The sequence below is a fragment of the Typopeltis vanoorti genome, chromosome 5, assembly GCF_054136105.1.
Source record: "Typopeltis vanoorti isolate ZY-2024b chromosome 5, IOZ_Tvanoo_1.0, whole genome shotgun sequence".
Lineage (NCBI taxonomy): Eukaryota > Metazoa > Arthropoda > Arachnida > Uropygi > Thelyphonidae > Typopeltis > Typopeltis vanoorti.
The window spans coordinates 78,047,912-78,120,000 of record NC_143553.1 but is presented as its reverse complement, the minus strand read 5'-3'; the positions used below and the strand labels follow the sequence as shown (position 1 = coordinate 78,120,000).

At 35.1% G+C, this 72,089-nt stretch overlaps 2 protein-coding genes across 3 annotated transcripts; one reads left to right on the top strand and one right to left on the bottom strand.

Annotated features, from left to right (window-relative positions):
* Positions 1 to 14,559: 14,559 nt before the first annotated feature.
* LOC150106561 (uncharacterized) lies at positions 14,560 to 15,306 on the bottom strand. The gene has a single exon (XM_090393433.1). It carries the CDS (start codon positions 15,304 to 15,306, stop codon positions 14,560 to 14,562), a length of 747 nt encoding a protein of 248 aa, XP_090249559.1.
* A 3,120-nt stretch (positions 15,307 to 18,426) lies between these two features.
* Positions 18,427 to 50,086, top strand: LOC150106560 (uncharacterized). 2 transcript variants are annotated; one of them, XM_090392531.1, is made up of 3 exons: positions 18,427 to 18,458; positions 43,172 to 43,203; positions 49,444 to 50,086. In XM_090392531.1, exon 3 carries the CDS (start codon positions 49,457 to 49,459, stop codon positions 50,054 to 50,056), a length of 600 nt encoding a protein of 199 aa, XP_090248657.1. In that variant the 5' UTR covers positions 18,427 to 18,458; positions 43,172 to 43,203; positions 49,444 to 49,456; the 3' UTR covers positions 50,057 to 50,086. The 2 variants fall into 2 exon arrangements, with proteins under 2 accessions (XP_090248657.1, XP_090248656.1); XM_090392530.1 differs by lacking the exon at positions 18,427 to 18,458 and having other exon boundaries at positions 42,906 to 43,203.
* The last annotated feature ends 22,003 nt before the right edge of the window (positions 50,087 to 72,089 follow it).

Here is a 72,089-nt window from a genome sequence, read left to right as displayed (position 1 = left end):
CAATATTATGTACCATTTTTTTCTTCTTGATTAAAATATTTTGAAGATAATGGCTCATTGTCGTAATCTCTTCCAATATTTTCTATGAAAATTTTCATAGGGTTTCTTATATATATATATATATATATATATATAGATCTGTTTTATCTCCGTTATTATTCAATCTGTATATATCTGATTTTCCCGTCACTACGTCAAGGAAATTTTGTTATGCCGACGATATAGCAATAACTACACAGCATAAATGCATAAGTCGTACAGAAGAAATTCGAAAAGCTGACTTAAGTATTCTGGATGAATATTTTAAAAGATGGAGACTCTGTTTAAATAGGAGCAAAATGGTAATATCTTGTTTTTATTTAAATAATGACTTAGCAAATGTGAAACTAAATATTGAATTGCACAACACTATACTTCCATATAATACATTCTCTAAGCACTTGTGAGTCACACTTGACCGTTCTCTCACTTTCTGGCAACATCTTTCAAACTTGGCATATAAACTAAGGACACGTAATAATATCCTACAGAGACTCTGTGGCACTACCCGGGGTTCTAAAGCCTCTACTCTTCGGACTACAGCCCTGGCTTTGGTATTCTTAAGTGCTGAATATTGTGCTCCTGTGTGGCTAAATAGCCTTCACACAAGGATTATCAATTCTCAATTAAACAATAGCTTAAGATTAATTACAGGCTCTATTAGATCGACCCCAACATATTGGTTACTTCTTTTAGCAGGCATTATTCCTAAAGAACTACGTAGATTGAATTCCTTAGTCCGTGAATTCCAAAAAATTGCTGGTAATCCGAACTTACCTATCCATCAGGATCTCCCAACGCTTAACATCAATAGATTGAAATCTCGCCATCCATCACTACGAACAGCAGAATAACTAGTGCTAAATAATTTTAATCCTTTATCAAAGTGGGAAGAAACATGAAAGGAAAATACGAAAGAACATTTGCATAACATATTTAAAGGTGATCAAATCATCACAGGTTCAGATCTACCTTGCAAAACATGGACGGTACTAAATAGAATACGGACAAATCATGGCCTATGTGGAAATGGAACAGACAAACATCTACAGAACGTGACTGTGGTGCTCCACGACAGACTATACAACATATTGTAACAGAATGCATCTTCCGTGCTTATCAGAATGACTGGAATGACTTTTTACAAGCAGCATCTGAAGCTGTGACCTGGATTAAGAACTTAGATCTGAATTTATAATGATATATATATTTCTTTTCCTTATTATAACATATTAAGACTTTTACTTTTAATTCTTATTTTAATTTTACAACTTCTACGATTAGATCTGTGTTTTCCTTCAAAGTTTTAACTTAAAATATTTTAAATTCTTCAATTCTGTTAATATATAATGACATAATGATTCTCTTTTTTAACATCATGTTTTTGTCATGAACTATACAGGGTATTCGGGATAAATTTGACATATGTATAATTAATTATATTTTTCCGTAAGTTACATGTATTAACACACACTTCTCTTCATTTAAAAGTTTGGACCCTTCTTCATTCATATACAAGATGTCAGAAAGGATGGATAGCTGGAACCCACCTGAATCATGGAAGAGAATAACTTGTATCATGATGATTCGTGCCCGCCATCAAAATAAGGATATTACGACTGCTGCCCAATGCTCCCTGAATACAGTAAAAACAATCAGGCATGAACTAGAGACTTGCAATGGTGACTACGAGGATGTAGCAAGAAGAAAGATCCCTAGCAGACGATCTGATTGCGTTCGTACAGCAGAATTCCTCGCAAATCTGCAGGAACAGGTGTTGAAGAACCCTGGCATTGGAATTCGGGCTTTGTTCGTGGAGTTGCTAACTGTAGTCAAGCCCTGGATAACAAGGGTAGCCAATGGTAGGCCGTATGTATGGCAGCAGGATTCGGCCCCTTGCCACACCTCTGGGAAAAGTCAAAAATGGTTGTCTGAAAATTTCTACGACTTCACCAGTCCAAATGTTTGGCCTCCAAACTCCCCAGACCTTAACCCCATGGATTATTTTGTATGGGGCGCAGTTGAAAAAGACACCAATCGCACTTCCAGTAATACAAAAGCCCAGTTAATGGATAAAATTAAAACAGTTTTTGCGGCCCTTCCCAGGGAGACTGTAGCATCAGCTTGTTCGAGGTTCCGAAGCAGAATTGAAGCTGTGATCGATGCTAATGGTGGTTATTTTGAGTAAATCTTGTTGATAGTATTGTAATTAACTCTGCCTGTAATGTTTTTTTGTCAATTCATTAAATTTAATAGATACAAAGAAGATTTTCTTTTTCCTTACGAAACTGTCAAATTTATCCCGAACACCCTGTATATATATATATTCAAAGATACCAAGTGATTTTATATTTTAAATTGTTCAATTCTGTTAATATATAATAATAATAATGACATCATGATTCTCTTATATATATAGAGGGTGTCCCAAAATTCACGCAAGAAGTAATTTTGATAGAAAACACAGTTTTTTTGTTAAAAATTGTAATTTCTTATTGATTCATAAAGTATACAGTATAGGGTTATGCATGGAATAGCATATCGGGTAAATGGCCTCCACGGCTTTGCTGGCACATACGCACTCTTTTGGCGAAATTTTCCATGATCGTTTTGCATAAATGTGGCTGAATTTCGTTGATAGAGAGCTCAATTTCCTCCTTCAAGGCGTGGATGGTCGTGGGCTTGTTGGCATAAACCTTAGACTTCAAAAAACCCCAAAGAAAAAGTCCAACGTCGTTAAGTCACATGATCTGGGCGGCCAATTCTGATCACCAAAACGGGAAATTACACGACCAGGAAATGACTCATGCAGTAATTGAATTATTTCTCGGGCTGTATGGCATGTGGCACCGTCTTGTTAAAACCACATGTCGTCCACATCCATAGCTTGCAATTTAGGCACAAAAAACTGGATTATCATGTCGCGATAGCGAGCACCATTAACTGTTATTGCCTAATCAGCCGCATTTTCGAAGAAGAATGGACCGATGATGCCTCCAGCCCAAAATCCACACCAAACAGTAACATGTTGTGAATGCATTTGTTTCTCAACAATCACTCGTGGATTTTCTGAACCCCAAATGCGACAATTTTGTCGATTAACGAAGCCATCAAGATGAAAATGAGCCTCATCGCTTAAGATGATTTTCTTCGAAAAATAAGCATCCACTTGTTGTTGTTGTTCCATAATCCATTCAACGAACTCTCTTCACTGTGTGTGGTCATTTTTAATAATCCTGAACTGTCAGCTATCACGCTGTCTTTTTTTTTTCGTTGGCAACACTTTACCGCACAAATGGCGCTAAATTTAAATCTTCCGTGAATTTTGGGATACCCTGTATATATACAGGGTGTTCGGGATAAATTTGACATATTTATAATTAATTATATTTTTCCGTAAGTTACATGTATTAACACACACTTCTCTTCATTTAAAAGTTTGGACCCTTCTTCATTCATATACAAGATGCCAGAAAGGATGGATAGCTGGAACCCACCTGAATCATGGAAGAGAATAACTTGTATCATGATGATTCGTGCCCGCCATCAAAATAAGGATATTACGACTGCTGCCCAATGCTCCCTGAATACAGTAAAAACAATCAGGCATGAACTAGAGACTTGCAATGGTGACTACGAGGATGTAGCAAGAAGAAAGATCCCTAGCAGACGATCTGATTGCGTTCGTACAGCAGAATTCCTCGCAAATCTGCAGGAACAGGTGTTGAAGAACCCTGGCATTGGAATTCGGGCTTTGTTCGTGGAGTTGCTAACTGTAGTCAAGCCCTGGATAACAAGGGTAGCCAATGGTAGGCCGTATGTATGGCAGCAGGATTCGGCCCCTTGCCACACCTCTGGGAAAAGTCAAAAATGGTTGTCTGAAAATTTCTACGACTTCACCAGTCCAAATGTTTGGCCTCCAAACTCCCCAGACCTTAACCCCATGGATTATTTTGTATGGGGCGCAGTTGAAAAAGACACCAATCGCACTTCCAGTAATACAAAAGCCCAGTTAATGGATAAAATTAAAACAGTTTTTGCGGCCCTTCCCAGGGAGACTGTAGCATCAGCTTGTTCGAGGTTCCGAAGCAGAATTGAAGCTGTGATCGATGCTAATGGTGGTTATTTTGAGTAAATCTTGTTGATAGTATTGTAATTAACTCTGCCTGTAATGTTTTTTGTCAATTCATTAAATTTAATAGATACAAAGAAGATTTTCTTTTTCCTTACGAAACTTTCAAATTTATCCCGAACACCCTGTATATATATATATATATATATATATATATATATATATATATATTATGTATTTATTATGTATTCAAGATACCAAGTGATTTTATGTGAACTTGGTTTTTAATCCTGTTTCCCAAGAAAGCAAACAAGAAAGTCAAGTTTGCACCTGCAAGTCTAAGGCAACTGATCCCTAAGGTAGTGTCAGTAGAGGCAACTCGTGGTAAAGGTGATTAAAACTCTGATCACTATCCTTTCTACATCTATCTCTCATCCTGAGATTTTATTTATAATTATTTATTTATAAGTTTTTTTATTTATTTATTTATGAGATTTTATTTATAAGTTCTGCATTACTTCACTCTTAGCATTTCAGGTCTGGCTCTCACTGATGAGACCTTAACAAAGGTCGAAACCGGTATGGGTAGTGACCATTGCCTTTAATGTTTAGCATCATATACCTCCGTAAGGGGATGTGCTTTACATTAGAGGAAAAATACTAAGAATAACGATCAGAGCTTTATCCACCTTCACCACGAGTTGCCTCGACTGGCACTACCTTAGGGATCAGTTGCCTTAGACTTGCAGTACTTGCAGGCGCAAACCTCACTTTCTTGTTTGCTTTCTTGGGAAACAGGATTAAAAACCAAGTTCTCATATACAATCACTTGGCATCTTGAATATATAATATATACCCAAGTTAAAACTTTATATATATATATATATATATATATATATATTGTCATTCAAACTGTGTACACTTTAAATACTGCTGTATTTATAGTGTACACAGCATTGAAAAGAACATTAATAGGCTTCTTTGTGGATCAGCTATTCGTTGGGGTGTTTTCTAATCAATATATGAAACTGAACATAAATAAGAAACAAGGTTAGAAATGGATAACTGAGAGAATAAAGCGTTCAAAAAAAAAAAAAAAAAAATATATATATATATATATATATATATATAGCTGTGGAGTTTATTTCAGCTATTATTTCATATATAATTTTTATTCCGTTAAAAAAGCTTTGTTGCTTTCTAGTTCATATTGAAATTGTCCAAGTAAAGTTTATTTGTGAGTCATAACTTCCCTTGCTTTGGATTCTCAGTCTGAACAGTAATTGGAAACTGTTTATATGGTTTCAGTAATTCATTCGAAAGAAACTTTCTATAGCATTCCTAAGAAATGTGAATTACGTTACTGGAGTATTTTTGAATGACTGAAAACAAGGGTTCCATGAAAGAACAGAACATGATATAACAGAACATGAAAGTACAGAATATGAAGAAACAGAACAACGAAAGAACAGAACTGTGACAGAACAGAACAGAACAGCGAAGGAACAGAACTGACAAAACAGAATTATGACAAATAGAATCATGACAAATCAGAACAGGGGGAAAATAAAACATTTATTTTTATTATTATTATTATTATTTATTATTTTATTATTATTTATTATTGTGGTATCTCTATATGTTGTATAGATTTTTAATCACTGCAGGTTGTCCATTCGGCATCAATGTATAGTTCTACAACATTTAAATGAGCAATTCCTTCACAGATACCCCGTGGCTCCTTATCGGTTTTGTCAAAACTTATCCTGATGTACAGAATAATGGGATGAAACATTTTCGTTCTAGCAAAAATACAAATAAACTGTGTGCCTACATTTCCAAGAATACTGAGTAATTACAGGGGTACTTCTTAAGAACTGAGCGGCTTACCAGATTATAGCATTACCAGGAATAGGTACTCTTTCACTCAACGCCCCTAATGCAGTTTCTAGTAAGTTTGCAATATAACACTTTTACTTAGTGTCCTTTTGCATCTTCTGTTAGATATTTAGCGTGGCATTTGAATTTTTGTTGTTAAAACGTCTTAGCAATCGTATCGTCAGTTTGCCAGAATAAAAGGGTGATCCATCTTCCACATATTCACTGTAGACATACAATTTATTCGCAAGGTAAGCATCCATACGCATTTATAATCATATCGGCGGTTACTTATCTGCCCATATAATTTACTAGTTAGTTTAGTACTATGACAAATCTTGAATATAAAATTAATAATAAATTTATTTTTTAACAGATCTATTATCATGGAATTTTCACTGACACAGAAAGGAAATCAAGTTCTACTGTACCAAGGATATGAATATACCAAGTATAGGGAAAACGAGAGTGGAGTGATTACCTGGAGATGCAGAGTCTACTTTGCCACCAAATGCAGGGCATTCTCGAGGACACAGGAAGAAAATATCATTGGAGAGGTCCCACAACACTGCCATGATTCTAATCCTCAAAAAGCACATGCAATCATTTTAAAGGCTAGACTGAAGCAAGACATGAAGGCAGTGGTGCAACTCCGAGGAATGTTATGGGAAATATCTTATCAGAAGTGAATAGGGGTGTTTTGGAACACTTACCAAAGCAATCCTCGCTCACGAGAAGTCTTTTTAAACATAAAGAAAATACTTATATTCCCAATCCAGCTACAACTGATTTTCATATCCCAGAGACCTCATTTTGTATGATATGGGAGCTGATGACCTAGAAAGAATATTGATATTGGCAATTGGGAATGATGATCTGCTCTCATAATTAGACAAGGATGTCATTTATGGAGACGGAACATTTGATAAAGCACCTAGCATCTTTTTTCAGCTGTATACATGGCATGTTAAGATTGGCAATTCATATCCTCCATGTATTTATTTTCTTTTGCAAAAAAATAATATGGATACATACAACAGAATGTGTACCATATTCCAACAATTGTTGCCCAATATAACACCCATTCCCAAAAGATTCTGCTGGACTTTGAAAAAGCATGTATGTCTGCTACTCAAGTTGCTTTTCCACAAGCAGAAGTAAAAGGGTGCTACTTTCACCTTTGCCAGAGTGTTAATAGGAAGATCAACAGTGTTGGCTTAAAGGAAGTGTACGAGTCTGATATTGACATGAAGTTGAAGTCCTTACCTGCTCTCTCCTTTGTGCCAATAACAATAAGAACTGTCTTTGACCAACTAGCTGCCACATTTCCAGATGAGGATAACTACAATGACGTTCTCACATATTTCGTCTCAACCTACATCGAAGGAGTTGCAGGAAGATCACCTCTCTTTCCAATTAAAATATGGAATCATTTTGAGGCTGCTGCTGCTGCTGAGAGATGTCCTAAGACTACAAATTGTTGTGAAGGTTTTCACAACGCCTTAAACTCATTGTTTCATTGTAGTCACCCAAGTATTTGGAACCTATTAGATGGATTAAGACGAGATATAGCTTGCCAGCGATTATTATTAGCCATACAGGTCGCCCAGAAGTCAGAAAAAAGAGGTCTGAGACCCTTAGTCATCAAGTGGCAATATTTGTGCAGGAATATAAAAATCAAAAATAAATTGAGGTTTTTACGCCGAATGGCCAACCTGCAATGATTAAAATTTTTTATACATATTCCTTTTATATTTTGTTTTATATAGATATTCCATTAATAAATGCATACGACATATCGAGATAAGACACAAATAAATGTTTTATTTTTTCCCCTGTTCTGCAGTGATAAAAGTTTTATATATATATATTTCTTTTATATTTTGTTTAATATAGATATTTCATTAATAAATAGATACTACACAAATAAATGTTTTATTTTTTCCCCTGTTATGTTTTGTCATAGGCGTGTTTTGTCACTGTTCTTTTTCTTCACTGTTCTGTTTTTTTTTTTAACTGTTCTGTTTTTTCATAGTTCTGTTTCTTCATGTTCTGTTTTGTCATGTTCTGTTTCTTCTGGTTACCGAAAAAAAGATATGCTGTGTTCAGTATTCAAGGATTTATAATGCAAGAATAATTTAAGTGATTTATGTTGCAGTTGTACACGAAGAAGCAGTTTGTGCATTAATTTTTGTCAGCAATATAATTAAAAAAAGAAACAATTTTGAGACGGTGATTTCATACAGTTTCATGTTGTGATCTGAAATATATATTGGCACTTGGGTACCTCGATTACATTGCTTTTATGTTAATTGTGTTCTATTCACATAAATATAATTATGTGAATGTTACCCAAGAAAGTTTTTAAAGCTTTCGTAAATTTACCTGTGAATGAAATAAGGATTATATAATCCAGGATCCCTGGTCTAGAGGTCAATGATTTCTACCGGACTCTAACGAACAAGATGGTGGTATCACATCGGCCGACAAAAGTCGGTGACAGCCAAAAGATTTTCACAAATATTTACATACTCTCGGTGCACTTCGAACCCACTGCCTGTTATTTGGACACCAGATACTCACTCTATTACGTCAACAAGCCAACAACCGGTGCAATCATTTCCTTGTATTAAAATAAAGAAAACTTTCAAGAAGTTTCTGTATATATCCGTATTTTTAAGCGACTTTAGTTAACATTTACAGACATACATGAAGTTGTGCTTAAAATTTCACAGAGCGTGGAGTGGTATGGATTCAAATGACGCAGGTAAATAAGATGAAAAAGAAAAAGTTGCACAGATAAATACTTTAATCGTGTAATGTACAATTGTTTTGTTGTAGCTAAGTCTATGTTTCCTTTAAAAAAAAAAAATACTCTCCAAAATAAATAAATAAATAAAATCGTTTATCAAATCCATATTAATTTGTCTATTTATAATAATGCGCTATTTTTTAAGCTGTGTCGATTTTCATAAAACTTTGTGTATCAACTCATTATTCCATCTCTCCATGCACTCAACTAAACCAATATAAGGAACAAATGAAATTAGTTAAATTATAAAACAAAGCAGCATATAAAATACAGTTTATGCGCTAGTCACATATCTGTATGTTTGGTTGCACATGAAGTATAGCATTTTCTAGCTAACCGTAAGCACTTACTCTTGTTCTTCAAAACCAAATGAACTACAACAGCCATCCTTCGCAAACGCAATAGTTTCAATTTCAACAATTTGAGAAAAGCATTTAGTGTTCGATATGCATAAATTTAGGAAAATAGTTCATGTAGCTTATAAAGTTAGAGAATTGTGACTATCGACGCCATTTTAATTTCAGTTCCATTCCATTTCATAAGGCCGCCATCACCTTACTGGCGCATTTTGTTATTTCTTCTTCTTCTCCCGTAGTCCGAAATGAACCGTTGGGTCATTCATGGCTAGTAGGTGATACTCTTTGCTAGCTTCCTCCAGTCGTCTCGGTCTCTTGTTCTTGATGTCAGTTGAGAAAGGGAGGAATTTGTCCATTTTTTGATGTTATCAGTCCATTTTAATCGAGGTCGGCCCATCACCCTAGATCCCGGAATGATTCCTTCTAGTGCTTGCTTTGGAATGCCATTAGCCTTCTCCACATGTCCGAACCATTTCATCTCTCTTATTCTGATGACTGTCAGAATATTTTCCCTTTTTCTCCCATCTATTGAATCAATCGATTTTCGGATATTTTCATTGGTTTCGTGAGCGGTACAGGGGATTCTCAAAAGTCTTCTGTTTCATTTCCAAAGACAGGCGTCTCCTCTCATCTTCCTCCAATAACGTCCAGGCCTCTCAACCATACAATTTTGTTATTTAAATAACTTAATTTTAAAACTACGCAACAAAATTCTCATTTCTCACGTACAGTATCCCTTCAGAATTTGTATTATCTTTGTATATATTCCTAATTATCTTCTATCTTACTAGAATGTCAGATTTTTTCACCGCTATCGCAGAGATTATATAGAACAACAGAACAGTTTTTTTTATTCCCATTGGTTGTGCAGATAATGCGATCTCATCATGCAAGGTTTATCTCAAAATATCAAAGTTAGTTTTGGTTTTGGAATTGCGTTATATTAACTACATTTCCCGCTCATAGTATTGGAGAGCAGATGTAATTCGGATAAACATTTCACGTTAATTACAGTAACGTTTATTCATTCCACAATTTTACTTAGTTTAAGGTAGGTATTCATTTTATTTTTAACATTCTCAACCAATTGTATCCTAGGCGGTTATAAAGGTCAGGTTTTCGAATCTCTAAGATATGAAAAGCGTTTATAAAAGATGGTCTCATATGGAACTGGATTGGTTACTACTTCGGTGTAACTTCCGTGAGCAAATATCATTCCAGCTCCATATCAGAGTAACTAACTTAGCAGTAAATGATTAATCGCGTCGTGGACGCAAATCGATCCACTTCTTTCCAATTAAATAGCAAATATCACGATGTCATCGGGATTTAATTAAAATCAATTCTATAAAAATAGATGGAGAACTTTTAACATCTAGCAAACTGTTTTGTGTTCCTACGAAAACAGACAAAACTATCAAACCATACACTTGACAGACAAATACCGCAGAGCGACACAAATATTGATTCAACTCCAACACGATAGATTTATATCGTAACACTTTATTGGGTCGATGCGTTAATTGAACAAGATATGAAAAAAAATCAACTCTGTTTATATTATAAATGTAAAAATGCCAAATGCAAAAATTTCAGTGTAATCGTTTATATTATATTTATTATGTTAATATTACTATTAATGAATTTACTTCATTAATTTTTTTGTGCTAATCCATCGGGAACGCAAAAATAAAAGACAGAAATGCCTCACATTGTAATTCGCATTACTATTTACTGAAGTCACCTGATGGTATTGGTCACATATTAGCCAATATAGTACCAAAATTATAGTACCAAAATATAGTACCAATATAGTTCCTAGCAAACAAAATTTATGGCGCATGCCATAAATTTTGTTTGCTAGGAACGTGTCCTTTGAACTCGTGATGTTATGACTGCTGGGATTAGAGAGGGGCATGTGTATATCACAATTCAGTATGCTGTTTCAAATATTTACTGACTGACCATAATTCCAGGATATGATCTTTACCTTATAACAGTGAATAATATTACTTTAGAAATGTGTTGCAGGTTTTGTGACTTTAAAATTTTTGATTTTTCTTCTTTTAGCATGACATGATTCGCAATTAAAATGAAATGATTCAAGAAAGCAGCACTGGTGACGAAATCTTTCTTTAAAATCATGCAGACTTTGGAACAGACTATCTATAGTTGCAAAAATCCTCTCCCCCCCCTGGAAAAATACGCAAAATAAATCGGAGTCTTGGTGATCGTAAATTTATTCGAATCTCAATCCAAAAGATTGCGGTCGAAAGGATATACAGAAGAAATTCTTCACTTCCCCGTGTTAAGGTGAGACTCAATTAGATATCATCAGTCTAATATTTCTGAAGGGAAAATCATATTTGTCACCTTTTAGTTAGGAAAAAAGAAGTTCGCTAAACATGACACAATATAATATATCAGTAGCTTAGAATAAAACTAGGTATTAAACTTATTTGGCTGGCAACGCAAACCATATTAATTATAGGCCTTCATTTTGTTAATATCAATAGATCCACACATACATAAAATAAAAAAATATTGAAGGAACGAAGCAATTCCACTGTCGCATTACTTTCTATTCAGCTTATTTTTTGAAGCAGTGCACTTAGTTTTCATAAACTTAAACCCAGGAGCCAAGCTATTTCGCTCATAATTCTTACAAAAAAAGCATTATTAACTCATATATAAATTGGCCAAAAGAACAAAGTAAGAGGTAAGTTTCTCATCTCTTTCACTGCTGAGCAAGGCCTCTCCACTCTTCCCAATGGGGAAAGGGGTTAGGTCTACTTCTTTACTGGTGACACAGTCCATCTTCGGAAAGTGTATATTTTGCCTGCATAGATGGATGATGGACATTGCAAATATCCGTGCCTACGCAAGGTTCGATCTCGCATCGTTTATGCTGAAAGGTGATACGCTAATCCACTAGATCAACCAGGCCAAGAAAGAATAAAAAGTAAGTTTCTCAAACCTTAATTTGTGACTAATTTGCACCTGATATATTGTTTCTGTGTTCATCAACAACAGAAGCGATGTGTCCGGAACTGATATTGACTATCGGAGAAACATTGGTTAGTTTTTAGCACCACACCGAAAGGGACAAAGTAAGTTGGTAGTTTCCCAATGTTGCTAGAAAAAAATATGAAAAAATGCAGTCAGGAAATTTTAGAATCAGACGAAGCTTAATTTCCTGTATTCATTGCGAACTTGCTCATCTTTATTTATTTTCCTTGCGTGATTAAAAAAAAAATATTCGCGGATAAGATATAATAAATGAAGTTTTGAATATAGATAGTTAAATCTAAAAGATTATCAATTGCAGTTCAAGTAAAATTATAATATAATACTGTATTAAGTTTTATTGTAATAAATGCTGTACAAACCCACGAGTTTTATTTGAGCTACTACAGTCCAATCAATAAAAATTGATTATCACACTTCAGATAATGATGTCATAAACATAAGTTTAAGGATGAAAAAGAGAAGTTAGCATTTCCATTTCAGTTCAGTTTTATCAAGATATCTACTCATTTATGAAAAGCATCGTCACGTGTTGTTGCATGACAAAGGCATTCTGTTCAAACACAAAAGAGTTTAGTCCTATGACTGTCCCATTTTTAGTATTCTTACCTTGGGATGCTCTCTGTTTTGTATTCTCGTGGTATCGTGATGGCACATAACAGGAAACGACATGTGTTTTGCATTCAGGAATTTGAAAAAGGAAATGACCAGTCACGATATTTTAATTCAACAGCAGAAATTGATCAGGTGCTCTGTGATTTGACAAAATTCTCAAAGCCGAAAAGGAAACATATTTAAAATAAATAAAATAACAGTATTATCATAAATTTTGCTTATTAAAGCTAACAGCACAACATAATATAGATATTTGGAAACATTGAAAATGTTTTACGTTAATGCATACAGTTTTCTTGCCTTCTTTTTAGATTTAGTACTTGCTTCTTTCACTTATCCTTATAATCCATCGGAGGCAGTAAACTTTTAACTCTTCATGCAGACTTCTAATCGCTAGATCTCCTTCTTCTATCTTTCCATTCCGGTTAACTCACCATCTGATTGAAAAGACCCGATAATGGTTCCTTGCGTCATAAACGAAATACAAGTAATTTTAAGAGGATTTACGGTTTCAATAAATTATTTTATTCAATTTTATTCTCCCTTTACCATGATAGTTATTCTAAATAAAGAGAGAGTAGGTATATAGTTTAAGATAACAAATGGTCAGAATGAGCTTATATAATTCCCCTCAGTCGATATCAACTACGCCCTTTGGTTGGACTGAATTCAATCCCGTATAGGACATGAATACCCTTTCTAAGTCAATTAAATGAATTTGAAATCAAATTCTATTTCAAACGAATGTGACAAATGTCTTCCTCGGGAAGTCAATGCAAAACAGGCAACCAGGATGTAGAATACACGCGTTTACAGATGTAACACACTCTCCTCAAAGTCAGCTTCGTAAATCGCAACAACAACAACAACAGCATAATTCTTTCTTTTAGTTTGCATATCAAGTTTAAACTTATTAAGAAATGAATAAGTTACATACATCTAAGTAAAAATAAAGGAGATGAACGTTTAGTTTAAATATTTGATGTAGCAATGGAAATAATTACCCATATATTCAGTGGCGGATTTAGGCATTAAGAGGCCCGAGGCGTTTGCGATTTTCGGGGCCCTTGTAATTATTAAATTAAAAACAATTCATTTTAATTTTTTTTTAAATATTTTATGCATAATTGCACAATGCATACACATACATTCATAACAATAATTACTTCACAACAAAAATTATAAAATGTTTTGTATACACATAAATATGAAAATAGGTAGGTAACTTTAATTGTATATTACATATTATTGGAACAATTTGATACTATTATAATAACATTCAGGTACAGTCTGTATTTTGTACGTAAGTATTTTATGAAATTATACTGGCACTTTTCTACTTTTTGCAGCAGCAAATTTGTCAATTAATAAATCAAATTCTAATTCTTGTAATACAGAATTTTCAATAACATCAGTGACAAATTTGATAGTCGAGCTTGCCCCAATGAATTTCTTAAATAATTCTTGACACGCTTAAGGACGGAAAAAGATCTTTGTGCAGAAGCATTACAAATAGGCATTGTTAAATTTTTTTTTAGTATTGTTTCTACATTTGGAAAAGTTGATTGCAATCCGTTAATGATTGTTTCGTACATTTGAAATGGACATGCGATTTTTTCTTCTTTTATGCATTTTAAGAAATGATGTACATTGAAATAGTTAATTTCAATATCATTCTTATATATATTTCTCAATTTAGAAATGCAATCGTTTATGTCGTCTTTACTCATATCGTGATCAAAAAATAATTGAAAATGACTTTACACATTAGAATACATATTGATTTTGGTGGAAATTTCGGTACTCAATCTATCACAAATCATATTATGAGTTTCTACGATGAACAATTTGCGACCTGTTAGAATTGTCTCGTTCGTGTTATTTGATGCTGCATTTAATTCATCAAAATGTCTGTTTTGTTTCTTTGTCCGGTTTATTTCATAATTTGTTTCATCAGTTAATAGATTTGCTTGTGGTTCTATGGTTTCAAAATCATTTCGTACATCCATTATAAAATTATACAAAGATTTTAAAAGTTTTACACATTTCAACAAATGTGTTTGAACTTCTTGAAGCGAAAGACTTGTGTTATTTATTCTTTGCAATAATCTCTCCCATAATATTGTTAACACTGCAATTTCGTATTTATCGAAATATTTTGACAATATTTTGGCTTGCAATCTATTATCTGGTTTTTCAAGTTCATTTTCGCCTATTTTAATGAGAACAGTTTTAATATATTTATAATTTAATCGCAAAGCAGATATGGCATCAGCTCGTGATGACCATCTTGTGTCGCTAATTCGTTTAATGTGTTTGGAATTTGTATCGGCAAAATTATCTGTAAGTAAATTCCATCGTTGCGTAGATTTAGAAAAAAAATTATATGCGTTCTGTACGAAATCGAAATAATAAACAGCCTTTGAACAAGCTTCTGTAGCAGAGATTCCAATAATATTAAGTGTGTGAGTGGAACATCGAATGAAAATTGCTGATTCGTTCAACATCTTAATTCTTGCTTGCAGACCATTATATTTGCGAGCTATATTTGCCGCATTGCCGTATGTTTGGCCACGACAATGTCTTACATCTAAAGATAGAGCATTTAAATTGTTAAAAACGAACTCCGCTCAATTTTTTGCGTAATGGTTATTTAATTGCAGAAAACCAAAAAGCCGTTCCAGCACGTCTCCTTTTAGTATTTACATATCTCAATATAAAAGTTAACTGGTCTATATGGCTCACATCGGGTGTGGAATCGACGATCAACGAATAATACAGAGCTTCTCTAACTTCCAAAATTAATTTCTCCTTTACTTCAGTCCCCATTAATGTAATAAATTCATCACATATCGTATGAGATAAGTAATTAACCTTCCAGCTTCCGATATTATCATATCTTGTTAAATGATTTTTAATAAACTCATCAAACTGTGATAAATATTCTATACAAGTTATAAAATTTCTTCTTTTGTTAACACCACCAACACTTTCATCTTCTCTGTGCCCCCGAAATCGTAAACCCAAACCTGCTAACAACTTTACTGTGGTTATAATTCTTTATAAAACATCTCGCCAATATTTTTGTTCAATATTAATCTGATTAATCAAATGAGAATCAATACGTCCAGTTATCGACAATCCTTTTTTTTAAATCAACATTGAGGAAATATGTTCTTTAGAGCATTCATGTTCTTTCAATGCGCGTTTAAGATTTTTCCAATCATTGTATCCTGTACTAAATTTAGTAATAGAACGTGTAAAAAGTTTGCAAACATAGCAGTAAATCATTTTGCTACTTTCTGAAAAAATAAGCCATTCTCGATATTCCTTTGTGTCATTTGCTTTTTCACAGTAAAAATGAACACTTGAAATATTTCTGTAGTACGTCTGATTTCTGTCATTATATTCACTTTTTAAAGATGTCATGTCTCCGATATTGCACGGTTCATTATTTATAAAGTAATTTACCACTTTCTCCGATATTTTGCACGGCCATAAAGCGATATCTTTTGGAAAATTATCGAAGTCTGGTTGTTTATGTTGATCTGCATCAGAACGTCTTTCTTTTTCTTCTTCGGCATTTTCCTCTGTGTCTTGCACATCTCGTTCAAGTTCAGCATTGTTGGTTGTTTCGTCATATTTGGCACCTTCTTCTTCCTTCGCAGAATTTTCTTCATTTCGTTCAGCGTTTTCTATTATGTTATCATTTTTTAGACTATCTTCTTCTTTATCGTTTCGTTCATCACGTGTTGGTTGACGATCTTCGTTGCTCTGAAATTTAGATGAAGATGAAGTCAAAAAAACTTCCAAGGAGTTTTTTTGAGAGAGCGATAATTTTTCTTTTTCCTTTCATCGTTTTCTTTTTTCTGCCCCGGACAAGTACGTTCGTTTCATGGCTAAAATATTAAATATGCATATATATTCAAAACAATTATTTTATAAAAAAAATTATTTTATAATTACAATTACAACAACTGAACCACAACAAAGGATAAAGAATACTGAAGGTTACAAGAATTTCATTGGTTCCTTAACCGTTTATACCGCATTTATTTGAAGCGGTCGATTTGGAAAACAAAAATGAAAATAGAATTTATTTTATTATATAGTTACAATTAAACAACAGTACAGACAGTAGTTCAAGAATTAAGACAAAATTGAAACAAAATGGAATATTAGTTTTTCAAATTTTTACTAAAAAAAAATGTAGGGCAGGCCGGGGGCCCAATCCTTGTGGGGCCCGAGGCGGCCGCCTCCTCCGCCTGTGCCTAAATCCGCCACTGCATCTATTCATCAGTTAACACCCATCGAGATATGTAGACAAATTTACGAAGGGGAAGCATTATGATAACTACTGTCGGGAAGCAGTACGTCAATTAAAAAAAAAAAACATGAATGGGTGAGATGATTATTTTTAGATGTCCTATAAATTCGCAAAGAAATATTTAAGACTTTAACTTTATTTGATTATTATATAATCAATTTATTTTTATTTAATTATTTATTTTGTTTAAAAATACGACTGTTTGAATTAAATTTCATGAAAAATTGCATCCTGTACTCGAAACTTCTCAACTCCCTGTGAAGATGCTTCTTGTGCGGATTTTACAAACACCCACGCCTTAAGCGAGATTCGAATTCACAGCCTACCGGTTTGAATGGAATGGAAGTTAGGAAGCTAGTATTTACAGCTTCAACCAACCTCATGGTCCATTGGTACTACCAATTACACGACCACCACCTTGGTAGGCAATTTTAGTTCTCATTTTTCATTTATTTACAACAATGAAACTTGTTGATAGAATGATACGAACAATACCTAAAGTCTTCTATCGTTTTTCGATTGACATTGATACGTGCCATCCGAAACATGGGCAAACCGGCAAGAAGAACACACGTAATTTGCAGACATAAATGCACTGGCCTCACAGTCTTAGTTTCTTGGGCAGTAAATCCAAAACAACCAACCAACCGTCCTTATAATTTTAACTCATGAATCTGAAGATTAAGACAAGAAATTAAACATTTGATCATAAATTAGAAATTATAGATATAAAAAATAGAGATAATAAATGGCTTCACAGCTTATCTGGATTGTATGACCCTTTAACCAGAGCAGAAGTTTAAAGATTAACAAAATAAGTGTTTGAAGCAAAACTGCAGGTTAATGCCCTAGAGGAAGAAAAGATAAGTTGATGGAGTTAGGAGGGAGTGCGTGCGTGCTCTCAAAGATTCTATTGAAATATGAGAAAGAACCAAATTAGAGACCTGATAAATAATGGACTAATTTGAAAGTATTATACCCCTCAACTTCAGTGTCACACACACACACACACAGAGAGAGAGAGAGAGAGAGAGAGAGAGAGAGAGAGAGAGAGAGAGAGAGAGAGAGAGAGACTACTGTAAATATCACTTTGCATGATAACGCTGGTGATATTATCAGGTCAATGGTTGATTTCCTAAAACTTATGTATCACGTTACAAAATTGGCATAGGCACCCTTAAATTGAAATATAGATTGTATGGATACGGCCACGTGTCAATATACAAGAAGTGACCAGATGATAATTTTTATTGAGGTGCTCAAAATAAAGAAACCTATGCGATACTAATAATACGAATGAAGAAATTTTGAAATAAGTGTCGATGCAAAACAATGCTTTAGAACAAGTAGAGGTACTAGACAGGGGGACCCAATATCATCAAGCATTTTCATCGTACATTTAGAAAGAGCAGTGGACAAACTGAAGGAAGATGCGAAAGGAATATCTGTACACGGAATGAGAATTAACAATCTGAGATTTGCAGATGACATTGCTATTAGTGAAGAAGACGAAAGAGAACTACAAAAAACACTGAAACCGTTAAATGAGGAAGGGAAGGGATTTGAGCTTGTTATGAACTTGTAAGAAACAAAGACAATGGTATTTGGTGAGAAGAACATGAAACAAAAGATACAAGTGAATGGAAATAATATAGAAAATGTAGAATAATTCAGATATTTGGGAAGTAAAATGACGTATGATTTGGACTGTAAAAAAAGAAATAAAGATCAGGATTGCAAAGGGAAGAACAAATCTGAAGGCCATGGATAACATCTGGAAAAGTAAAGTGATCAGTCTGAAAACAAAACTAAAAGTACTGGAAACATTCATCTTTAGCGGTGTACTGTATGGATCTGAAACATGGGTAATAAATAAGGAATCAAGAAAAATAATCTTGGCATTTGAAAGAACTTGTTACAGGAAGATTCTAAGAATAGGATGGATACAGAAAATCAGAAATGAAGAGCTCTATCGGAAGATACAACCAAAAGAGAATCTAATGCAGAAGATTATAAAACGGAAGCTGCAATTATTTGGACACATCTGTAGAATGAGTGAGGACCGGAAGATAAAGACATTTATGTTTGGTATTTTGGATGGTTTAAACAGCAGAGGTAGACCATACAGAGAATGGATAGACGATATAAAAGACTGGTGTGGAATGGTTGTACAGAAACTGCGACATTGTGCACTGGACAAAGAATGGTGGAAGAAGATTGCGAAGGAGCCACTGGACACCAACGGGCAGTGAGCCCATCGTTCGGGATGATGATGATGATGATGCAAAACAGACACCAAGATCATTCATTATTCTACTAAACTGTAAGTAAATTATTTCAAATAAAAATCATTGAATTAAAACATTCACTTGATTTATAATTCGTAATCAAATATACACACATTCAAAACTATCTCATTTAATTTTTCTTAAATTAAATTTAATTATAACGCTCCTTTATATAAATAAAGGCGTTTTATAAGTGGACGTTTTGTTTCATTTCTCTGTCTACTAAGAACACGGTGCATAGTTTCGAAATCACCTTCATTAATCTTAACTTTTATTTCACTTGAAAGGTTTTTTATTATTTTAAATTCATTTTTAAATGTATATAATAAGGAACACCTACAGTTTTCTGATTTGCTTTCATTACCAGTTGAATTACGCCATCTACTGTTTCGTGAATTAAGTTCCACTACACGGCTACGAATTTGAAGTTCCGAGCATTTATATTTCAGTTCCGTGAAATGTTGTGTCAAGTCAGCAGTAATAGTCTTGTCAGCTATTTTACTTTGCGTATATTCTGTTGAACTTCTTAAGTTACCAATGTCCCTTTATTAATCCCATAATTTTGTTTATTAAATGTGCACTACACATATTCTCCGCAGTGGTGACCTCCGAAATGAATTATCTATCTTGAGGTCATTTGTTTGACTGATCAGCATTAAATTGGTTTCATTTGCTGGAAGAGGGAGCGGAGCACTTTTCATATCTTATCCACACCCGAAAGGCCACAAGCACGTAGCACACTAGTACCGTGTGTGGGAAACAGTAATAGAAGAAAAAAGGAGTCTGTTCACATTTTGTTTGAACAGCTGAGGACTGTAGTCTTTTGGGAAGGCAGAGTGGGAGAGACTGCTGCAAAGGACAGAAGTAGAAGGAATATAAGAGGCGGCAGTGAATTTGTTCGGTGAGTTTTAAGGTGGACTGCAAAAGAGTGCTGGTTAGCAGTTGCTCTTGTTTTAATGATTTTGAATGAAAGTGGAAGAATAATAGTGACCAATTCAGCAGAGCACTTTCCATGAAAATATCTGTAGAAGAGGCATAAAATGAACATCTGTCAGAGAGGGATCGAAGTGGGTTTGAGAGAGAGAGAGAGAGAGAGAGAATTAATTATCCGGATTGCCTTCTTCAGGATAGAAAGGAGCAATCTTAGAGAGGATTTTTGCATCACCTCAAATATGGGAGCAATATTACATGGTTGGGCGTATTTGGGCTTTGTATAGGGTTAGCAGCTGTGAAGGCGTGGAATGGTGTCTTGTGCGAAAAAGTACACCAAGAATGTTCTGGGGCTGCAGAAACTCTAGTTGAAATATGGTTGTGCCAGGAAAGATCGGAGGTGCAAGTCAGTCTAAGAAGAGAAATGCGATCATATTTGGCTATCTCAGTATTACTGAAGGTAAGGGGGGGGATGCGAGCTCTTTCTTGCGCGAGATCAGACAGAATTGGGTTTTGGTGGCATTGAAGTTTACAAGGTTGTTCTTGTCCCAATGGGATATAGCTAGGAAATTTGAGTTCCGGTGCCTGAGCTTCGTAGATTCTTGAGGATTCTAATACTTGAGCTGTAACAGGTTTGTTGAAGGAAAAGAAGGAATGGAGTGTACTATCGTCGGCAAAGCTGTGGATAGGACTGGAAGTCTGTGAGAGCAGGTCGTTTATATACAAGAGGAAAAGAGTGGATGCAAGAACAGAACTCTGGGGTACTCCTGCATTGGTGGGGAAATCTGAGAAGAGTAAGCAATCCACCATGACACGTAATGAGCGACCAGTGAAAAAGTTGGCAACCCAGTTGCAGAGTGAGTAAGACAAACTATAGGATGGCAGATTGGTGAGTAGGCGCCTTGTAGGCACTGTACACAGTTATTTTGTTAACCCATATTTGTATTCCTAATATAATTCAATAAATATCTGTACAGTTCTCATACAGTAATAAGAAATTCAATATATATACTGATTATTATTAGAGGAATATCGTTCTCCTTAAACTTCTCGCATATCGTATATATAGATAAGAAGAATAACGGTTATTTCGGAACTATGATAGAAATAAGATAAGCAACGAATAGCTGAGCATATCAGAAATAGAAATGCGACGATGAAACTGACTATCATTAATAATGAAGATAAGTGGATAAGATGGTGGCTGCTGGAGAGATATCAAAAAGTGGTAAATGGAGGGGAAGAATCGAGGCGAAAACAGGTGACTAGTGGTGTGCCACAAGGTTCAGTGCTGGGACCATTTCTTTTAATTTGTACATAAATGATATAGGAAATAACCTGAAAGGAAATATTCAGTGGTTTGCTGATGATTCGAAATTAGGTAGAGTAATAGTTAATCAAAGCGAGCTTGCAGGACAATTTAAATAGACTGTCAGTATGGACAAAATTTAATGGGTGTCAGTTTAATATCGAGAAATGTAAAGTTATGCATTTTGAGATAAAAAAAAGACACGCAAATAGTATCATTTGATAGTGTTTGTGTGTGTAAAACACGATAATAACGCTCCCGTGCAATTTTGCAAAAAATGAATTTTTTCGTGTTTTTTCTTCATAAACTGCCTTGATTTTACCATTACAGCACGCGTCGGCTCTTATGCGCTTTGAAATGCTTATAGCGATATGAAACTTTTTCTATAGGTATAGGGCAGTGACACCTATTAAACTGTGCTAATAAGAACTTAATCGGGTGATATGCTATTTTTTAAAAAATTCAACATTAGTTCGATTACAGCGCATTCGATTACTCATGCTACAATTTAATGGCATAACTGCAACATGATTAAACAGCAGGTTTAATAGTTTCAATAATTCGTCTCTGTCACAAAAAATCTTCATGAATGCAATGTTAACATTGTAATAACACAAAATAAAAAATAACTGGACGAAATTACAATATACACAGACTAAAGTCCTATGAGGGTTACAGTGTATGGGGATGTTGGATAGCCAAAGTTGTTGGGCGGGAGGCCAAAGAATTAGCTCACCAAATACTGGGAGATTTAATTCAACCAAATTTATTAATAATTGGCTGTTTTTTTTTAAAAAATCTCCTACTGATTTTAAAAAGAGTCTGAACTGCTTTCAAACCTTATTTAAAACAGGCATCTCTTCTTCGCTCTCCTATGGATTCACTTCCTCCCCTCTCTCTGTTCCAGGTGTTTACAAGATTCCTGATTCTTGCAACTTATCATTTCATGGTCAGACTCGAAGGTCTGCTATCATTCGCCTAGAAGAACATAAAAAAAAAACACCCACCCCCTCCACTATGGTCAATGAGGTCGAGCAGACTACACCTTGGATACCTCGCACAGAATCAGATGGAAGAAAATTATCATGCTCATCACAGTAAATAAAAACTTGAAAGGTTATTTTTAGAATCAGTAGCAGACTTAAAATACCAGATTAATCTTAATAAATATAATGGTTGAATTAAACTTCCCAAAATTTGGGAAACTTTAATTCTAAGGCTAGCCAACAGCACCCATAGAGGACGCTCCTCATAAGACTTTAATCTTTATATCTTCTTCACACATTAGTATCTGTTGCGACTAAGACTTGATCTTCTTTAATGTTATCTTTTAATCTTTTTCTAGGTCTTCCTGTTCTTCTCTTATTCTTTGGTTTCCAACTATAGACTTGTTTTATTATTCTGTCTTCACTTCTTCTTTCCACGTGTTCAATCCATTTTATTCTTCGGGTTGCAACCCAGTTGTTTATTGCTTGTATTTCACATTGTTTTCTTATATCTGTATTTTTTATTTTTATCTAATCTAGTCTTATTTAGTATTTTTCTTAATATATTCATTTCACCTGTGTTTAACATTTATCTTGTTTTCCTAGTGTCTGGTCTTGTTTCTGCATTTATGTCATAACAGGCCTGATTACTGCTTTATAAATTCTAGTTTTTGTCTCTACTCTAATACGTTTATTTTTCCATATTGTTTGGTTCAAGTATCCTGATATTCTTGCAGCCTTTGCAACTTGTTCTCTGACTTCTAGATGTGACCTTCCTTCCCAGTTCAGTTGTATACCGAAATAGTTGTAATTCGTTATCTGTTCAATAATAGTACCTTCCAATTCAATTTGCATCTTTCTGGTTGTTTCCTTCCATTCTATCGGAATCTTTTTTGTATTTATTATTTGGTCGTATAATTTATTTCAACTCTGAATTATAATTTCTTTACCATTTTTTAATAATTCATTATTGATATTATCTAGACCTGGTGATTTTCTATTTTTCCTTTTTTTTTAATTGCATTTTCAATTTCTGGTGTTTTAATTTTCGTTTCTGTTGTATTTATTTCTTCTTCTTCTTCTTCTTGATTTGTTTGTTTGTCTAGTTTTACTTTTATTTCAACTGTTTGGTTATAAATGTTTTTGAAATAATTTTCTAATTCCTCTATTTCTACTTTTAATATTGGGATATATTCTGCTTCTTCCTTCTTTTTGTATTAATAAATATCCACATTTGTTTCTGTATACCATAGAAATCATGTTCAAGTTATTTTGTATATGATTCCCAAAAATTGTTTTTTGCTTTCTATTTTCTTTTGATTAACTTTATTTGTTATATCTTTATACTCGTTCCATTACTGTTGTTTTCATTTGTAGATATTTTTGATATTTTTCTTTCTTTTCTTTTGTTATTTTTTTTATTAATTAAACTATGGAGTCCATCTTCTTGATTTTGTTATTCTGTTTTAAATACCTAATACTTCTGTTGCTATTTCAGTTAAATTTGTTTTAAAAATCTTCCAGTTATCTTCTACATGTTGTTCGTCTTAGTTTACATATTAACAGATTATGATCACTTCCAATTTCTGCTGATGTTAAAACTCTAACATCTTCTATTTCTGATGGGTGTATTACTTTGTTACATATAATATAATCTATTATTCCTGTCCTCTTGTGTTTCCAAAAGTTATTTTATGCTGATAAAATGCATTCATTATTTTTAATTTATTATTTGCACAGAATTGTGTCAATGTTTCTCCATTATTGTTTATTGTTTCTTCGTTAAATCATTGCATGATTCCATTTATTGGTATATTTCCTATTCTTGCATTTAAGTCTCCCGTTATAATTAATTTTTCATTTGTTTTATTTCTTATATTATTTGTTCTAAGTCCTCATAAAAAGCTTCTGTTTTTTCTTTTCTTCCTTCCTTCCTTCCTTCCTCTGGGGGCATATACTGTAATTATATTTCTTTTACCTTTATCTGTTTTATCTAACTGATAATATTCTTTCGTTTATATATTTATATTCTTCTATATTTTCATTTAACTCTTTATGTATTACTATTCCTACTCCGGCTTCAGCTCTATTTTTTTTTACTCCACTGTATATAAATATATAGTTTTGTATGTTCATTGTTCCATTTCCTTTGTTGTTGTTTTTTTGTTTCTGTTATGCTGCATATTTTAATGTTTCTTTTGGCTATTTCTTGTATAAGTTGTTCTTCCTCTTTTCCATGAATCGCTCTTAGATTCCATGTTGTTGCTAGTTTTATTATTCTGTATCGTTTTTTTTCCTTTTCCGTTTCAGATCGATATCCAAATTTTCCATCCGATTCATGTTTGTACTGGTTTCTCGAGCAATATTGTTTTACGTCCAATGAGGGGTGGCTAGCCCAGTCACTAGACGCCTTCTACGTTAGCTGAGGAATATTGATGTAGCCTTCATGCCTAGGGTGGCCCTACTGGAAGATCAAGCTTCCGACATACTTCACCTACATCTCCCGTTCACCTCTCCACCACGATGACGTGTGGGTAGGATTTAGAGAGGGTCTTTATGTCTAATTTCATTTATTCTGCTTATTGTTTCTTGTATGTATTTTGTGCGTACTTTTCCCTGTACATATATCTATATATTTAATGGTGTAGAGAGTTATCTGTACTTTTATACTTTTTTAAAACTTTAATAAACAGCAGCTGATAGATTCATGTGATTCGCCGGAAGGATTACCGTTTTGAATTTAGAATATCACTTGTGACTGAGTAATTTTGGAAATGGGAAGGAAAATGTGTGTGACTATATTTCTGGCTCAGTCGTATAACATTCTAAGATATCGCTCACCCAATTTCCTGCTGACATAAACTGAAATATTCACATTCATATCCATGAATGTGAATATTTCATATTCATGTTCATATTCATATCCATTCATATTGCAGTTCATGCTAGCAGTGATAATTGAATTGTTATCACTAGTGACATAAACTTTCAACCTGTTCTGCCACATAAACGAACTTATGGTTTCCGTGGAAAGATTACTTTGCATCCAATATGGCAACCTTAAAAAACTTAAAAACAGTTTAATTGATTTTTGTAAATGCCAGAAGAGAAATAATTAAAGTAAAAAAATATTGAGTTATTTTTATTTCTAAAAGTTTTTTTTTTAATATTTAAATTAATAGAGTCCAATTGATGTATAAGAAAGGAACAGATCCATAAAGAAGAGCAGGAGAAGAGAACAAAAAAGCCGGGCTTTTATTGTTGTTTGAGTTTTTATTAAATACACGAAAAGGAGAAAATTGATTAATGTGATTGTTAAGAGAAACAGAGGATGAAGTTTGAGTAATTTTTGGAATTGAGCTAAGGCAATCTGGTATTTGTATTGGATCAGCAGACGTTCATGTTCGAATGTAGGAGTAGAAAAAAAATTGCTTTTTTTGAATTATTATTATTAGTATTTATTTATTTATTTATTTTGCTAGAAATGAGAGACGCATGCATTTTATGCATTTTGAAGAGAGATCAAAATTAAGATTACGTCTCTGACATTATAATGGCAAGTAATATAGTATGGATATTCTTGAGGTATTATCTGTCTTGTTTGATCTGAAGAGTAACTTTGTATGTGATTTAGAATATTGTTTAAATGCATTATAACATGGTCATTATCCCTTCAGACATTGCCATTGCCTTGTTTGGTTTCCGTTTATTTAACCATCTCAGTAATAATGTGACCACATGACGCCTGCACATGATTTATATATTTATTGTCTTCATGAAGCGAAAATCTAGTTTAGTGAATGTAAGTTGATCTTCTCCAAAGCCGTAGGTATCAGTAAACTACTGCGCAGTATACAATTCTTCCAAAAATCCACTCTGCTCACTCTAATATAGTAATTTCTTTCTTTCTTTCATATATATACTTACACCAGTCGTTTTCTAATCAGTTTGCATGTTTATGATCGTAGGTGGTTAGAATTTACCAATTCATACGTCTAGTATCACAACCAGTGGCGTATTTAGGTATAGGCCGTATAGGTCAGGACCTAGAGCAGCAAATTTTGAGGGGCGGCGGACATTTCCAAGCTCTCATTTTTGTAATTATAACATGTTCCTTATATGCTGCATCTACTCACAAGTAGAGAAATATTTTTATTTTCCTCAGAAATATATTCACGTGCACGTGAAGCTACTGTATTGTTGTCGGTAACTTGAAGGCAATAGGGATCGCGGTCGAGAGAGATTGATGCTAATTAATTTTGTGTCGGTATTATTCTTACTAACTATAACAATTTTTTCTTCTTTATTATTTCGAATTCAATTTAAGATTGTGAATTGTTGCCATTCCTTCAACTCTTTACTTCAGCATCCTGATATCTTTTGTGGCAGTTAAGACGTGCTAAATCTGAAATTATTTTTAGAGTTTTCAGTGCTCTTGTCATATGTTGTCATCAGATTGGAGGTAATACTGTTTTATTGTTTTTCTTTTAAGAAGTTATAAATTGTGGAAATCATTCCGATACTTCCTGCGTGTTTTAAATTACTATTTAAATTTTAAAAAACGAGTGACGGTAGAAAGCGACTTAGTGGTAGTGAATATAAAAAGAGGAGAAAGGGAAAGGAACGAAAATTAACGAAGTAGTATCAAAGACAAGAAAACTGGACAGTTTTTTCTTTTTTTGCGTCAGTATCTGCTAATAGTAATTGTGATTTGAAAAAGAACAGGAAGTGGTTGAGGAGACGGAAATTGAATCTGCTTCAAATGACGTGCCTACAACAAATCCCAACAATTTGGTAGCACAGGTGTAGGGAGTAATGATCCCAAGCTGAATGGATTCTAAATGACGTAACACGCGATTCTAAATGACGTAAATAACGTAAATTGAGAGGAATCTGATTAATGGCAAAAAAAAAAAAAAAAAAAAAATGAGATTATCTTGTTTACTCTTCTAGTACCGGAAATATATTCTGTGCGTCTTGTTGCCTTTTAGTGGATGGGGAGCTGACGATTGTCACTTTGTCAATGGATTTAATGACTGGAAAAATGCAGAAGCAGGAGAAAGCAACTTGTCATATGAACTGCCTGATAGCATTGAAACAAAGAGCAAATCTTGCAAGGAGAATTGACTTACAAATAACTCAGCAACTGAAGAAAAAATTAAGTACTGGAAGGCGGTGTTAAAAGGAGTAGTTGCAGTTGTAAAAACATTGGCGAGTAGAGGACTTGCTTTGATGGGAAACGATGACATTTTCGGTTCTATGCATAATGAAAATGTAATGATGTGTCTAGAGTTAATTAGTGAATTTGATCCCTTTCTTGCTGAGCACATTGCCAAAAGCGGGAAAAAAGGAAAAGGTTTCGTTTCCTATCTTTTCTGCCACGTATGAGGAATTTATTAAAATAATGGGCGAGAAAGTAATCAAATTTATTGTGGAAGAACTTAAAATAGTTAAGTACTATTCCATAAGTGTTGACTCAACACCAGACTTCTCTCATGTTGATCAGCTGTCCATTGTACGATATGTGAAAGAACATCGAACTCCTGTGGAGCGTTTCTTGAGTTTCATTCTTAACATAAGTCACAAATCTGAAGAGATACAAGAGGCGGTTTTAACTTCACTAAACGAGCTTGGAATTGATGTAGCAAATTGCAGAGGGCAGTCATATGATAATGCTAGTAATATGTCAGGCAAGTACACAGCACTACAAGCAAGAATTCTTGAAATAAATCCATTGGCAGAATTCGTACCGTGCGCTGGACATTCTCTGTCTCTAATTGGTACTTTTGCAGCCTAATCCTGTAGGTACTCTTCCGCATTTTTTGACTTCCTTTAGAAACTGTAAGTATTTTTCACATCTTCAACACATCGGTGGAGTGTTTTCTAAGAAAGCACCTGGGAACTTCTGCAAAAGTAATCAAACGCCCTTCTCCTATTCGTTGGTCAGCTCGTGATGATGCCTGTCGGAGTCTTCGTGAGGGACGGAAGGAAATTATTTCCACTTTGTCCGAAATTGAAAATGACAAGAAGAAAGTTACGCGATGTGAAGCAAGTGAGATTCTACGGCCACTTCAGTCACTGGAGGTTGGGATCATGAGCTGCCTATGGGGTGATATTCTCGCAAGAATGAATGCCACAAGCAAGAAATTACAAAGTCTAAACATTGATATAGGAACGGGGTGTGGACTGTACGGGTCCCTCGAAAAATATTTCAAAGAACTAGAGTTACTCTATGAATCCTATGAAGAACAATGAAAGAAACTTAGTGGAGTTGACTTGTATGAGGATGAGAAAAAGTCCACCAGCTGTTTTTCAACGACAGCCCAGGTGAAAGTAACGAAAATGAAGACGTCTTTTTCGAAAGATGTCTTCATCTTCATTCTTTCTTTCATTCGAAAGAAAGAATGAGGACAGTCTTTTCGAAATGAATCGAAGAAAATGTCGTATGAAAACCTCTCGAAAGAGTTCCGGTCACAACAATGCATGTAATATGTGAAAAGGACGTCATAAAAGAGGCAAAAAAACTTCAAGAGCACTTTTCGATTGATATTGAACCTGAATTTGTAAGAGAATGTCTGCACTTCAGAGCGTACCTGAAATCAAGGGGCCTATTAATAAATACATTCCTACAACTTTCACAGAAAATCCTACAGTGTATATATCCTAATCTGGACACTGCTGATACGATATTTCTGTGTAAGATGGCAACAAGTTGTTCAGCTGAACGATTGTTCATTTACAAAATGGGAAATAAAATTATCTGCAAAATTTCAGTGTAATATTGAGTGTTTTTGTATAATTCCATAAAAACGTCATTTTGTAATTTACACACACACACACACACACACACACATGCATATATGTGTGTATGTAAGTGTATATAACTGCCTTTTAGGAGTGATAATTAATAATATAACAATTATTTACAGGAATTCTTTTCGAATGGCAGTAAGCTGTACAAAAACAGTTACTTCGATGATTCCAAGTAAAGAGTCAACAGCTTCATGGATCTGGGCTTATAGTAAAAGTTACGAACTCCACCGGAAACATCAAGAAGAAGAAGAAGGCCTTGAGGAGGATATTGAGAAGAACACTACAGGAAAGTGGATGCTTTTTCTGGATAAAACAGTAGAGGATGAAAACCATCTGACAGCCCTTGATCAATGCTGGAAAAAAATTCAAAAACTCGTCTTGGATGACATTATATGGCTTGCAAAATGTTCAACAGCATTAAATGACTCAACGGCAATTGACAAGACATCAGGAGTTGTTATTTGCTACAATTCAGACTATAGGATTAAAGGTGAAGTTGGGTGGATTGCTGATGTTATCAGGTTAGAAGTTGATTATCCAAGACCGATGTATTACAAAACCGATATAGCAACTCTTAAAGGAGTATACGTAGTGTATGGCTACAAGAATGTATCCATGTATAGAAGTGATCCGGATGGCTCATTTTTTGAGAGAGGAGAGTCAAATAAATGGAAACCTGTACTGCATTGATAAAACAGGTAGCAAAAAATGAAAGATATCTGAAATTTTGTAGCAGTTGAAATGTATTTCACTTTCATATATTAGAAACATATCATTACTGATTTATCTTTAAAGAAATGTGTAGAACTTAGGTTTTAGTTTTTATCTTGTGCTCATCAAAACTATAAAATCTGCAATAAAATAATAATAATAATAAACACGACTACACATCTTGTTGCCGCTATGATAAGATAGTATTACTAAGATGTAAGGATAATACTAAATGGTTGTACAAATACACAAAGCTCTGATCAGACTGAAATTAGACTATTGAACTCAAAATTGATCACCACATTTTCATTATGATGTGTACACATTGGAGAGAAGGTCTACAGACAAATGACAAAGACAATATCAGGACCCTGGAATGTTGACTATGGAAACAGATTAAAGGATTGTGGAATAAAATGTTTGGTGAAAGAGTGGTGTGAGAGAGTCGTTTGAATTAGCGAGGGGATTTTATCCGACAAGCAGGAAACAAGAGTAGAAAAGTGAGCGGAGAAGAACGAGAGGCAATCCCAGGAAGTTGTATATGAATGTTGTGAAGAAGGGTATGAAAAGTAGATTTCTTACATGGAGAATTGTGGGTAAATGGAACATATTATGGAATATGTGTTTAGGTTTTATGATTCACTATGATAAACCTGCTTGTCTATTGAATGACCCTCCTACGATGAGTCTGCTGACTCCATGGACATCGTGATAATAATAATAATAAATCCGCTAACGCCTTTTATTCCCTATAGGGATTCGGCGAAGTCGTTTTCAGCCTTATCTAACTTCCTGGAGACTAAGGGACAATTCCGTCCCCCCCCCCCCAGTAGCAATCAGAGATAGCTGACCGAAAATTATCACTAATTATAAACGATATCCGGCAAATAGAGAGAGACAGGTGTCGCATTCCTCTGGCCCCTAACCCCAATGCTGTGTATTATCTGTCTGAAATAGCGTGGGTTCTACGATCGATTTTCTTGAGATTAGGAGGAAAATCGCAAGTTTCCGAGAGGAAGAAAACCGCTTTCCCGTGCTCGAGATCAATAACTCGGGAACAGGTTGAAAAAGTTCCTCCAGACGGCGGCTAGATTCGAACTGGGAACGACGTTCTTTGGGCGATCGACTAATAGGTGCAAACGTCACAATTACTCCTACTAGTACTCCTAGTAACAACAACAATAATAATAGATATTTCTCCTTTTGGAATCCATTTCAGAAAATTCGTCGGCACTCTTTAGTCATCTTAAGTTATTGCTATATTCCCGGAGAGGCTTTATTGAACTTCATTAAACATAACTCGCAAAAAATTATCACGCTATCTCTATTTTTACTTTAAAAAATTCGGAAATTTCCAAAGGTACATAGACAGAAAATGTGTAGATATTATATATTGTAGTAATTACATCACTGATTGTAATTTAACAAAATATGGTATTTTGAATGTCTTTGCGTAGTTCAATTGTAATTTCAACTCGTTCTTTTCCTATTGGAGAAATGTTTTGAATGAACAATAATCATTTCAGATTATCCGGTTGCCATTTAACGGAATTTAGTATTTTGGTTCTCCATTAATATCTTGAGTCATTTCAATGTTAATTTTAATCGGCCGATCTGAGCACCAAAATTAGTCACACACTTTAAGACTACAGTATAACGGATGTTATGATGAATGGTAACACTTTCACAGGCATGCTATTACAAAAAGCATAATTTCTATTTGTTTATAATTCTATACATATCGTTACTTTTCCATAGCACAATTGGAAGAACGACGGTACATTGCACCCTTCGAATGAAAATGCCGAGTTTGATTCTAGTAATGACGAGAGGGATCTTTATGTGGGGTTTTCAGTTGAAGATGAGTTAGCCGATCTCATACGGTGGTAGCAGGGTTTTTCCCTCCCGAAAACGGGATTTTTTTCATCCCGCGTATAGGCAAATCGGCTATCAGAACACACATAATTTACAGACAAAACATACTGGTGATGGGTGGGCGATGACGTAGATGGTAGTGGCAGAATTAAATAGTAGGAGGAGACAGCGAGATGTATGTAGCTGAGTAGAGTGGAGTGCCGCCTGCGAGTGAGTCCTGGGACTCACTCGCAGTCCCACATGAACAAACATTTTGTTGTTGTTACAATGTGACATCCTTGGAGATGTCACATTGTAACAACAAAAAAAAAACAACAATAATAATAATAATAATACTTTAAATTATTTCTAATTGTTTCTGATGGACGACACTTGTTAATTTCGTGTTTTTAGTAACGCATTTATTGCGTAAATCGAGGAATGCTATATCTATTGAAGTGAAATAACAATGCAAATAATAAAAACATCGAATAATATAACATTGTTTTTATATTTATAAAAACAGCTACCTGTATATTACCTGAACCATTTGAGTTGTCTTTACAAAATTATTAAAATATATATAAAAAAATGGAAATATTGTAAAGAGTGGAACGAATAATTTCCTGGAACATATGGTTTTGGAAATAAAACTGTGTATGTTCAAGTTCGTTGTATGTTGTTATTTTTAAAAGTATAAGAAAGAAAAGAACAAAACATTTTATTACATGCATAGAATTGTAAAAGAAATCTTCATGACAAAATCTTCACACTTCAGCACATCAGAAAGAAATGGAAGTAGTTAATTCTGAAAAATGACAATTTCACTGACTATCTGTCATAATTATAATAAGAGGGATTTAGGCTGAGCATAGTGTGATGAACATGGCAAAGGTAATATTTTTCTAAGCACTGTTTGTAAAGTGTTTAGAAATAGCTCAATTATAATAATCACTGAAATGAAATATCGAAAAGTGTGCATTAAGTAGACACTGCATAATTTATTACCAAGGAGGCGATGGAATACGCTATAATGGCTAAGATGTGATTTATGATGAGTCCAACAAAGCATTTGAATAGTGTTTGACATACTAATTATAGTACGACAAATACATATTAATGATCGCCTTCCTTTATTTTCTTCTTTCTACTTCCCAAGTATCGAAAAATCTCCCTAGGATTTTTTTAGCGTCATATGCTAACTGCTTCTCATTTTGCATTTTTGCTCCCCTGACTAAGTGAGTCATCGTCCTTGCTTGCTCTTTTTACTTCTCATGTGTCTGATTATCTCCGAGCATCTTATGCCGACTCCACAATGCCTTTTTTCTTACAGAGTGTACGCTTCATCTCTTCAGTCATCTATTATCACCTACCTTATTTAAACTCCTGACCTTTGGAATACACTCAGTCATTGCCTTTGGCAGATAATTCCCGAGTAGTGACCAAACAGAACTGATTTCCTTCCAATTGATTTCTCATTCCATGATATCATTGCAAACTTCCTCCTGAGTTTGCCATAATCACCTGCTTTATAGTTTCGCATATAACTGTTTCTCACAAAAGTCCTGATATGGCTGGCCACCACGCAAGTGATCACTATCACCAACTGGAAGGGGATGATGTATCACTTCATTTACAATAATATCTTCTGATGAGATGATCAAATCCAACACCCTCGATCCACCTCTTACCTCTGTTACGTACTGCGTAAGGTAGTAATTCTTTTAAAACTCAAGAAATTCATTCTCTTTGTTTCCTGACGCCATCTCTTCATTCCAGTCTATGTTATCATAACTGAAAGCGCACATAATGTTCATCCTTTTCTTATTAGCCAGATGAACTTGTCAAAACATTTCCTTCTCACTGCCTTCCACATTACCAGGTCAATAGCAACACCCTACTAAACATATCATCCTGTCCACCTCCACTTCACACTACTGATGTATGGAGCTGGACATTCCATGGTTTTGAGATTTAAAGATTCTTTTGCATGATCAATTATGTCCTCCATCCAAAACGAGTGAGTATTGAACAATTTTATTATTGAATTGTTAAAGAGCATATTGTTTAATTTTGACGGTAATATATCAGAAAACAGAATTATAAGTAAATAATTATTTATTGACTTATCGCTGATATTTCGCTGGTGTTATAACCAGCATCTTCAGGGCACAAAAACACAGTTTGTCACAGTACGCGAGACGGCAACAACATGGTGTAACCACAGGACTAGTTTAACAAAATTGTAGCAACAACACAGAGACTAAACTCCTAATTAGGCGCCCCTGCAGCATATCCTTGCCCACCAGCCAGAAATAGTGATGCTGCAGGAAACAAACTTCCATTGCAACAGCAAAGCTTCATATCAATACTGGAAGAACTGGCCTTATACCATGCACCACTGTCCTGCCGTACAACTTCATGGATCTGGAGTCAGCATCGGAATTCACCAAAACAGCGCTCTAAAAGTAGAAATAATCGATACCTTTCCTGGGTGTGCAATATATGCACTCATTGCAACTCAGACAGGAAAGAAAATATATATCATTAACATATACATCCCACAAAATGACCAGCTTGCAGTGCAGGTACTGGAGTTTGTGCGAAACCACCTCAGCAAGGTCAATGACCACATCATACTGGCAGGGGATTTCAACTGCACTCTGGATCCTGCAATGGACAGACAGCAATGCCAAGAACATCGACACTCACTAGCTCAGCTTCTCCAGGATGTAATAAATGACTTCGAGCTGACTGACACCTTCAGACACTTGCACTCATATGAGAAAAGTTTCTCCTGGAGAGCCAAAGGTGGTCCTACCAGTGTCCTATACCAGACACGGCTCAACAGATACTACATATCGATGCACACAATACCCTACATCAGGAGAGTCACATACCATCCATCTCATGCATCAGACCATGATTCCATCATTCTTAACATTTGCTTTCCAGGACACACCAGATACAAAGGAGGAGCATACTGTATATTTAACAACAGCCTACTAAATGATACAGAATATATCAGAACCTCTAAAATCTATATCGAAACTCTCATCAGAGATATACCTACTTCACAATCAATTTCCGAGTGGTGGTCGCTTTTTAAATCCAAAGTTAAGGTATTCACCCAAAAATATAGTCACCGAAGAAATTTGAATAAGCATTCAGCCCTTAAAAATTTGCAATAACAACAGCAATTGCATCATCCAGAATCTGAGGAATACCAGTCCCTAGAAGCCACCATACGCTCACACCTAGAGCACTCTGCAAGAGGAGCACTAATAAGAGCACGACGCAAACATATTAACTTCGCGGATGCCCCTACAAAGTATTTCTTTTCACTAGAAAAACGCCAACAAGAGTGCACCACTATATCTGCTATTAAAACAGATAATGGAAACATCATAGAAAATCATGACGAAATCCTCTTATATACCTTGCAGTACTACAAAAATTTGTACCAAGCCAACCCAACATCTATGGAGGCCACGAATATAATTTTCTCCGAAGTGAAAAGACTCTCACTAACAACAAGGAGTAACACAGAACTCCCCATCACGTTACACGATCTGAAAACTGCCTGCATCCCCTTACCTAAAGATAAATCTCCTGGCATAGACGGGCTCAACACTGAATTTTATCAGTCCTTCTGGGAACAGCTTGGACCTATCCTCTACAGAGTATTTGGTCGAAGCGAATACCAATGGCTTTCCACTCAATATGACAACATCAGTAATCAAACTCATTCCAAAGAAAGGAGACGCGACGAAACCAGGAAACTGGAGACCCATCTCTATCACAAACACCGACTGCAAAATTATATCCAAAGCCATTGCCAACAAACTCAAACCCGCTGTGAGCGAAATAATAAATAGGCATCAGAGCTATTCCATCCCTGGAAGATCTATCCACGAAAACTTACACCTCATAAGAGATCTCATAAGCATAGCGAACAACAACAGTGAAACAATGGGTCTTGTAACTCTAGACCAAGAAAAAGCGTTCGACCGCGTTGAACACCTGTACCTCTTCAACTGCTTGAAAGCATTTGGCTTTGGCGGAGGCATCATTCACTCTATTAAAATGTTGTATGCCAAGGCACAGTTTTGCATGAAAATAAACAACAGGCTTACCATAACTGCACCATACAGCAGAGGTATTAAACAAGGCTGTCCACTCTCCGGTCCTCTTTACACAATTGCCATTGAACCCTTTTTGTGTAGACTCAGCATGCTGCACAGGGCTTGCCACTCTAAACTTCCCTACCGCATAACCCTGACAGCATATGCTGATGATGTTACAATCATAACCCGCAAAGAAGAGGACTTCCATAACATACAGATGGCATACCAACAATATCAGGCAGCCTCAGGAGCGAAACTAAACACACATAAAACCACAGGACTGTGGTGTGGCAAATGGAAAAACCGAACGGATTCCCCAATGTCTGGTACCTGGTCCACAGAGGGAAACAAATACCTGGGGATTTACATCGGAAACACACCCTATTATATGGATAAGAACTGGGAAGCACTGAACAAGCGTTTCAAGCAAGTACTAGGAAAGTGGCCAGCAATACGCGCCTCTTCCTCCACAAGAGAGAGAGAAATAATCGTTAACCAAATAGCCACCAGTGTCCTTTGGCATACACTAAAGATTCTTACGCCACCAGAACAATTCATCAAACAAATAAAGTCAACCATATATCGATTCATATGGAACAAAACAAACTGGCTTTCATACTCCAAGCTATGTACTTCTCTCAAAGATGGAGGACAAAATTTGACCTCCATTGACAATAGGATAACAACATCCTGCGCTCGATTTCTCCTGAATACCATACAACCAAAGGAAATATCACACAAATGCACCACTGAATATATTTTCACTTCTGCCACTAGAGGTCTCTCTCTCACTCTCTCCACAACCTTAAGAATGACAACAGCTCCAGTGCCTGTAAATTTAACAAACTTCTACAAAGATGCCCTTCGACGATGGAAGAAGCTAGACCTCCAGCACACAGTGAAGACAGCATCCCTACCTGAAATCCTCATGGAACCTATCTTTCACAACACGATGGTAAGAAGCCCGATCACTCAGAAAGAGTGTTTCTTTCCTCCATGGAGCTGGCGAAGCGTGAGGATCTTGGGTGACATTCTTTCTCCAAGCCTCACCTGGCGCTTTCCAAATTCTCTCGAAAACCTGGAATATGGGAATCAGTCAGAGCAGATAGACATCGTAAAGGCCGCTTTTCAAGCCGCTATGCCTGATAGCATAACAGAAGAGGGGCTTAGCCCTGCCAACTCAGAAGATCTGGCGCCTATCTTTCTGATAAAAACCATTAACTCATGGGAGAAACTTACACCCAGCAATACCAACAAGATCTACAGCACTCTAACACAACAGTCGAACCAAAGTAGTTTATTGGAAAATCCTGCATCATCTGATCAAACACTATTTCAATGGGATCTACCATATCGCACAAGAGCCATCAAACCTGACGCAGATATTCAGTGGAGAATGTGGCACAATATATTACCCACTCCTACTATATTACGAAAATTTAACTCAAACGTCTCAGATAACTGCCTGTTCTGCTACCAATTAGGAACAGTCCGGCATATCTACTTGGAATGCCCAGTCAACACCCAATTAACCAGTTTGTCTCGGGAAACGGCAGCTCTCACCTGTGGTAGTCTTCATACAGAAGAGGAATATTTCAATCTCGTCCGTGCGGAGTCAAATAACCATTCATTCTGCAACTACCTTTTCATCACCGCGAAAGCGGTAATATACAACTTCTACCTCAGACATACAAGACCAGACAGCACAGCAACTTCACAGAGAGAGGCAACTGACCAACTCACTGCAGCCTTCCAACAAAAGGTGAGAAGTCGGATCCTACACGAGTATCACCACCATAGGCAAAACAACACCTTAGATCTTTTCCACCAACACTGGAATCCACGGAATCAACTCCTGGCTGAGCAAGGCGACTGCATTATAATTCACTTTCCAGCATAGAAGTGACACCATCCCCCCCCCAAAGAAAGGGGAAAAAAGGATTGTTGTGCTTAACAGTGCGAAAATTAATCAGCTGGCACTCTCATGTAAATAGACAATATTGTGCAATAGAAACTCCTATGTTCTTCCACTTTTATGATCTTATACAGCATCATGTTAGAATAACTCTTAATGGCTTTAATTTAATTTAAAAAAAAACGTAATTAGCCTTATAAGTGACTTCGATGTAACATACCTCAACATGAATATGAGCATGTAACTTCTCTGCCTGACTGCAGAGAACCAAAAACCGGTTAATCCTGTAAATAAGATTGTTATGTTCACAATAAAAAAAAAAAAATAATAATAATAATAAAAAAAAAAAAAAAAAAAAAATATATATATATATATATATATATATATATAATGAGAGAGAGAGATAAACTCCGAATTAGGCATGCCCTATCTAAATAAATAAATAAATGAAAAAATATATATAGATAGATAGATAGAATAAGGGTGCCGAATTAGGACTTTAGTCTTTGTGTTGTTTGCTACAATTTTGTTAAACCATGTTACACCATTTGTTACACCATGTTGTTGTAGTCTCACGTACTGTGACAAAATCTGTTTTTGTGCTCTGAAGATGCTGGTTATAACACCAGCGAAATATCAGCAATAAGTCAATAAATAATTATTTACTTATAATTCTGTGTTCTGATATATACCGTCAAAATTAAACAACATGAACGACGAACAAATAAGCCTTTCTACACGTTTTGTGAAGAGCATGTTTTATTTCATTGGAAATGCAAAGAGTGTAGATTAAATCATGTAAAATATTTCTAGTAATTACATATTCGAATTATTCTGTGAATATAATTGTAAACATTTCAGTAAAATAAAATGTACATTTGTGAACTTAAATAAACAAATCTTGGTATCATTGATGAGCATTTTAAGTCATAGCGAAACATAACATTTTTCTGTCAGTTTTTTTTTTAATTTTTTTTATTAGAATTTGATATATAGACCCATAACACTATTCTGATTAATAATTATAAAAACTTAACATTTAATTAGGAAAAAATAATAAACTTTTAATATCTTTAAAAATGACAAAGCAGTGCTTGTAGATTATATACTGACAAAATATTTGAATGAGTTATATATATATAACTCAGTTCTGACAGATTTCTGCTTAGCTATGCAAAAACCATTTACGAGGTACAATTGGAAATTATCAAATCGTAGTCTTATCTATTGATACTACCGTGAAATTATTTCAGGGAACAAAAAAGGGAGGAACAGAATTACTATCATCATCATCATCATCATCATCATCATCATCAAATTCCTGCCATGTACCCTCAAGTGGTGTACAGGATATGACAGTACTACATGAAAAAAATTACATCATTACTAACTTCCTATCTTTACTAAATTAAAGTCCAGTAATTCTTTTAGAAAATATGTACTGCTGCCTATTGACAAGAAACTGTGAATGTAAAAAAAAAAAAAATATTTGTGGCGCCATCTCTTGACAATAAATTTAAATTCCCATAGTTAAAATAGGGGATGATACCACACACACTTGAATTATTTTTGAAACTCGTGCTGTCATCTACATATATATATCTCAAATATCCTCACCCATAATTCCATGCTCAAACCATTACCCCTGTTACCATACTTGAAACAAAGACCTGACATGTGACTACCAGACCAAATATCTCCTCACGCAAACCCCTTACCCATAATTCCTCACTTAAATCAGGATATCCTAGGTATGCAGAGACAAAAAGGACAGTTGGTATCCCAGCTAACTTCCCAGAATTCCAGACTAAAACCAAAAATGGCAGCATAAAATTATCCATAATGCATGACTCGAACGAAAGAACAGAAGGTATTGACAGACGTAGCCATCAATTGATGCTGTTACGATAAATTTAAGGTCATCAATTCTTAATCTCAAATCCTCTATGCCACCTATCTTTAACCTCAACCCCCACACACACGTGACCATGACGTGATTACCTCAGGGCATCCAGTTAGGTCGCTGATATCCTTAGGCAACGACATCACTAATCCTACTCTTGCGTTTCTCCTTAAAACTGCTTAGCTCCAACTGACCAATAATCTTCTCAAAAGGATAAGAGTGAAGAAATTATTAAACTTTAATAGCCAATGTTTTATTCTGAAAATTAGAGATCATATTCAGTGATATAAAGCATGTTGAGTACAAGGAAGAATGTGAGCAATGGATCACTTAAGAGAGTAAGAGCCAAGTGTTGTAGACGTAGAACCAGGACCGCCCCGTGCGGGTATGCAGTTTGTGCTCTGCACAAAGGCGACTTATCATAAGGAGCGCCATTTCAAGACGATAATAATAGTAAAACTTTATACAATTGCTCAACTTAAAATAAACAATAAGGCGATCAAAAAATGACGAGTAAACTAACAACCGATTAGCTGCAATGCTTTGATGTACTACTTCATGAATGGTGCGTCAAAGCAGGTTTCAATTGTGTTGTGATAATTGAAAAAAAAACTTTTTGAGATGCTCTATTTTTATATACACATACGTATATATTGTATTTATATACTAAATGAATAAAATTTTCTTTAAATTAATTTCATTTTAATTTGCAAATTCTATTTTATGGGTGCACTGAAATATAACTTTGAACAAAGGCACCTCATACTCACGGGACTGCCCTGTCCAGAAAAACGCACGGGACTAACATAGAATCAATTGATAATTTATAATATTAATGATGTCTAATTTGAATGAGAACTTTCCCATATCTTCGAAAAGGAATGACAGTCATTGTAATTCAGGTTAGGATAATGCAACAAGGCCTTGAAAAGTCTCGCTGAAATCAGACATCATTTAATATTTTTTTTAAAAAACAATGTAATGCTTTTTCTGTTAACCACTGCGATTTATTACATGTATTAACAAGCGCACTTACTATTTTAAGAATTCATTGATTATTCGTTCAATTTTCTATTCGTATATCACTGAAGATGACCTATAATTTTCAGGTTAAACATCTGGCTATAAGGTTGGATCTTTAGAAGAATGACGGCGTTGTGCTCTTAGATTGGAAAAGACCTAAGTTCGATTCTTGTTATGAATAGAGAGAAGTATTTATACGAGTTTCTTTTTCTTTTCAACTGAAGGTGAGTTAGCCGATCTCACACGGAGGTAGCAGAGTTTTTCTCCCGGAAACTCGGGATTTTCATCCGATATACAAATTGACCTTGAGAAAACACGCAATTTACAAACAAAATATACAAACGACGGTAATGGGCTGTTGGTGGATTAAGTGCTAGAGACAGGGAATTGTAGAATATGTGCCTTCCTTTGATGAGTCTTTGAACCCTTTGGAGGTGTCGCAAAATAATAATAATATTTATTATTATTATTTATTCCTCCTTATCTATGTGTTCTCGTGTTGTTTTATCCTGATATGAGACTGGTTAATTCACTTGAAATTGAATAGAGTTCAACTTCAAGTGAATTAACCAGTCTTATAAAGTTCTTTGCATCCCAAAGCATCTCATTACTGACATTATTTCTAAAGATGCTTCGAAAATAGCTATGGGGGTTCAGAATTATTCTCAACCACATACATATAAAGCTTTGCCCTGCTGGATGAGATAAATCTTTCTGGTTCATATGACATCTTAATAGACTGAACTCTGTATACCTCAATAGAATTTATTCCTGTTATTATTAATAATCAGAGCTTCTAGGGAGCAAGGGGACTCATCAAGGAAAGCCGCATATCACCAGCTGCTCGAACCTTTTCTTGAATTCAGAAAAATCTAACTCCATTCATTCTTAACCTCCATACATGCCATATCCCCACACTCCATAAAATGAAAATTTCAATCTAGGGATATCCTCTATAACCCTTTCACACGTTTGTAGTTTTATTTTTATTATTACCCTTCCTTTGGCTATTTGCTAGTGTCCCCAGTCCATACATTCTCAGCCATCCTCATAATAATCCATAATCCCGATATATAAATGAATTTAATATAATTATGAATTGAATTTCACGACAGAGTATTAGATACGAGTCTCTGGTTACAACTAACTTTTCACTGAATAGGATAAAAGGTTTTTTCTTAAAATTATTTTATCATTTCTTACTATTAAACACAGGACAAGATTATTGTGAGTAATTACATTTATGGTAACCGCTGTCAAAACCCGATGTAATAATATGGAGAGAAAAAAAAAAACTGTAATGTCACAAAAAAAGACAATACTTGGTATCTGATTCAGTTCATACTGCATATTTTTCAAGGATGACAGAATATGAAAAAGGCAATAGAAATAAAACAGAGTTTTTCAGCAGTTAAAACTAAGTGGCGTACAGTATAGTCCGACAACAGAAGCGAGCGCTCTCGTTGGCAGACTGCCAAGAAGAGTTAATTCATGTTGAAAGGGATAAAGAAATAAGGCGATGAACGAATTGGTCAACAACACGCGAAATCACGTGCTTTATATGTAATGTTTTCCAACTGTTATACATAGCAAAACATATGCCATTTTAAACACTACAATCATCATAAAAGAGAAGTTAATTTTCCGACGTGTAATAATAAATAATTCATCCCATAATACGAATTAATTATCCTATTATCGGAATGGATTCTCCTTCTGTTGACATGCGCAGAAGTGTCGATGGGTCTCGTATCTGTAGGAGTGCTAAGTTTGACATGAGGGGGGGGGGGGGCTGTCGTCACCGTTATTTATAACCTACGGTATGTGGAACACACACACACACACACACACACACACACACACACACACACACACACACACACACACACACACACACACACAGCGAGAGAAAGAGAGAGAGAGAGGGACTACTGTAAATATCACTTTGCATGATAACGTTGCTCTATTATCAGGTCAAAGTTCATTTTCTGAAACATATATCATGTTATCAATTTGGCATAGCCACCCTTAAATTGAAATATAGAGTGTATGGATATGGCCACGTGTCAATATACAAGAAGTGACCAGATGATAATATTTATCGAGGTGAGCAAAATAAATGGAAACCTATGCGATACTAAAAACGAATGAAGAAATTTTGAAATAATAAGTGTTGATGCAAAACAGACGCCAAGATCATTCATTATTCTGCTGAACTGTAAGTAAATTATTTCAATTAAAAATCATTGAATTATAAAACTTTCGTTTTATTTATAACTCGAAATCAAAGATATACATATTCAGAACTATTAATTTAATTTTTAACTAAATTTAATTATAAAACTCCTTAAGAACACAGTGTATAGTTTCGATATCACCTTTCGATATGTATTTCGATATAATCTAAACTGTTACTTTATTTGAAAAGTAATATTATTTTAAATTCCTTTTCTAAATGTAGATAATAAGGAACGCCTACACTTTCTTGGTTTGCTTTTATTGAATTACGTCCAGGGGCGACTCGTGTATAGGCACTGCAGAACTGCAGCCCCTTTCCCCCAATTTTTCTCGATATATGAATATATTTATTAATTTATTTATATTTGCTTGTAATATTTAATTTTATCATCAACAATCCTATACAATTCTCTTATTTTGTATAAAACAATAAAAATCCGACTTGTAGAACTTAGGAGGGCGAAGGACGCTAGTAGCACTGTGGTTACCACAGTGTCATATTGCTACGCGCGCAAGCATATGCACGTCATAGTGAGATGCAAGCTATTAGTGTAATGGGATACTGTCCGTCGCGCAGTTCCACTGTTGTTTATGTGCAGTTTTGCGCCAGTAGTAGAGAGTGCGTAGTGCTTATCGTGTTTACTCCGTCTCTTTAAATATTTGAACATTACAATTAAAGGATTTAATCGTAATGTCCAAAAATTGTAAAGCTTTTATTTTAAAGTAATTTTGAATTATACCAAACTGTATAATTTTATTGATAATAAACAATATTTTTTCATGTTTAATTTTATTATTTTTTTAATTTTTAACATAATTTTGATATCAAACACGTATACACTGTAATTACAGTCTGTATATTTCGAAAGTTGCAGCCCCCACGATTTCAAGCCACGAATTGCCACTGATTACGTCATCTACTGTTTTTTGAATTAAGTTCCACTACACAGCTACGAATTTGAAGTCTTGTCACCTATTTTACTTTACGTATATTCTGTTGAATTTCTTAAGTTACTAATGTCTCTTTTTTAATCCCATACGTTTGTTCATTAAATCTACACTACACATATTCTCCGAATTAGTGACCTACGAAATGAATAATCAAGCCTGAGAGCATTTGTTTGACTGATCAGCATTAGACTTCTAAACTTCTACTATTGCCTGACCACATACTAAACTTCTCGACCCAAGTCGAGAAGTTTAGTATGTGGTCAGCCAATAGAGTTTCGCATCTCTTAACCTTTAGAGATGTAGGTTTGGCTGAAACCCATTGGACATGAGAAGGAGCTATAAATCTAAATTCAGGAAAACTATTCTACTCGGGCAAAGAGGACAATATACATAGAGAAGGAGTCGCCATTTTAGTGAATAATAATCTACAAAATGCAGTCATGGCCATAAAACTACATGGCCCAAGAATGATCGCTATCAGATTAAAAGGTAAAGAAAAAAAAGTTCACTACAATAATTCAAATCTATGCCCCCGACCAGTCACATGAAAATGAAGAAATCGATACCTTTTACGATAAGTTGCAAGATCTAATAGACAAGACCAATAATAAAGATATATTAATAGTGATGGGAAATTTTAATACCAAAATTCACTCCAGGCATGGAGGATGCGATGGGCAGGTTCGGAATTGATAACAGAAATGAAAGAGGAGAAAGAATATTAGAATTTTTTAAAGCAAATAATCTATTTATCTGTAACACCCTTTTTTCCATAGACCTTCCCACAAATACACATGGAACTCTCCAGATGGTACAATAAAGAACTGTATTGATTACATTCTAATCAAACGCAATTGGAAATCATCAGTGCAAAATGTTAGAACTTTAAAAACTCCAGACTTCGACACTGACCATGAACTGCTTGCAGCAAAAATTAAGCTAAAATTCAAGTATCGTAAATCACGAGCTCCTATCAACACAGTGGACCTGTCAAAACTGAAAGAGAAATCTATGCAAGATAACTATCAGACACTAATAGGAAATGAGTTGAGAAGATTATCCTACGACAATATAGATAATACATGGAATCAAGGTAAAACAATTGTTACAAGTACTGCAAGAAACATACTTGGTACAACATCAAGACCAAATCATGAATGGATAACCCCTGAAATTCTAAATACTTTAGAAGAAAAAAGAGCAGCGAAGCATATATTAAATATAAAAAATACAGACGAAAATAAACAACATTATAAGAATCTTAAAAACAAAATTGATTAAATGTGCATATCTGCCAAATATAACTGGTTGGAGGAAAAAGCAAAACTGTGCAAAGAAGCTAATAAAAGAAATGATAATAAAACGGTATACAAAATTATCAAAGAATTAACTAAGATCTATAAAGACAAACCATTAACAATGAATGATAAAAACAATCTAGAAACTGGGTCAATACAAAATATTAAAATAATTTGGAAGGACTACTATCAAACATTATTTCAAAACGAACAGGAGGAGGAAAGTATAACAGAAAAGATGATATATGAAAAGGTACCACCCATAACTCCAGCAGAAATTATAAATGCAATAAACCAAATGAAACTTTCAAAAGCTACAGGTAAAGATGAAATATCTATAGAACTATGGAAATATGGTGGCAAGGAAGCCATTAATTTCTTAATGAATTTATTTAATCAAATTCTTTATACTGGAGTAATTCCAACAGACTGGAAAACAGGAATTATTATACCAATTCACAAAAAAGGAGACAAGAGAATATGTGAAAATTATAGACCGATAACACTTTTAAATCATAGTTATAAACTATTCATTCGAATTATACAAAAGAGAACATAGGTGCTTACAGAAAGAAATCATAGAGGGAAACCAAGCAGGATTCAGGCCACATAGATCCACTATAGACCATATATTCACCATTAATAATATAGCAGAAAAATATTGGGAATAGAACCTGCCTGTTGTTTTATAGATTTTAAGCAAGCCTTTGATTCAGTTAATAGAAACAAATTGATTACTATCCTAAAAAACGTAAAAATGGATTCTGATATTTTAACATTTATTAGAAATTATTATGGAGACACCAAAGCTTTTGTTAAAACGAACAACATTAAAACCGAGGATTTCAGAGTTGAGAAAGGTGTAATGCAGGGATGCCCTCTCTCACCTCAACTCTTTTATCATCTTCCTAGAAGAAGTCTGTAAAACCATAGCTGGTGAACCACGTGTAAAAATCAATGGCACCAACATTAATCACATAAAATACGCGGATGGTATCATTATTTTAGCAGATTCCAAACCACAGCTAGAAAAAACTATTAATATTTTAAATGACTCTTGTAAAACTTATGATATGAAAATAAATCATCATATAATGAAGATAGGTAGAGAAGAAGAAAATATTTCTATAAATCTCGAAAATCACCTGCTGGAACAAGTTAATATATATGTTTATCTTGGCAGTCTTATATCTAGTAATCTCAACAATATGGAAACAGTAAAACACAGGCTAAACCTAGGCTGGACCAACATGAATAAACTAAACAAAATATGGAAAAATAAAAAAATACCAACTAGTCTAAAATTAAAATTATATAAAACAATTATTATCCCAACGGCTACTTATGCTTCAGAAGTGTGGAGATTAACTCAACAACCAATCAAGAAACTTCAAGTATTTGAAATGAAATGCCTCAGAGAAATTAATAACACCCACTGGATGCAACACAAGACTAAAGATGAAGTCAGAATAGATTTAAACTTCCCAGATCTATATATAATAGATCACAATCATTATAGATGGGAAGTTGATCATTAGTCTTGTGTTGCATCCAGTAAGTGTTATTAATTTCTCTGAGGCATTTCATTTCATAGACCCCCATGTTTAACTATGAATGGATATATAGGAAGAAAAAGACCTATAGGCAGACCAAGAAGTACTTAAATAAAGTTGCTGAAAGAACATTCCCATCTACCCAGCTATAGAGTCATGATTGAGATCGCTAAAGATCGCGATAAGTGGAGAACCTTTCTTCTTAGTGGGCTCAACCCGTTATCAAGCGGATAAGATGAGAAGAAGAAGAATATATATATATATATATATATATATATATATACTAGGGACGTCCAGAAAGTAAGTTCTGATGGGCTGTGAGAAAAACAAAAATATACTTACAAAAAAACTTTATTGGAAATTGAAGTAGACATCTTTCACTACTTTTCTACATAATTTCCGCCATTGTTCAGGCACTTATCATAACAGGGCGCCAAGAGTTGTATACCTTCGTCGTAGAAGGTTGCCGCCTGTGAGGCAAACCACGTATTGACTGCTTCTTTGAACTCGTCGTCGTTGTATTGAAACCGTCGGCCACCAAGGAAAGATTTAAGATGTTTGAACAGGTGAAAGTCGTTGGCGCGAGGTCAGAACTATCCTTCCTTTTTTCCTTCCTTCCTGTCCTTCCTTCATTAAAAAGTCTTACCCATCTTCGTACCATTGACTCGCTCACTGCGTGTTCTCCATAAACCTCAATAATTTGCCAATGAATTTCAGTTGCTTTAGCGTTCCTCGCATTCAAGAAACGGATAACTGACCTAGCTTCACATGCGGCGGGCGATTCGATTTTCTTAGACATTATAAACACAAACTAAGAATCGTACGCACTGTGGGAATGTCTGAAAATGGTCTTGCTAACGAATCAACAAACTCAGCACGCATGAGCACCATTGCAATCCCAGCGCTGCAGTGAAAATATTTAAAAACGGAACTTACTTTCTGGGCGTCTCTCGTATAATAAAATATCTTATTATATATCTTATTACTATCCATGAAAGTATCTATAGAAGAGGCACGAGGCAGAAACTAAACATTTGTGAGAGAGGGATGGAATTGGGTTTGAGAGAATAGCCAGATTGCCTTCTTCTAGATAGAATCGAACAATCTTAGAGAGGATTTTGGTGCACCACTCCAAATATAGGAGCAATATTCCATGGCTAGGCGGATTTGGTCTTGGTGTAGAGTTAGCAACTGTGAAGTAGTATAGATTAGTGTACCTAATCCAATACATGGATTAGGTACACTAATCCATATCAGTGGGGTTCCCTTCAATCTACAAATTACAGAGCGGAGATGAGAGATGATGCATCCATTGCCTCGTTTGGTTTCCGTTTATTTAACCATCTCAGTAATCATGTGACACCACAATATTTTTTTTTCAAAGTTTCAGCAATTCAGTTATTACTACTGACCTAAACTATTAAGACAAAACATGACTCCTTCAAGTGGTTTTCTAACCGGTTTATACGTTTGAAACCTTAGGTGGTTAGAGTTCATAAGTCTAGCACCGTAACTAGCTTTTCATGGGCCCTGTGCATGATTTTATTTTTGCTACCCCGTCTGTTTTTTTTTTTTTTTTAGAAAAAAAAAAAAACGATAGAAATAGAAATTTTGTTTATAAATATTATAATATATAGGTATTATTTCTGGGAAAATATAATATTGTTTGTGAATCGGCCCACGGCGGCAAAATACAAAATTTGAAAATGAAAATATAATAGCTATTATTTTTGATATTCGATTTCAGGGCCCCTTCATCCTGGACCCTGTGCCTGTGCACCCGTTGCACCTGCCTAGTTACGGCACTGCTTACGTCATATAACATGATTTTCCTTGCTTATCTCAAAACCCAACAATGACAGTTTCTGTAATCATTTATGGTGCATGTCTACTCATTTATAAGAAAAAAAAAATAAGCCTCCATAGGTTCCCCCCCCCCCTCAGGAAGCACTCTGAATTAAATTATGTTATATTCTAAGAGTAATAAGAATGAGTTGTAGAAAGAAAGGTATACTGAAAATTTGGAACAAGAGAGAGTTATTCAATATAATGTAATTCCAGATATTTTAGAAGTGGCAAACGTTAACAAAGAAATCCAAAAGAAGTGGGTGGGAAAATGTGTGCGTTTTTCGTCTTAGAAACACAGTATTGTAAAACGTATCCTTATGATCACGCAACTGCCAAATATGAACTTTATGTTATCAATTGAAGTCACAAAATTGGAAATAAATTTATTCATAAAATTTCAAGGTAATATTCAGTGTTTGTATAATTCCATAAAAACGTCATATTTTTAATTTACGCGGGCATGCGCGCACACACACACATACACAACGCGCGAGCGCGCATTTGTGTATATTTGTAAGTATATAACTGCCTTTTAGGAGTAATAATTAATAAAATAAAAATAATTTACAGGAATTCTTTTCGAATGGCAATAAGCTGTACAAAAACAGATACTTCGATGATTCCAAGTAAAGAGTCAACAGCTTCATGGATCTGGGCTTTTAGTAAAAGTTACGTACTCCAAATGGAAAATAAAAATAAAAAATCCAATCAAGAAGAAGATGAACTTCAAAATGTAGAGCAGGAAGGCCTTGAGGAGGATATTGAGAAGAACACTACAGGAAAGTGGATGCTTTTTTTGGATAAAAAAGTAGAGGATGAAAACCATCTGACAGCCCTTGATCGATGCTGGAAAAAAATTGAAAAAATCGTCTTGGATAATGTTATATGGCTTGCGAAATGTTCGACAGCACTAAGTGACTCAACTGCAAAGGACGCTACATCAGGAGTTGTTATTTGCTACACTTCAGACTATAGGATTAAAGGTGAAGTTGGATGGATTGCTGATGCTATCAGGTTAGAAGTTGATTATCCAAGACCGATGTATTACAAAACCGATATAGCAACTCTTAAAGGAATATACGCAGCGTATGGCTCCAAGAATGTATCCATGTATAGAAGTGATCCGGATGGCTCATTTTTTGAGAGAGGAGAGTCAAATAAATGGAAGCCTGTACTATATTGATAAAACAGATAAAAAAAGATATAACATCTGAAATTATGTAGTATTTGAAATGTATCTGAAATAAATAAATGAAACATATCATTACTGATTTATATATATATATATATATATATATATATATATATATATATATATATATATATATATATATATATATATGTATGTATGTATGTAGACCTTAGCTTTAGTTTTTATCTTGTGCTTATCAAAACTATAAAATCTGCAATAAAAATAATAATAAATACGACTACACATCTTGTTGCCGTTATGATAAGATTGTAATACTAACATGTAGGGTAGGGTTGCCACCCGAATTAGGCGGGACGTACCGAATTTTAAGAAAAATTTCAGAATCCCGAGTTACACCTAAGCGGGACAAATTATATATTTAAAATACAAATATTATTAAATCACTAATACCGGTAGCACTGTATTCAATCTTTTAATTTTTTATAAGGTTAGAATTACATATTCAACTTTTGCCTTTTTCATTTTATACATTTAGAAGAGAGGAAGACATATTCGATAAGTGTGTCCCTATTTGGACAAAGGTGGCAACCCTAATGTAGGGATACCAAGTGGTTGTGCAACTATATAAAGCTCTGATCCGAATGAACTTGAACTATTGTACTCAGAATTGGTCACCTGATTTTCATTATCATGTGTGCACATTGGAGGTCTACAGACGAGTGACAAAGACAATATCAGGACCCTGGAATGTTGACTATGGAAAGAAATTGAAGGATTGTGGAATAAAATGTTTGGTGAAAAAGTGATGTGACAGAGACGTCTGAATTAGCGAGGCATTTTATCGGCTTAATACAAGGAGGAAAAAAGAGTAGAAAAGTGAGCGGAGGAGAACGAGAGGCCATCCCAGGAAGTTGTATATGAATGCAGTGAAGATGGGTATGAAGATTAGATTTCTTACATGGAGAATTGTGGGTCAATGGAATATATTATGGGAATATGTGTTAAGGTTTTATGATTCACTGACAAATCTGGTTGTCTATTGAATGAACCACCCACGATGAGTCTGCTGACTCTATGGACAGCATGATAACAATAGTAATAATAACAAATCCGCTAACGCCTTTTATTCCCTTAGTCATAGAGGAAGTCAGCGAGGTCGTTTTTAGCCTTATCTAGCTTTTTGGAGACTGAGGGCCAATTCAATCACAATCGTAGCCAATCAGAGGTAGCTGACCGAAGGTTGTCACTAATTATAAACGATATTCGTCGAATAGCGGGAGACAAGTGTCGCATTCTTCTGGCTCATATCCTAAACGCAGTATGTTATCTATCTGAAATAGTTTGGGTCCTACGATCGATTTTCTTGAGATGAAAATCGCAAATTTCTGGCAGAAAGAAAATCGCTATCCCGTGTTCGAGATCGACTAACTCGGGAACCAGTTGAAAAAGGATTAGAAATAGTTTCTCCAGTCTAGATTCAAACTGGAACAGCTTTCTTCGGGCATTATAGGTGCAAATGCCACTACTACTACTACTACTACTAGTACTATTACACTAATAGTAATAATGCCTCTAATATTAATAATAGATATTTCTCCTTTTTGGGATCCATTTTAGAAAATTTGTCAACATTGTTTAGTCATCCTAAGTCATTCTTATATTCCTGGGGTGATTTTATTGAACTTCTGTAAACATAAGGTGTATAAAAATTATCACGCAATCTCTATTTTTACTTTAAAAATTTGATAATTTTCAAGGGTACAAAGAAAGAAAACGTGTATATATTATATATTGCAGTACCCTTTCTCAGTGATTATAATTAACAAAATATGGTATTTTGAATAATTCCCTGGAATATGTCTTTTCATAGTTCAGTCGTAATTTCGATTTGTTCCTTTTTATTGGAGAAATTTAGAGAAAACGTTTTGAACGAACAATAATCATTTCAGATTATTCGGTTGCCATTTAACGGAATTTAGTATTTTGGTTCTCTATTAACATCTTGAGTCATTTCAATGTTAATTTTAATCAGTCGATCTTAGCACGAAAATTAGTCACACACCTTTACGACTACAATATATCGGATGTCATGATGAATAGTAACACTTTCACAGGCATATTATTACAAAAAGAATAATTTCTATTTGTTTATAATTATATAAAAACATATCGTTACTCCTCCGTAGCACAATTGGACGAACGACGGTACATTGCACCCTTCTAATGGAAAAGACCTGATTTGGATTCTAGTAATGACGAGAGGGATATTTATGGGGGTTTTTCAGTTGAAGGTGAGTTAACCGATCTCATACGGTGGTAGCAGGATTTTTTCTCCCGACAACGGGAGTTTTTCATTCGAGTATAGGCAAATTGGCTATCAGAACACACGTAATTTACGGACAAAATGTACTGGTGATGGGCGGTAGATGACGTAGATGGTAGTTGCAGAATTAAATAGTAGGGAAGAAGGCGAGATGTATGTAGCTGAGTAGAGTAGAGAGCCTGCCTGCGAGTGAGTCCTGGGCCTCCTTGGAGATGTCATGTTGTAATAATAATAATAGTAATACTTCTAATTATTTCTAATGTTTCTGATGGGGAACACTTGTTAATTTAGTGTTTTAGTAACGCATTTATTGCGTAAATCGAGGAATGCTATATCTGTTGAAGTGAAATAACATTGAATAATAAAATTATTGAATAAAAAAAATCTACCTGTATATTACCTGAAGTATTTAAGTTATCTTTAGAAAGTTATTAAGATAAATGTAAAAAAACGGAAATAATGTAAAGAGTGGAACGAATAATTTCCTGGAACATATGGTTTTGGAAATAAAACTGTGTATGTTCAATTTCGTTGTATGTTGTTATTTTTAAAAGCATAAGAAAGAAAAGAACAAAACATTTTATTACATGCATAGAATTGTAAAAGAAATCTTCATGACAAAATCTTCACACTTCAGCACATCAGAAAGAACTGGAAGTAGTTATTCTGAAAAATTACAATTTCACTGACTATCTCTCATAATTATAACAAGAGGGATTTAGGCTGAGCATATATAGTGTGATGAACATGGCGAAGGTAATATTTTTCTAAGCACTGTTTGTAAATAGTGTTTAGAAATAGCTCAATTATAATAATTACTGAAATGAAATATCGAAAAGTGTGTATTAAGTAGACATAGCATAAGTTATTTCACCAAGGGGCAAGCGAATACAACATAATGACTAAGATGTGATTGATGCGGAGTCCAACAAAGCATTTGAATGGTATTTGACATACTGATTATAATACGACAAATACATATTTGTCGTATTATAATCCTTTCTTTATTTTTCTTCTTCTTTCTACTTGCCACATATCGAAAAATCTCCCTAGGATTTCTTTTAGCGTCATATGCTAACTTCTGCTCATTTTGCATTTTTGTTCCCCTGACTAAGTGAGTCATCTTCCTTGCTTGCTCTTTGTACTTCTCATGTGTCTGATTATCTCCGAGCATCTTATGCCGACTCCACAATGCCTTTTTTTCTTACAGAGTGTACGCTTCATCTCCTCAGTCATCTATTATCACCTACCTTATTTAAACTCCTGACCTTTGGAATACACTCAGTCATTGCCTCTGGCAGATAATTCCCGAGTAATGACCAAACAGAACCGATTTCCTGCCAATTGATTTCTCATTCCATGATATCATTGCAAGCTTCCTCCTGAGTTTGCCATAATCACCTGCTTTATAGTTTCGCATATAACTGTTTCTCACAAAAGTCCTGATATGGCTTGTCACCACGCAAGAGATCACCGTCACCAACTGAAGGAGGAGGATGATGTGTCACTTCATTTACAACAATATCTTCTGATGAGATGATCAAATCCAACACCCTCGATCCGCCAGTTGCCTCTGTTACGTAATGGTTAAGGTAGTTATCCGTTGAAAACTCAAGAAATTCATTCTCTTTGGTTTCTGATGCCACTTCATTCCATTCTATGTTACCATAATTGAAATCGCACATAATGATCCGTTTTCTTATTAGCCAGACCGACTTGTCGAAACATTTACTTCTCACTGCCGTCCACATTACTAGGTCTATAGCAACACCCTACTAAATATTTTATCCTGTCTATCTTCACTTTACCAATTATTTTTGATGCCCTCCGACCAAAACGAGTGAGTACTGAACAATTATATTATTGATCTGGTGATTTGCATGTTTTATTTCATTGTAAATGCAGTAGCAAATGCAGTAAATCATGTGAAATATTTCTAGGTAATTACATGTTCGAATTATTCTCTGTGAATATAAATGTCAATAATATTTCAATAAAATAAAATGTTCATTTGTGAACTTAAATAAACAAATTTTGGTGTCATTGATGAGCATTTTAAGTCACAGTGAAACAAATTTTTTTCTCAGTTTTTATTAGAATTTGATATAGAGACCCCATAATATTATTCTTAATAGAATTCTGATTAATTATGATAAAAAAATTAACATTTGATTAGAAAAAAATTAACGAACTTTTAAGATTTTTAAAAATGACATTTCCGTACTTGTAGATTATACACAGATCAAAATATATGAATGAGTTATATATTTATACCTACTCAATATATATAAAAAGATAAGCCGAAATTTGAAACGTTTTTATGTCACGTTTTTTGTCTCCGGCTTACCAGCCTGGAACTCGGGGGGTTGAGCGCCGTAGGCGCCAGGGAGGGGGGGGGCAGAGTCCGCCTAGTATATATATATATATATAAGATTATTTGAAACAAATATTTCTGCTTAGCTATACATGCAAATACAATTGAAAATTATCAAATCGTAGTGCCATCTTTTGATACTACAGTGAAATTATATCAGGGGAACAAAAAATGGAGGAACAGAATTACTAAAATCCAGTAATTCTTTTAGAAAAATGTGTACTGCCACCTCTTGACAAGAAAATGTGAATGTTAAAAAAAAATTGTGGCGCCATCTCTAAGCTAAAATTCTCATAGTCAAAAAAAAGGGGATGATACCACACACACACACACACACACACTTAAATTATTTTTGAAGCTCATGCTGCCATCTACAGATATGTACACTACAAATATCCTCACCAGATTCCGTGCTCAAAACCATTACTCCAATTCCTGATTCAAGTCATTACCCATGGATCCATACTTAAAACAAAGACCTGACATTTGACTACCAGACCAAATATCTTACCCATAATTCACTACTTACCCATAATTCCACACTCGAAACAGAGATGTTCTCTAGGCATACACTTTACATCAAGGACAGCTGGTATTCCAGGGAACTTCCCAGAATTCCACACTAAAACCAAAAATGGCAGCTTAAAATTACCCATAATTAGGCTGACCATAAGTACCGTTTAGAACGGGACACTACCATTTTTTTTCATATTTCCCGGCCGTCCCGTCGTTTTAATAAAAATGTCTGTTTTGTCCCGTTTTAATAAAAAAAAAAAACTATAAACATACTTTAATACTGGTCAATCATAAATTATTATTCATATCCTATAATCGTATATCAATATCATGGATACCAGTAATTTGTATAACCATGGAGTAATTGTTCGATACTAAATATCGATGTCTGCAGTGATTTATTACGAGAAAATTAAAAAATAATACCAGTATACACAGCCAGAGTTAAAGAACTGAAAAACATTTGTGACTTTACAGGAAACAATTACACTAAATTGTCAGAGCATGGAAATACAAGAAGTCCTTAGGTCCATCAATTGACAGAATTTTAAGCATGTTTGATGGACTTCGTTTTTATTTTCTTTCTTGAGAAAAATGTCCTGTTATGTTGCTAAATTGTCTGAAGATCCATGTTTAAAATTGTGTTTGTCATTTGCAAGAGATCAAATGTGTGTACGTTCCAAACATACATTAGCTTAATTGAAAAAGATAATATTTCACCTACAGAAGTAGTAAGAACATTGAAAATATTGTAAACAATTTAAAGTCCGGCAAATATGGAATGTTTGTAATTACTGATGTCAAAAAACAACTGAAAATGTCAATAGATTCATGGGAAATTAATCAGTCTAAGTGTTTTGAGGTAGTTGAGAATTTCTATGAAACCAGCTCAGAATATGTCAAAAGTGGTAGTACAGTTTAGGAAACACTAAGAAGTTCAAGTGGGTATTACAAAGGAAGACACCTGAATGGAAAGAAATACAGAACAGCCTGAACGAGGAACTAATCACACGCACAGAATCAGAAGAAACTCTTGTATTCGATCAGCGGACCCTCATAAAATCTATAATTGTTAGACAGTTGGAAACATGGAATAAAGAAAACATTCCTATATCTTTAATAGATAAGTAAAGATTTTTTCTGAAATAAGCGAAAAACACTTAGACTTTCGAAACTTTTGTAATATTGTAGAGTTTATTCTTTGTATTCCAGAAAGTAAAGCATCTGTTGAGAGAATAATTTCCGTTATGAACAGTATGGGGTCAAAGGAGAAATCTAGATTAAGTGTTGAGCTAATGAGTAATGAGGACTATGTAGTTGTAAAACAAAATTGTATCATGAAGTGTGAGAAGTTTTATGATAAGGTGTTGAAAGACCGAAATTTGCTTAATCGGAAAAATATTCATGCTACAATCGTGGTGAAATACATCCCATACTCTAAGTCTATCTAAATTTTTGTATGGGTTCTGTCACTGAAGAATAAGGTAAGCTCAATAAGTTTATGTGATAAAACTTTTTTATCGTCTTAATTTTTCATGAATACAGAATATTACATAATCCCTGTCCCGTTTTTGCCATTCCGATGTTCCGTTTTTGTATCAAGGAAATATGGTCAGCCTACCCATAATGCATGACTGCAAAGTACAGAAGGCGCTGACAGACACAGTCACCAGCTCATGCTGTTAGGATAAAATTAACGTCATAAGTTATTAATCTCAAAATCCCTTATGCCACCTATCCTTAACCTCAACTCCACACGTGACCATGATGTGAGGTCCTCAAGGATTCCGATCATGACTTCGATCCACAGCTGATACCCTCAGGCACTGACATCACTAATACCACTCCTGCTTTTCCTTCTACCACTATTTAATTCCAAGTGCTAATAATCTTCTCAAAAGGATAAGGGTCAACAAAGTATTAAATTTTAATAGCTATTTTTTAATTCTAAAAATCAGAGGTCTTAATGAGTGATACAAAGCATGCTGAGTACAATGAATAATGTGAACAATGGATTATTTAAGACAGTAAAAGCCAAGTGTGGTATACCCAAACCAAAGCCGCCCCGTGGGTGTGTGCACAAAGGTGCCTGATCAGGATAATGGATTAAAATAAATAAATTTAGTTTAATCCTTCATCCAAGTGTGAGCAAACAAAGTTTGCGCCTGAAAATATCTTCAGGACTGAGGAAAGGTAGTGCAACATCAGGCAACTCGGAGCAAAGGTGGACAAAGCTATCATCACTCCTATCTCAGTATCTCCCATAATGCAAAACACATCTCCATGCGGATATGTATAATGTTATGCATTAAGGGAGGGCCACTACCCAGACCGGTTTCGACCTTTATTGAGGTCTCGTCAGTGGGAGCCAGGCCCAGAGGTGGAGACAAGGAAGAAGCAATGGAGAGGTCATCTTTACCTATAGGAGTTGCCAAAAGGTGTGACACCTTATTATTAAATTACTCTGCATTTACAGAAAGATGTTGAAAGTTTATTTTTCACTTGGTTAGACTATAATAAATTTAGTTTAAGCCTTTATCCAAGTGTGAGCAAACAAAGTTTGCACCTGAAAATATCTCAAGGACTGAGGAAAGGTAGTGCATCACCAAGCAACTCGGAGAAAAAGTGGACCAAGCTATCATTACTCCTATCTCAGTATCTCCCATAATGAAAAACACATCTCCTTGCAGTTTTGTATAATGGTATAATGGTATGCATTAAGGGAAGGGCCACTACACAGACCGGTTTCCCTTTGTTTAGGTGCGCGGATACCTTTCCAAAAACTCGTAAAATCCCCCGGATCACCCAATAATGAGCGACTCGGAGGATCAGAAAGTCAGAAACTCAGTTGGCTCTACACCGTGGCAGGCTCCCCGACCACCGAGCAGAGTCGCTCATTTGCTCATCTGGAAGGGTAACAGCAACAGCCGCGCCTCAGTTAACTTCCAAGGCTGCAGTATTGCCATTCATTACCCCTCCATGCAGGCCCTGGGTGACAGCAACAGCCGAGCCTCAGTTAAAACTTCACAGGCTATAGTATTGCCATTCATCACCCAAGATTCCAACCGGTTTTGACCTTTATTGAGGTCTCGTCAGTGAGAGCCAGGCTCAGAGGTGGAGATACCAAGGCAGAAGCAATGGAGAGGTCATCTTTACCTATAAGAGTTGCCAAAAGGTGTGCCACCTTATTATTAAATTACTCTGGATTTAGAGAAAGATGTTAAAAGTTTATTTTTCACTTGGTTAGACTATAATAAATTTAGTTTAATCCTTTATCCAAGTGTGAGCAACAAAGTTTGCACCTGAAAATATCTTCAGGACTGAGGAAAGGTAGTGCAACACCAGGCAACTCAGAGCAAAGGAGTATAAGGGCTACTACTCAGACCAGTTTCGACCTTTATTGAGGTCTCGTCAGTGGGAGCCAAGCTGGGTAGTGACCCTTCCATTAATGCATAACATTTTACATATCCGCAAGGAGATGTGTTTTGCATTATGGGAGATACTGAGATAGGAATGATGATATCTTGCTCCACCTTTGCTCCGAGTTGCCTGGCGTTGCACTACCTTTCCTCAGTTCTGAAGATATTTTCAGGCGCAAACTTTGTTTGCTCACACTTGGATAAAGGATTAAACTAAATTTATTATAGTCTAACCAAGTGAAAAATAAACTTTCAATAAACTTATACACATAAGTATATCTTGTATTTATATACTGAATAAATAAAAATTTCTTGAAATTAATTTCATTTTAATTGCAAATCTATTTTATGAGGCACTGAAATATAACTTTGAACAAAGACGCGCTTACCCACAAGACGGCCCTACCCAGAAAAGCACACGTGGCTAATAGAAGAAACAATAGATTAAATATTAATATTAATGATGTCTAATTTGGATGAGACTTTCCCATATCCTCGATAAGGAATGACAGTCATTCCAGTTTAGGTTAGGATGGTGCAACAAGGCCTTGGAAAGTCATGTTGAAATCAGACATCATTAATATCTTTTAAACAATGTAATGTTTTTTCTGTTAACCACTGCATTTTATTATATGTGCTAACAAGTGGCTCTTACTATTTTAAGAATTCATTGATTCATTAAATTCATTATTCGCATTCCATTTTGTATTCGTATAATCACTTATGATGACCTATATTTTTCAGGTTGAACAACTGGTTATAAGGTTGAATCCATAGCGCAATTGGAAGAACGCTGACGTTGTGCTCATCGATTGGAAAGGCTTAAGCTCATTTCTTGTTATGAAAAGGGAAATTTTTATATGAGTTTTTTTTTTCTTTCTTTTCTTCAACTGAATGTGAGGTAGCCGATCTCATACGGAGATCGCAGAGTTTTTCTCCAGAAAACTCGGGATTTTCATCCCACATACAAATTGGCCTTGAGAACACACGCAATTTACAAACAAAAAATACTAGTAGCGGTGTGGGCAGTAGATGGTGTTGGTGGATTAAGTGGTAGAGATAGGGAGTTGTAGAACATTCATTCTTAACCTCCGTACATGTCATATTCCCCACACTCCACGAAAATTTCAATCTAGGGAAAGAAACCTGCAAACTTCTGCAAGACGTTTGTAGGTTTCTTTTTTATTATTTCCCTTATTTTGGCTGTTTGCTAGTGTATGTAGTCCACACATTCTTAATCAATATTCCATAATCCCAATATCACCATTAGAATTCTTTGCATCCTCTCCGCCGTGCATCACTTACATCAATTTTTCCTGTTTGCATTTTCTTCATACATCTGCATCTTGACGCAGACGTATCAAGACCATGTAAACAGGCAAAATTACTTTATCTTTATATGTAATATTTGTTTCAGCATTGCAATGTTCATTATATGGCTCTTAAACTTCGACTTTATGTCTTCTAAAATTTCTGGATCTCCAGCCCTATTACCATCTTCTAGCATAACATAATAACATAATACGCTATTGGATATCTTATTACGCCAAAGAGAACAACTTTAATTTTTAACACCGAACTGATAGCCATTTTCACGTTCTGATAAATCCAGCTTATTCAAATAGTTCTGCAAATGATGTGTCAGTCGCATTCCTTTTGCCCAGCATATCTTTTCATCATCAGCAAATAGCTGTTTCCTGTCATATCCTTCCCAATACCATTTATGTAAGGACTGGATAACAATGAACCCAGAAATTATACCTGATGTACACTACTGTCGACATGAATCTTGCGGGCAAGAAGTAAACATTTTACTGTTCTTTTTTTCATTTGTAGAGAGGCGTAATATTCCCTGCTGTGCTCATAGATAACAAATGAAACACAATTATATATAGTGAATAGTATATATTTTTATTTTAATGAATTAATAATACTGTGAATGTTCTAGGGTCGGTTTTTGTTAGTTTAAGGGACGAAAAACCAGAGTTTCCATGAGAAAAAAATTCAGTTGGCCATGCCGTAGATTGACTAACTAATGAACCATTAGAAGAAAGGTCTAGAAGTTCCTCTCGTCGGCGACTAGAAATCAACGTAGCTCATTCTTCGCACGACCTAACAGTGTGAGTGCAAACACCACATCCACGGGGCTACACGTTGTGTTAGGGTTAAGGACCACGAGATGCCAGCACTTATGGCCTGTTCATTGGATTCAGCTTAAAAGTAGTGGTAGTCTTGGGTCATCTATCTCAGATTGGCTACTGGTGGAGATTGAACGGCTCCTTCAGTCTCCAAAAATTAGATAGGGGAAAAACAGCCTTACCTTCTCTGTGTGGAATAAAAGGTGTTAAAGAACACAGCAATACATAGAATAGTGAATTACACGGTGTTTCAACATTATGTCATTAGAGGGCGCTGAAATCGAACTAATGTTGAATTTTTTAATAATTTGCATATCACCCGATTAAGTTCTTATTAGCACAGTTTGATAGATAGCAATGCCATATAGCTACAGAAAAATTTTCGTATCGAATAAGCATTTCCCAGTGAGTAACAGGCGATGTGTGCTGTAAATGGGAAAATCAAGCTGTTTTTGAAGAGAAAACACGAAAAAATTCAATTTTTGCAAAGTGTACAAAAGCGTTATTTTCGTGTTTTTGACACACAAACGCTATCAATTGAATGTATTTGCGTGTATTTAAGTATATTTTGTTATATGGCACATAATTTAACGCAGAGATTGTTAACGGCTTTATATTAGCATTCATTTATTTCTTACTATTTCAGTTATATTTATTAAGTGACGGAACTTCATTTTCACGTAACCAAGATTCTCATTTTTACGTTGATCTTTTGCAACCCAGTAAACACATACCGCAAAGAAAAACTTGCTTGTTTTCTATATGCATCTATTTAATAATTCTCTAAAGCAGCTAGGTTAAAGTAGCTGGTATGACTTGGGTAGGTCTTGTGGGACTCTAGACAGCATAACAGATGCAAATTCTTCCCTCTGTTTCATGCCATACAACGAATTTAACAAAATGCTTACAAAATGTAGCGTAACTCGTGCAGCTTGAGGTAAAGCAGGAAAAAATTTGGTGATAGTGTTCAACAGAATAACAATGAAATGAAGCTGCATATAGCTCCACCATTAGATAGCTATAATGGACCATGTAGGGGTGTATAAGAATTACAAAAAAAATTACATTGCGAAAGTCGACTTTAAGATATGGTTAAGTAACATTAATCCCTAAATGCCTTTTCTCCATCATCAGAGAAAGGGATACTTAGGATGGAGACATTTATTGTAGGAGATGAAATAATAATGATCAAAGGCAGCATTCCTGTTCTTGTTTTGGATAAGTATATATTTAATTGTGCAGATGTAAACAGAGCTTCAAACTCTGTGTGACTTTGTAGGGGAATACAATTTTCCAGAATATCTATTCCTGCATGACAATGCCACTGCTCATATAACTGAAGTGTTGGAGATGTATCGTGAATCTTAAGATGTCCGACGTGTGTTGTCATTATCACCATCGACAGACATAAATTTAATCAGTCGTGCGGAACTTCCTTGGGCATCGCACTTTACACTGACAGCCACTGTCTTAGTTAATTGATGAGCTAAAAATCCACTCTAGATGAAAAATGGAATTTGTTGCCAAATTCTGTTTATATCAACCATCGTCCATAGTTATTAGTCATGTTTAGTAGTTATAGGTAATCGTATGCCTTATATTTCCAAAAGGGAGCAGGCAATGCTATTTTAGTGCTATATAACGTTTGGACAGTAACGGACAGTCAATCTGCACTAAAGCAAATTAGAGATGGCTGACTTAATATTATGACTAGTTTTAAACTGCATCGGGTGAAGAAAAGCAGACAAGCACAGTCCTTTCATAGTCCCTAACTCCAAGGCAATATATGAATGTCTGAAATTGTATGGGTTCTACACGGTCAATATTGTAAGCTGGTTTCATACAAATTCTTAACTACCTCAAAACACTTAGCGCCATTAATTTCTCCTGAATCTACTAATATTTTCAGTTGTTTTTTGACATAAGTAGTTAGAAACATTTCACTTTTTTTGGACTTTAAATTGTTTACAAGATTTTCAATGTTCTTACTACTTCTGTAGCTGAAATATTATCTTTTTTAATTAAGCTAATGTATGTTTGGAACGTACACACTTGATTTCTTGCAAATGACAACCACAATTTTAAACAATGATCAGCAAACAATTTTCGCAATATAACAGGGCATTTTTCTTGAGAAAGAAAATAAGAACGAAGTCCATCAAACTCTTAAAATTTTGTCAATTGATGGACCCAAGGACAAAATCCTGAATTTACATGCTCTAACAATTTAGCTTAATTGTTTCCTGGAAAGTCACAAAGGTTTTTCAGTTCTTCAACTCTGAATTGTGCATATATTGAAGTACAGCAATCCCTCGATTCATGCGCCCCCGATTAGTGCGTTTTCGATTACTGCGTCATTTTTTCGATACCCAAATTCGATTAGTGCGGTTCTAAAATTCGATTAGTGCGCCTATATACATCTTAAAAATAAATGTTACAGATTTTAAAAATTTTCTATCTATGCATTTTTTATGGCTAACTATTTTAAAAAATCACTCACCAGAATGAAATAATTTAGTTACTTATTTAAAACATTTCACAGTGTGAATTTTAATGGTGTATTACACTATTTCTATGTACACTGTGTTCCAAATTTACAGCCAAAATGTAATTCTGATAATTACAGAGCCTTTTTATGATCATATCTCGTCCCTCCTTTGCAACTGCTTTCTTTATTTTTTTTTAATTTAAAGTATATTTCCAGCCATTCATCATAAGTAAAAGAATTAGCGAGCAAAAAAGTGGAAGTGTGAAAATGATTTTCGAAAAGTAATCTCATTGGAAGAAAACCTTGGAATAATAAAGAAAAATGAACAAGGCGAGTCCAGAGCAAAGATAGGACAACAACACAAAAATGAGTGAATCAACTATAAGAGCAATTTTAAGCAAAGCTGCTGAATAGAAAGAGAGAAAGGTGAGGCTGCTTCAAGTTCATCATGCATGCAGCCAATTCGAAATCAAAGTATTATAATGATTGAATTAGAGAGACTTCTTTATATCGAAGATTGTAACCAAAAACGGATCCTGCTATGAACTGACCTTATTAAATCAAAAGCATTAAGTCTTTTTCAACTATGAAAAAAAAGCTATCAATGAAGGAAAAGAAGAAGAAAAATTCCACACTACTGCTGGGTGGTTTTTGCGTTTCAAAAAAGAGAAATAGCCTACATAATGTTCGACTCACAGGCGAAGCTGCAAGTGCAGATAACGAGGTGGCCACAAATTATCCAGAGATTTTGAAGAAAATTGTGGAAGAAGAGAGGGGGGGGGGAAGGACTATTGACTAACAAATATTTAATGTCATTGAAGCCAGCCGTTTTTGGAATCGAATAATTTCTAAGACTTTTCTGGCTAAATCATAGAAATCTCAGCCTGGTTATAAAGTCTCAAAGTCGAATGACATTTCTGGCGGCAATATGCGCGTCGTTTGGAATTACATTCTTCCACATTGCGCAAAATTATTTTAGAGGCTTTTCAAATGAATCTAAGTTGTTATGCACGGCAGAACATCCTTAAGAATATGAAGAAACTTTAATTGCTGACAAGCCCAAAGAGATTTCACAGAAACAATTTGAAAATGTTCGTACAATCGAAGTTTTTAAGCAGCAAAGCTTAGAGGCTGGCCCTGATGGAGAGAGAAGCAGTAAAATTTGCAGAAGATTAGAAGAGGCAATAGAGCCAAACCGTCAGTTGTATGAAAGAAACAGAATGCCCACCAAATTACGTTAGCTCAATTCTTTGTTAAGAAGTAGAATAATAAATTGATATTCTGGATATGTTTTATTAACTTTCAGCTTCATGGTTTTCCTTTAACTAGGCCCTGAGAAATGCCCCAATTCTTTTAAAAGCCGGCCGGGCTGCCCGAGTAGTTAGCGTATCCGCTTTCCAGCCAAAAGATTGCGGGTTCGAATCCCGCCGCGAGCATGAATGTTGTGATTGTCTCTGAAAAAACTAGTGGTGGTGGTGGTCGACGGTAGATGGCGTTGGTGTAGTTGCGGTCAATTGGTAGATTGAGTGATGGAGACAGAATTGAAGAGCGGGTGCCCTCCCTCGGTGAGTTTTGGATTCCGTGGAGGTGTCAAATAATAATAATAATAAAAATAATAATAAATAAGGGTCAAAAAAGAAATTTGAGGAATGAATTATACTTTTTCCCATAGGTTATTATATTCGATTAGTGCGTTTTCGATTAATGCGCCTGTTTTAAAGAACGCATTAGCCGCATTAATCGAGGGATTGCTGTATTTGTATACTTTCACTGCAAAACATTCAATCTCAATTAGTAAACATTCGACAGCAGCAGAACGCTACAGCAGAACAGAAGCCTCGTCTGAGACGCGCAAGTGTTACCAACATCTTTTTTTTTTCACTGAAAAAATCACTGCAGATTCAATATTTAGTATCGAACAATGCGATGCCATAATTATACAAATTACTGATATCCATGATATCGATATAATTATAGGTTATGAATAATAATTTATGATTGACCAATATTAAAGTATATTTGTAGTTTTTATTAAAAACGGGACAAAATTGAAATTTTTATTAAAACGACGGGACGGCAGGGAAATATAAAAAAAAACGGTACTGTCCCGTTCAAAACGGTAGGTATAGTCTGCCTAGTTTTAGGCGTGTTTCCAAAATACTTAAACACCTATTACTTTTATTCATTCTGTCCATTAATACACATGTCATCTTTGTACTGGCTAAACGAATTTTTCTATACTTTCATATTTGAGATCGTTTCTAAGCTTTGCGAGTCTCAGTTTGGATTTATATGGGACAATTTTAATGGAAAAATTTAGGAAAACAATTTGTAATGATAACAAGTATCTATATTCTTACACCCAGCAAGAACAAAAATAAAAGTAGTTAATCGAAAATGTATCGTTTCTCAGTGACATTTACGTATAGATATTCGTTCTTTAGCACAACTATTAAACAGAGCGTTTTTGACTTATGTACTGTGTGTGTGTGTGTGTGTGTGTGTGCGCGCACGCTCGCACTGCCCCAATATATATATATATATATATATATATATATATATATTGTTAATTTTGCCGCATTTTTTTGGTCGGCAGTAAACCAAAACAGAGACGATTCTAGAAAGTTTACAAGAGATCTAAATAGCCGATTTCATCAAATTTCATCTGTTCAAAATACAACTATTGGTATTATTTGGAATTACATTGCCATTAAAAACAGTCCGACTGTAACCTAAATTGAATTGTTTACATTAATTTCAATCTACATCTAAAATACCAAATTTCATTAATTTCCATCATACCAGAGTAGTTACTTTGCATCATTTCGAAAATCTTTTACTAAATTTTGCCATAAAAATTGGCAATAAATGAAACCAAAACTCAAATTCCTCAAACATCGGTCTCAAAATTCCGAATGTCAATAAAATCCACTACGCCAAAGCCATGGACCAACATCAATAATCAGTCTGACCAAAAGACGTAATAGACAAAATGCAAGTAATAGATATTACATATATTGCGAAACCTAGAACTGCTGTAATAATTAATGACATTCGCTTACAAGAATGCTAATACGAAACACACCTTTTCTTTGATCGTCTCTTATATATCCATTCTTGTTATTTATATATAGCACATTTCTAACTTCACTGAGAGAGTTTTCTATAGAAGCTCTCTCTCTCTCTCTCTGTGTGTGTGTGTATGTGTGTGTGTGTGTGTGTCTATCTATCTATCTATCTATCTACGTATATATATATATATATATACATATACAGTGGCGCACCCAGGGGGAGCCAAGATGCCCTTTCCCCCCCCAAAGAAAAAGGGAAAAAAAAAATATATATATATATATACATATTCCTCAAGGGCTTACTCTAGTGAGTACGGGCATGGCGAACCCGAGGCACCTGAAGCTGGATCATGCCTTACTTCATGTAATATACACCTGTTATATTATCTGTAGACTGGTCCTTACTCTTCTTTCCCCCTGCCCGCCCCAGTTAAAAATAGTGAAGACAAATCAGAACTCTATACTGCATCGGTCGTCGCGCGGGTTACCAAGGACAGCACTGGATGTTAGGCTTCCTGGATATCCAGTGAGAAGTGGGCTACAGGAGCAAGAACCACAGAACTCGAAAGTAATTACTAGGAAAAAGTGGAGCATGGCTGAAAATCGACAAGTCATGCAGTGCTTCTACTGTTCAAACCCCTCAGTTAGGGGATTTCAGAAACGAATTTTCCAACTTTGGCTTCAACTACACCAAAATTTGGAAATTTCATTCGAAAGGCAGATGCAGCAGTGCAACTTCAATGCTGCATCAGCCTTTCGCTAAAAATCTTGCGTTTGAGCTAGAAGCACTGAAAGATCAAGCTGTAAAAGGAGACTCTACTGACCCTGAACTGATCAAGAATATGAATGGAGCAGAACCAGATTCCAACGTGCAGAATGATGAAAATGTTGAAAATATACAAATAGTTGAAAGGAAGCTATCAGAGAAGTAACAAGAACTGGCATCAAAAATTATTGAGCAAATAAACAGCAACCAGGAACGAGTTAGGCTTTCAGTACTGAGACAAGTACCGCAACAAAAACTGAAGGAACTCCTACATGAAGCCAATAAAGCTGCAAAGGCCATTTCTACTGGAACTATTGGACAAACTAATCAACTTACGTACTCAATAGCCTACGTCGTAACATCTGAATGAGGTTATAAGATTAGAAACCCCAAAAGCAATAAGGCTCAGGAACCGAAGTGGAAGCATCGACTAGAGAATAAAATTCTTAAACTCAGATGCAGACGTGAGCAATTTGAAAAACCTTAAGGAAAAGAAGCTGAAATACACGAAAATTCGAAATAATCTCATAAAGAGATATAATATTGGAACTCGACCTATTGATGAAGTATTAGAGGAATTATCTGCAGCAAACAACGGGAAAATTTCTAACTGAGGTAAAGAAAGAGGGTTTATTTATACCCATGGAGCAAAATTGGAATACAGGACCAGCTAAGTAAAAGTGAGAACTGAAAGATGGAAAAATAAGGCATTGCATGGAAAATACCTTCATAGCAACTGAACCTGGCAATGGTTGAGAAATGGATTAAAGAAAGAAACAGAATCGGTAATTTTTGCAGCACAAGAACATGCCATCAAAACTAACGTTATAAAAGCAAAAATACAAAAAATTCAAGAAGACAGTAAATGCAGATTGTGCAAAAGAAAAGTAAGAAACGGTAGACCATATCATAAGTGGGTGCAGCAAAATCGCACAAATTGAGTACCGTAAAAGACATGATAATATAGCTAATATAATCCAGCGGCATTTATGTAAAAAGTACTGGTTTAAAGTATGTAAAGACTATTGGAAGCATAACGTTGACCAAAAAGTGATTGAGAATGAAAAATCTAAAATACTCTGGGATTTCAAAATCCGGACTGACAAAAGCGTGGAATGTAATACACCCGATATAAAGTAGTGGTGGAAAAGTGAAAACAAGGGTGTTCAGTTTATCGAAATATCAGTACCAGGAGATAGTCGGATTGATGACAAAGAAACTGAAAAAATTACAAAGTATCATGTTGCAAGTCGAAGTTGAACGAATCAGGCAAAAGAAAACCAAAGTTGTTCCCATAATAATAGGTCCTTTAGAAGCCATCCCTAAAATATTGAAAAAACATCTAGAAGCACTCGAGTTCGATGGATTAAAAATCAGGCAGGCTGCAAAAGGCCGCTTTGTTCGGGACAGCATTCATATTCAGAAAGTATTTCCACAACTCATAGGCCCTCGGCTAGGGCTCCAATTAGTGCAATATAACTAGCCTTTTACTTAAGGCTGGGGAAGCAAATCAAGCTTGGATGAATATTATATATATGATTGTTAATTATTGTATTCATATTTGAGGGAAAGTATTGATATAATTTAGTAGGCTGTGTAGATTTAGACAAATGATCTGTATAAGAATTATTGCATTTATTTTATTTTTAACAGTGCTACAACATTTCATTGGCATGCAATAAGAAACTTCCGAAATATTTTCGTATTTACATGTAACCAACGTTAAGTGTGTTTCGTTTTTGGAATGAACAAAAATAGCGATGATAACCTTTCCAAGCTAGGGGTTTGTATTTCATGTCATCCATTTCCAGAAGTGTTAGAAAGTAGTGTATCCCAAGAAAGCAGGAAAAAAAAAATACACACAAATATAGGGAGTTAAAGGATTTCGAATTCGTTAAAATTATTTTTCTAAAAGATGCCAAAATTTAACTTTTATATAACTGCTTATTATTACTATTCTGGTATAAAAAAATATATACAGTCTAGAGCAGGACTCTTCAACCTTTCGACAGTGCGGGCCTCATTAAAAATTTCAATGAAGCCCGCGGGCCACTAAGCTATACTGCGGTATTTAGAATTGTAAGATGCTTTCCAGATTCACAAGGAACACTGTGCATTTGATACTTTACATAAAATCGTATAAAAATAAACAAACTCAGAGCGTAGGTAGGAGTCGGGTTCATGATAAGTAAATACAATCAATATATGAAAAAAGATAATTTAATGGAAAAAACATTCATTTTTACAATGTTAATGGGCAACTTGGCAATGTTTTTCCTTGACTAGCTTGTCGATGTTGGCATCAATGTTGGAAGTTGCTATGCGCAGAGTATTCTCGAGATGTTGGTCCGTAATCTGAGTTCTTGTCTTGGACTTCACATGCTTCATTCTAGAGAAGAACTGCTCACATAAGTACAGTATGTGCTTCCTAACAAAGCACATATCTTCAAAGAATGCTGGCGAAGATTAGCGAATGCGTTCTCAGAAATGTAGTCTTTCTAAAATGTAAGTAAGGGCACGTTGAATAATTTTTTTCTGAAAGAAGAGTTGTTTTGGAGTTCAAGCAGCTCCATTTGTATTGCGCCTGGCATTTCGGCAGCACTGACACTGAATGGCATTGAAAATAAATCTAAAGAAGACTGTTGGTTACGAAAATCACTAAATTTCTCTTCGAACTCACTTCGCAACACGGCTAATTTTGTAGCGTATTCATCGAGAGACGAACAGTTGAACTCAGTGATAAGCTGAAAATGATTTAAGTCCTTTTTTTTGCGAGTTGTGCCTCTCAAAGTTTGAGCTCGGCCACAAAAGCTTTGGTGTGATCAAACAGAGTGTGCAACAGGTTGATCTTTGGATTGTAGATGCGTACTTAGGTCATTCATATGAAAAAAGATGTCGGTCACAAAAGCAAAGTCTGTCATTCACTTCGAATCATTAGATTCCGCAATTGGATTCCCCTTGCTTTGCAGGAACTGCTGTATTTCTCTCCTTAAGTCAAAGACTCTTTTAAGAACCTTCCCTCTGCTCAACCAACGCATATCACTATAATAAACCACATCGCCGTGATCCGCTTCGCACTCTTGGGTCAAAAACTTTTGGAATTGACGATGATTCAATCCTCTTGCCCTAATAATATTGACGACTGTCACAATAACTTTCATGACATTGTGAAAGTTATAATCCAATAGTTTTCGCTCACAAATTCTCCTGGTGGATTAAGCAGTGGTAATGGACGAAATCTTTTCCTTCTAGTTCCGGTTCTTTCCGTAGCAGCGCAACAAACCCTTCGTTCTTTCCCGCCATAGCAGGGGTACCATCAGTTACCACACCCTCCAGGTTGGTTAAGCTGAGGTCGAAACGCTGGAGCGTTTTCTTGGCGACTTCAAGAATATCAGTGCTTTTCGTCGTTCCCTTCATAGGTGCGAGCGCTAACAGTTCTGTCACACTGAATTGTTGATCAATGCCATGGACAAAGAGAGCCAGTTGTGCTGTATCCTTCACATCTGTGCACTTATCTAAAGCAAGTGAATATGACGTAAATTCGGACTACCGTTTTTTTTAAAGTTCCTTCAATGTCATTGGCAAGTTCTTCGACACGTCGTGATAGTTACCTGCAAAACGCTACTGTCTATAATGGTGAAGCAAAATGCTTTTATAATCCCTGCTATCTGATAAGGTTACTGTGTAGGGGAAAGTTTATGATTTATGTGCTCTGCCCGAGTGGGTGCGAGTTATAGATCCTCGTTAGGAATTAGAATGGCCTTAGATCTCCTATATTTGGAGAAATCTGATTCATCATAATTTGCTGCTTGTTGTACTAGTTCATTTGGATGTGAGGACGATGTTGAGAACTTTACTGCTAAGGATTGCAGGAAAGAGTAGATATAAGGGCTATTTTGTGTTCCAATGAAGTTGAACATTTCTGATATACTATGGCGCATTTAAAATCATGCGTAGGCATTTGTTTTGTACTCTCTGCAGTTTGAGGATATTTGTGCTTGAAGTGTGACTCCAGGCTGGGGACGCATAAGTAATAATGGGACGAATCATCAACTGATAGAGGAGCATTTGATTTTGGTATCCAGCTTACTATTTCTGTTGATAAGAGGCTGTGCTATAGATTTTGATGCCTTTGTACATGAGGCTTTTGTATGGGGACTGAAGGTTAGTTTTCTGTCCAGCAGTACACTGAGATATTTGGCTTCTGCTCTCCAGGGAATCTTATTAAATAGGAAGATGTTTTCTTTAGGAGATATTGAGTTTTTAGTGAAAAGCATGCCGATGCTCTTCTGAGAGTTTACTTGCAATCTCCAATTGGAGAACCAGTGCTCTAGATTCAGCAGGTTTACTTGCAATTTCTTGGTGACAAGATGAGGTTTAATAGACCTGGATAGTATAGCTGTGTCATCAGCGTGGAGGGCAATGATACATGATATTGGATTGTGCGGTATGTCGGCCATGTAAATCGAGGAAAATATCGGTGCCAGGAGGGACCCTTGAGGCACCCTTGCCAAGATTCGTCGCTGGGTAGATAATACATCATTTAATTTGACTTGCATTCGTCTGCCACTAAGAAATGACTTTATAAGGTGGACTAGATCCAATGAAATGCCGGCTGAAATCAGCTTGTATAGTAGTCCAAAGTGCCATAGCTTGTCAAAAGCGTTTTCCAAGTCAAGAAAAACTGCTTGTGGTAATGAATTCAATTAGTCTATGGATTTGTTGGAGTGCTGTGAAACTGGCGAAAGCAAAACTGTTCTGTAGGAAGGATATTTAACTTGTTTACAGAGACTTTAATTCTGGAAACGATGACTTTTTCTGCAATTTTGCCCAAATTAGAAATCAGATTTATGGGACGATAAGTTTGAGGCTGCTGTGGATCCTTGCCAGGCTTATAATAGGAACCACGTCTGCCAGCTTCCATGCAGAGGGAAAGTACTTGAATCTGAACATGGCATTTGGCCATGT

Bases quoted from the DNA above. Each gene is read 5' to 3' on its own strand.
- LOC150106561 (XM_090393433.1), bottom strand. From the start codon at position 15,306: ATGTTGAACGAATCAGCAATTTTCATTCGATGTTCCACTCACACACTT.
- LOC150106560 (XM_090392531.1), top strand. From the start codon at position 49,457: ATGGCAATAAGCTGTACAAAAACAGATACTTCGATGATTCCAAGTAAA.